The 72089-nt window shown below is 38.2% G+C and overlaps 1 protein-coding gene across 1 annotated transcript; it reads right to left on the reverse strand.

Annotated features, from left to right (window-relative positions):
* Positions 1–5836: 5836 nt before the first annotated feature.
* LOC127103927 (pentatricopeptide repeat-containing protein At5g18475-like) lies at positions 5837–54743 on the reverse strand. Its single transcript, XM_051041157.1, has 3 exons — positions 54633–54743; positions 54379–54550; positions 5837–6324 (listed from the first exon to the last, which is right to left on the reverse strand). Exons 1-3 carry the CDS (start codon positions 54741–54743, stop codon positions 5837–5839), a joined length of 771 nt encoding a protein of 256 aa, XP_050897114.1.
* Between the last annotated feature and the right edge of the window lie 17346 nt (positions 54744–72089).

Below are 72089 nucleotides of genomic sequence, written 5' to 3' on the forward strand. Positions count from 1 at the left end.
ACCACAATCTTTATTCGCGTCCATCACCATCTTCATCAACCAAAACCAAATTGCATTTGTATCATATAAAAGGGAAATGTGAAATCGAGACAAATCGTAGATTGAAGCAAGAAGAAGAACTCACCGGCTTTTACACCGCGGAAAAAATATTTATTAATTATCTGTATGCTTCTTCTTCTTCTCTGATATAGGATTCTTCTTCTGCTCTTCACTCTTGTCTTCTGTTAGAGTGTGAATCATGTGAGGGGATTGTGAGGATAAAAATGGAAATCAAACGTTGCTTCGAGAATTTGCAGTGAGGAGTTTCTTATTTGAGAGCTTTTGAGAATTTGCAATGAAAATGGAAAATGAACGAGAGTTATCAGAATTTACAGTGAATAATGGAAAATTTATTTTCTAGAGTGATTTCTGGTTTGTGATTTGTGACCCTTGAATCATTGAAGAGTTTCAGATTTATAGAGTTTGATTTCTGTTATGAAATGTAAATGAAATTCACACGAAATTCATCAGTTAGTTGGAAATGCAATAATTCTATTAGTGAGGTTTCAATTCTTTGTGGTGTGTTATCGTGGAACTCAAATTGATCTATTAATGAATTAAAACGCGCAGGTTTGGTTAGTACGAAGAGTTAAGTGTTAGTGTTTTGTCCTGAATGAACTTATGCAGGTAGCAATGTTAAGATGCAGGTGCATGGTTCTGTTCTGATGGAACCTCACTTGTATGTTCAGAATGAAGGGTTATGCTCGATTTGGTATGGTTGAAGGCACTTTCCTGTGTTAATTGCTTGGAATTCTTCACTTGGTGTGCAGAGCTAAGTGTTATGCATGGTTCAATGTGTCTGTTTCAAAGGCAATGCGCAAGGTTAGTGCATTTTGGAATGAATGAACTTGGTGTGTGTCGCACCTCGAAAAATGGGGATACGACTTCAAAGCGAAGCGCGATCGCACGCTCACAATGATGGACTGAACAGAGTCGCCACCGAACTTTATTTATTCCCAAAATGGGAAAGGGAAAATATCGATAAAACCCCTAAAAGAAAGGATAAGATATGGTCATCGCAACCAATATCAGGGTTCGGGAGTCGATTACGCAAGGGGAAGGTATTAGCACCCCTCACGTCCGTTGTACTCAACGGGAACCATTAGGTTAGTTGTGTGCGTTAGTGTTAGTTGAAATATTAGGCTTTTCGAATTATTAGGTGGGAAAGAAAGAAAGGATGAGAAGAGAATGTTTTTGGATTTTTGACGAAGGACTAAACCTAAGTTTTTTATTAGTGGGCCTGACAAGATTTAAAAATCCTGCTCCTACGTATCTCAAAAGAGAAATCAAGGCTTACGTAGTTCTGGGTAGAAAAATGTTTGTTTGTTGGTCGATTTTAGTGAAAGTTATATTGTATTAATCGACGAAAACATTGTTTTACCCAAAACAGATGAGGAGTGGACGCACACCACACATCGAACGGATTTATAAATCTACATTCGGAAAAGCGTCACTTATCTCGACTCAGCAATCGTGGCCGAAACATTGTTTTGTATCTCTTAAGACAAGATACCTTTCATTTATGAAAAAAAAGGTTTTTGATTAATCGCACGGCGGCGAGAAAAGAGTTTGATCGATTAGATGTATTTTGAGTGATGGCGAGAACTTGGATGAGCGAGATATACATCTCGAATCCTAGCCTCAGGAGTGCACGGTATACACCATGTTCCATTTCCATCTTTATTGAAAGAGGTTAAGATAGGAATTAAGTGTTTTGGAATTTGATTGAGAAAGGGTTTGAAGAAACCGCATTGACAAATTTTTTTAGACGATGGCGAGAGCCAAGATAGGCGAGGCATACGTCTCGAATCTTAATCTCAGGAGTGCACGACATACACCATGTTCCATTTCCATCTTTATTGAAAAGGTGTTAAATAAGAATTAGGTATTTTGAGTTTTGTTGTGAAAATGACTTGACCCTAGATCAAATATTGATGGACGTTTAAGAGAAATTTGAATGAGTGTTTGTGAGAAAACAAAGTGGATAAATTTGGATGATGTCGAGAGCTAAGATAGGCGAGGCATACGTCTCGAATCTTAGTCTCAGGAGTGCGCGGTATACACCACGTTCCACTTCCATCTTTATTGAAAAGGTCTTAACTATGAATTAATATTTTTTGAGTTTTTATTAGAAAAAATGGCTTGGCGTTGAATCAAGCGTTTGGTGAAAGTTTGAAAGAAATGGAATAGAATAGGAGGGAGAAATGAATTGATTTATTTATTGAGAAAATACTCGACGTTGGATCGAGCCATTATTTTTGATCTTTTGGAAATGGTTGATTTTATTCTTGTGTTAGTAGCTAACTAAACAGTCAAGCAAATAAATAAATAAAACAGTACGAAATTATTACACATCGAGGAAGTGGGGTACATTTTGTCAAATGGGGATTCAAAATCATGAAATAATTAAATCGGGCCCAAACAACCAATAATGCAATGTATGAGTGTAAGTGCAAGAGAACTGGCTCATTATAAGAAAGCCCAAGAGTAAGCTATGTGAGGTTGATGGCGATGCTTAAAAGCAATCGACTTACAAGGGTATGGAAATGGGCTCGATATTGAATCGAGAAAAGTGTGATTTTAATAGTTTAAAACGGTTTCGAATGGATGATGAAATTAAAGGAAACCCAACTTGTGTTATTAAACAATAATGAAACTAGGAGTATAGGAGAAATTATAATAAAACATAAACATGAAAAAAAATGAATGCTAAAAGAAATAAAATGCCATATATGGGTGTCGAACCCACCCCACTAAAGACCATGAAAATACCCTCTCTCCACTAGACCAATTATGGTTAGTTATTATTTTAATGCTAATTTGGATAGGTAAACCAAGATAGATTAAAAATTAGAATTAAAAATAAAAACAAAGATAAAAACAGTCTGTTGGACTACCAAGAAAAAAACAGGAAATTAAACCCAGCCGCCTGGCTGTTGGGTTCTAGAGCTAATGGATTGGGGAATAACAAAAACATTAATACACTATTAAATAAAAGAAACAGGAAGACTTAACGTGGAATCTTTATAGTTTAAACGTTGGTTTTTCTATCAAATAAAAAGAAAATGAATAAAAGGAAAAAATGAAAAAGCTGAGAGGTACTGTAACGAGAACCCAGTAAAGTTCATCGTACTCAATTTCTCCTCCACCTCTCAACCGCGTCTCTCTACTCTCTCATAATCGCCCTCCCTTAACCTTCCTCAATCACTTCGTCCCCAATCGCTCTCTCAAAACCCATTCTCCACGAACCTCTCTCTCAAAACCCATTCTCCATGAATCTCTCTCTCTCACCCCCAATCATTCATCCGTCTCTCACAATCTCACACCCAAAGACGAAATACAACAGAGATTTAAAAGGAAAACCCCAAACGAAAGCTCACCTTTGGCGGTGATTCGGCGGATCAGGTAACGATTGAATCCTCTCACTGATTTTGCTTTGATTTTAGGATTAGGGTTTTCTGTTTCTCCGATTTCGTCCGCCTCCCCAATTTTTTAGGGTTTCGTTTTCAAGTCTTTTTATTTTGAAGCTTTTTTTTTCCGTCTTTCACTGATTCTCTTCCCTCTCCTTTTATGTCCTGCAGATTTAGGTTTTGGGATTGGCCTCTGCATCAAAACAGGTGTCTCTGCAAACTCCTTTTGATGTGCTCAGTTGGGATTGGCCTTTTTGATGTTTGGATTTCAGAACGGTAATCTGAACTCATGCTTTCTCCCTCTGTTTTGTCTTAATGCCAATTTGGGAATTTTTCTGAAATTCTACAGCTTTGACTAATGGCTATGTTTTTTACTGCAGTGAAACTTTGGGGTAAAAGCTTCTTCAAATTATATCTCTTGTGTTGTGTTGGAGGCTTCATTGGTTGTCAGCCATTGCTAATGACTTTTAAGTTGCATTGACCAAGGTATCTCTACAGGTTAGGCATCGTGCAAGACTTGTAATTGGCTTTATTGAAGGATGAACTAGTTTTTCTTGAAGCTTCCTTGTAGGACTATGCAGGTCTATTACTTGCTATGCCTGATGTTATGGTGTTGGTTTTGGTGTAGGACTGGTTTTGGTGCAGGATTGGTCTTGGCGCAGGCCGCAGGTACCAATGGTGTCTAACCCAAATGCAAACACACTTGACCACCTCTCTCACATGTTGGTTTGATAGAGCTGAGCCTCAAGCTTGCAGCCGGTTTTCTAACTGCAGGATGCAAGATCATGATGAATTACTGCAGGTAATGTCATGTTTGGTTGGTTCCCTCACTGGTAGGATTGGCTGCAGATACCAAGTGATGGTCATGCTGCAATATAATGGTTATGACATGAATTTAATCTTATGATGCTATTGGTTTAGACATTGTGTTGCTGTTATGAAATATGGTCACATGTATTGATGCAAATTATTTGGCATGGAATTGATTATTGTTGATACTAATGATTGGCTGAATTGTGCATTGGTGCTACAGGATTGAGCATGCCATTGTTTAGGCTTGTTTGTTGCAGGTTGTGGACAAGGTTGCAAGTTTGTTCTGTCTTGGTGTGTTCTTGTGCAGGTCACAGGTTGTAATTTTGGTGAAATTCGTTGAATAGTTGGAAGTTCGGTTTCACGAGCAAGGCGTTCAGCAGCATCCAATGCATTGCCGGTTTGAGTTGCATACAGTATGAGAAGCTTATGCTGGCGCTGCATCTCTCCTTGGTCTGCTATGAGATTAACCAAATTCTTGGTGATTAAATCATGGATAATGGCCATTACTTCTTCGGTGTTACCGGCTCGCTTTTGATTAACAGTCTCTTCTTCACTACCCACTTAGGTACGATGTCTTTCTTCCATTTTGTTCATAAGTCACAAAAGGAGACTTCCTGATCTTGTCATCTGGAAATTTTGCAGGTGTTATGCTAAAAAATGAATCAAGTCGACCTTCCTTTCTATTGTAACTCTGACACCCCAATCCATCACAGGCTGCCGAACAAATTCCAAGCCATTTCTTCCATTGTTAAGTTTGTGACTGCCTACTGTTTCCGCCACCGTATCAGATGTTGCACCCGGCTTGAAAGAAAAGTTCACTGGCTGAACTGGAATCGTGAAGTTCTGCTCTTGCAAACTCTTTAGTGGGTAAGATGCAAGATTAGCTACAGACTTTTCCATTCGCCTTTGACTTCTATATTGATCCCGGTTTTGTGCAATGCAGGGTTAAAATAGTTCGGCCTTGCTCGAAATCCTCTTGCAAGAAGTGACCTTATCAGAACTATGATCCAAAACTTCAGGTGCAAGAAGCCCGAATCTATCCACAAACTCATCAAATGTCCTTTTGTGGGAAAGCCAGCACAACTTATCCCGATTGCCTCCATGACACCTCCACGGTGCAGTTGCTGCAAAGCATTGTTGTGCTAAAAAAGAAAAAATTGTCGACTTTAGCAGATTATTGGGTTTAACACAACGAATGTAATGTGGCTCAGTGGAATTAAGAATTTCAAGTAGAGCTTGTAGTAGAATTTGTGATGTATTTTCCTCTCCCTTAAGTATAAGTAAGAATAAACTAAAGTGCTTAATCAAATCCAATTCTTTTATTGGATTTGTGGGTATAGAATGTCTATTGCCTACCCAACGTTGTTTAATCTGAATTCACTTTTGTATCAATCCTTTGCACCAAGTTACGGATTCCAAACCGAGACTGCTTGAGAAATGAAACATCATTCCACAATGCAGACATCAGGAATTTGCAGTTACCACCAATTCTTCAATTAGCTCAAAACATACAATAATCTTCTGTCTATTTTTGAGTTAACGAGTTTAGTAACAATCCTGTAACTACCCTTGTTCTAATATACACCTTGGCGTGGGAGTTTCTCAATCATATCCAAAGCCTCGTCAAATCTACCCTCCCTGCTCAAGCCTCCGAGTATCACATTGAATGTAACAGTATCATCCTCACATTCATTTTCTTTCATTTCTTTAAGCAACTCTATAGCCTCATCAATTTGCCCATTCCTACAGAAAAAATTGATCAAAGAAGTGTAGGTAACTGTATCAGGTTTCAAAACAAAGTTCTTCATTTCAGCCAACACCCCTTTTGCATCTTTTGGTTTTCCTGCTTTATATAATCCATCAACTAGGGCTGAGTTGGTACAACATCTATCATTTTTCATAAACTCAATAACATTTCTAGCACGACCAATATTTCCTTGAAAGCTTCGTCCATATACATTAGAGTCAAAATTTTCTAAGGGATAAGACAAACTGGGTGTTTTTTCATCCTTATAAAGAGCATAGCCAAAGACTCCTTGTGCCTCAACTTCATCCACACAGTCTTCAAGACCTCACTCAAGTAACTTTAGGTATCCACCAGGTTGTACCGATTCACCTACAATCCTATCCGGTTCACTCAAATCTCTTTCAATCACATGCACTCGTCGTCCATCCTTCCCAAGTGTATAAGCAAAAGCAGCAAAAAATGAAAAAAAAAAATTCAGGACCAAATCGGGGTATGATAGTGTGTAGCACTGAATGAATTTGCAGGGAGTTTCATTTGTGTGCAGCTGACTTGGGAATTATTGTAGCTGACTTGCTTGCTTAGAATTGGATTGGGAGTTTGGGATTAGATTATAATTTGTAATGTAATGAATGTTATTGAGTGAAAGTATTGAATTGGTTTGTAAATGGAAATGGTTTGAATTAATATTAAATGGAATGTTATTTAATGAATGTTATGAATGTATATTGAATGGAATGTTATTTAATGAATGTTATGAATGTATATTGAATGGATTGAAAAGTTTTGAATGGTATTTGGAAAGTTAACTTGAATGAATGTTGGAATGGTATTGAATGAAATGTTGATGAAGGGTTGGATTTGAATGATTGAAAGTTATTTGGATTTGAATAGGATAAGAATAAACATAAGTATTAGTTTAGGTTTATTTTAAAAATCTAGTAATGAACGATCATCAAATGAATTATGATGGCTTGTTAATAATGAAATGAATTAAACCAAAGAGGGATTTCAAAATGGACATGATCAATGATACCAAGGTCAAGATAATATGGATTTAAGAATGGATTGTTGACTTCGGTCAATTGGTTGACCAAAAAATCAACAGTTGACCAGAGTCAACTATAGGCTAGAAACTTAGGGTTTTCTAGTATAAAATGGACTTGTGTAATAGACTTATAATGTAAGCAAGGTATTGAATGAAATGCAACTTGATTCTGAACTTAAATGAAGCAATGGCTTGTTCAAATGTTAAGCAACAATGAATGAACCTTGACTGAAATGCATAGATAGACCAATAATGATGACCTATAATGGCTTAAGAATCTCAATCATTCAAAAACAAATAAAGGACCAGAAGACCAATGCATTGATGCAAGCCTGAACCCAAGAACCAATAACCAATGACTGATGATCTTGAAGGTACCATATGGATGGATATGAAATTCCAAGCATAGATGCATGTAAGTTAGATGAATGAACTTTATGCACAAATCAAGTTTAGTGGTTGATAATGTATGACAAGATGGTCAACATTCTCTTCTCAATGAGCTAGTTTTAGACAATTTTGTAAGACCCCAATTTTGACCCCTAAGATCCCTCATGCCATCTCATAACTTGGCATTAGCATTGGGATCATAACTTGGTATCCTCCTCACTTATCATTCATTGGGTTTACATTTGGAGAGATCACCAAGCACATCTGTGATTGTATCATACTTTATTTTTCTTTGTCCACTAACCAAAAATACAAAAATATGTCTATGTGTAACTTTGTTTCTTTTATATGAAGTGTGTATGTCCACCTGTGCCTCATTAAGCTCACAACTAGGGTTTGAGACCCTCAATGCAAGAGATCGAGTTCGAAAAGTTCCACAATGTTTCAAAGTATCATATATGGATCCCCATGATCTTTATTTGTCATTTTGATCAAGAATCCATTAAGAGTTTGAAGTTTGTGTGTCAAAGAAGCCCTAATTCATCTGGGTATCTTGTGTGCCTTCCTCAGAAAGTTTCTTCTACATTTGGTCAAAGATATCAGGGGATACTTCATTTTACATCATCATAAACATATATGATCCTCCACCAGCCCCAAAGAACAAAGTAACTTCAAGTTTGCAAGTTGGTTCAAGGAGGTTGACCAGAAAAGTCAACTAGTCAAATCTAGGGTTTCCTAGACCCTAACTCCTACAATATTTGTCATATGAAAATGATTCCAAGAGAAAATTTACTCTTTCTTACATTCCAAACAACTTTGGAATGGAAATTCATATTTTATAGTGAAAGATTATAGGTCATTTTGTATGTGCCCTAGATAGAAGGTCAACTTCCAAGAACCATAACTTCCTCAATTTTTATGATATGAAGATAATATAAGTTTCATGATCAATTTGAAGATATCTTATTAAACTTTTATTCTTTGATAAAGGTCAAATTTCACTTGCAAGTTCATGTGCCATGAGGAAACATTATAGTTCCATTTTGGTCCTCATCATTGAACAAGCAATTTTCCTCAACTTCTAAAATCCATAACTCCATTATGATAGCTCCAAATGGTGTCAAATATGTGACCAAATTGAATATAATTGAAAGAGATACAACTTTGAAGAAGGAGCCAAAGTCATTTGAAGCTCATAGCAAAAGTTATTCAAGGTGGAAAAAGGGGTCATTTGACTTTTAACTTAGAAAAGTTTCAAGTATGTTTGATTCCTCTAACTTCAATGCCAGAATTCATCATGATCCAAGCTTCAAATGGAAAACGTCCCAACATTGAAGTTGTTCCCTATGATGGTAGCTTTCCAGAGTCCAATATCATTCAATTTGGACAAATATTGAGGGACTCGAGTATAGCTTCTTTGCATGGCCTAATTTGGCAACTTTTGAACTCAAATGTTACACTTCTTTGCATGACCTCATGTTATGATCTCAGCATCACTTGTGCACGAATTTGGTTGGATTACAATAATCATTTGAGCCTAAACACATGCCCATGCACCCATGCACATTAAATAACTATTTTTGGCCAAAATTTGAAATGGTGTAGAACTAAATTGCATAGCCTATAAATACATGTGCATTGCCTCAGATTCAAAGGGAACACTTGCCCAAGCTCTGCCCAGCAATCCTATAGCCATACTACATAGAATACCTTGAGGATTTCATTGAAATCGAGCTTCTAGTTCAACTTCTATTTCTGAACTAGAACTCCAAGGATTCACATCCATTTTGATCCTAATCATCTCCTGCAAGCAAGAGGTGGAATTGCATCAAGATTGAGCTTCAAAACTGTAACCAGAAGGTGAATTTTCTAGAATTTCAACTCTTCAATTCTCTCTCATTTCTTAAGATTTTGGCTTGATTTTTGGTTGAATGAAGCCCTACCAATGTAGGCATTGATACTGAGCTGCTTTGAGGTTGAATCGAAGCAATTCAGTTTGCACACCTCAACTTTCAACTCCACATTTCTCATTATAGAGTGAGAGTTGAAAGATTTGGAGGTCATATTTGGAATCCTCGTGATTTTCTCTTCAAAATAGTGTATGATCCATTAATTTTGGTGAACTTTTGATCTAGACCAGTCCGGTGAAGTGGTCGGAGAAGATGACTGAAGCTAGAGCTCTGGTGGTGTGTTGGCATTGTCCAGACCATCTGATCATGTGGCCACATTCTAATCTAGTCCATCCATTTGAAATACCACTTGCACGCGTCCGTTGACTAAGGCATATGGTGGATGATACGCGTGTGGCCATCAGATCTGCCACCTAAATTTATGAGGGAGATCTGGTGGCCCTTGTTTTTTCTAATTTCTTTTATTTTTCAAATTATTTTTTAAATATAATTTTCTTGTTAAATTCACTATAATTTCAATTTTAATCCAAAAATATGAGACTACCACCAAAAGCTCACAAATAATTTCATCTTCCCATTTCTGAATTAAAATTATTTTTTGGATTGAGTTTGATATTTTTAGTGAATTTAATGATTTTTGATTTGTTTTTAATTGATTTTAAATACTCCTGACTTTCAAAAAATGCCAAAAAAATTAGTCAATGATCCTTTGACCTTGTTTGAACTATGATAAATCTCTTGGCAATTTATTTGGTGATTTGAAGGGATTTGAGGTTTTTGCCCTTTAAGAATGTATTTTTCTTCATTTAAAATTTGATTTAAATTGTTTTAATTGCTTTTAATATTTTGTTGAGCTATTTTATTAACTTTGTGTTGACTCAACTTCTGTTTGGCCTTGATCTTGGTTGAATTGGACATTAATTTGATCAATACCATTGGATTTAGGGGGTTGATGAAGTTTGAACTCTATCCCTCAAGATGAATGAATGGTATTGATCAAGTGAGTTTCATCCCTTGATCGATTTGAGATCTTCTCACTTTCATCTCACTTATTCCCCAATCCATTCATGGCCAATGATTTCTCATAGATCATAATGCTAGTTGATTCATCAAATGACCTTGTGTCAGATGAATTAACAAGAGCTTGATTGAGATAGGTCCATTCTCTCTTATTTTTGTATGTGGTATGTGTAAGACCCCAATTTTGAGCCTAAGATCCCTCATGCTATCTCATTATTTGCATTGGCTTTGGGATCACACATTGGCATCCTCCTTACCCCTCATTCATTGGGTTTTCATTGGGAGAGATCACCAAGCACATTTGTGATTGTATCATACTTTACTTTCTTTTGTTTACGAACTAAAATACCAAAAATATGTCTAGTGTAGTTTCATTTCTTTTGTAGGTAGAGTGTGCATCCATCTGCACCCTATCAAGCTCACACCTAGGGTTTGAGACCATAAATGCAAAGAGATCAATCCAAAAATGGTACACATTAGTTCTAAACATAATATATGGATTCCCATGTTCTTAATTTTCCAATTTGATTAAGAATTCATCAAGAGTTTGAAGCTTGCTTGCCTTGGAAGCCCTAATTCATCTAGGTATCTTGTGTGACTTCCTCAACAAGTTTCTTCAATAATTGGTCAAAGATATCAAGGGATAATTCATTATACATAATCTTAAGCATATGTGATCCTCCATGAGTCCTAAAGATCAATAGAACTTCAAGTTTTCAAGGTTGGTTTAAAGATGTTGACTAGAGAAAGTCAATTGGTCAAAACTGGGTTCCCTAGACCCTATCTCCTATAGTTTTTTTCATATGAAAATTATTCCAATATCAAAGTTACTCCTTATGACATTACAAACAACTTTCATGTTGACATAAAGAGCTAATTTTGCTTGGAAATTCATTTTTTATGGTGAAATATTATAGGTCATTTTGTCTGAGCCCTAGTTAGGAGATCAATTTCAAAGGACAATAACTTGCTCAATATGTATGATATGAAGATGATACAAGTTTCATTATCAATTTCAAGATGTCTTATAGAACTTTTCTTCTTTGAGAAAGGTCAAATTCTACTTGCAAGGGCATGTGCCATGAGGAAACATTATAGGTCATTTTGGGTCATTACCATTGAACAAGCAATTTTCCTCAACTTATAAAATCCATAACTCCCTCATGCCAAATCCAAATGGTATCAAATTTGTGACCAACATGAACAAGAGTGAAATAGCTACAACTTTGGTGAAGGAACCATTTTCATTTGAAGCTCATAGCAAAAGTTATTCAAGGTGGAAGAAGTGGTCATTTGACTTGGTACTTAGAAAATTTTCAATCATGTTTGATTTCTCAAACTTCCACCTCAATGGAAAAGTGTTCGACATCAAAGTTGTTCCACTTGATGTCACCTTTCCAAATCATCCAAGATCACTTAATTTGGATAAGAATTGGGGGACTTCGTATGGTTCCTTTATTGGGTTTGTTTTGGCAACTTTCACATTCAAATGATCATTTCCTTTTGCATGCTTCCATGTGATGACTTCAGTACCAAGTGTGCACGAATTGGAAGTGGATTGCATCATTGTTTGGGCCTAATTCAATGCCCACGCACCCATGCATCAATGTTGTTATTTTTGACAATCTTTGGAATGGTCCAAAACTGAATTCCATAGCCTATAAATACAACCGCATTGCCTCAAGAACAACAGACATACCATGCCCAAGCCTTGCCAAGCTATCTCAGAATCCTACTCCATAGAATTCCTTGAATATTTCATTGAAATCGAGTTTGAATTTCTTCTTCTCTTTTGAGATTTAAACTCCAAGGATTCATTTCCATTTTCATCTCAATTGGTCACTACAAGCAAGAGGAGGAAGAACCAAGTGGATTCACATTGAGATCAAGCCAAATCAATGCTACCCGAAGGTGATTTTTCCAAACTTCAAACCTTTGATTCTCACTCAGTTCTTCTCCATTCTCTTTTATTATTGGTTGTTTGAAGTCCTACCAATGTAGGCAATAAGATTGAGTTGCTTTGAGGTCAAATCGAAGCAACTCAGATCGTGTACCTCAAAATTCAATTCCTCATATCTCTCCATATATTTGGAATTGGACAAAATTGAGGCTAGATTCGAGCTCCTGAGCTTTTTCTCTTTAAAATAGTGTGCTTACTTTTAATTTTTTTGAATGGTTGAGGGTGGACCAGTCCGGCAAGGTCCACCGGAGAAGACAACCAGAGCTAGGGATCCGGTGATGTGGTGGCGTGTCTCCAGCCATCTGATTTGTTTAAAATGTTTTAATCATGGCCCTTGGTTCTAGTTACCACGCATGTGGCGCATTGACTTGGCTCCACCATGTTCCCTATGTGCATGGCCATCAGATCTTCCACCTCAATTAATGAGGGAGATCTGATGGCCCTTGTTTTTTTGTATTTTATTTTATTTTCTGATTTTCTTTTAATTGCTTCTATTTTGTTTAATTCATAATAATTTCATTTTTAAATAAAAAAATATGGGACTTTCAATAAAAATCTTTAAATATTTTCCTCTTCCATATTTTGAATTAAAATCTTTTTTTGGAATAATTTTGATATTTTTCATGAATTAAATGATTTTTGACTTGTTTTAAATATTTTTTAAATACTTCTAACTTTCTAAAAATTGTGAAATTTTTTATCTAAGGTCCTTTGACCTTGTTTGACCTAGAATAAATCCCTTGGCTATTTATTTGGTGTTTTGAAGGGATTTGAGGTTTTGTCTATTTAAAAATGCATTTTAACTCACTTTTAATTTGACCACACACAAAAATAAAATGGGAGGGACCTGTCTCAATCAGGCTCATGTTGATTCATCTGACACAAGGTCATTGATGAATCAGCTAGCATTTGACTTGTAGAGAAATCATTGGTCAATGATGGATTGAGGAAGAAGAGGGATGAAGATGAAGAGGGAAGGGGAAATAGAAACCCGAATTGATCACAGGAGGAATTTCATCTGATCAATACTATTCATTCATTTTGAGGGATGAAATGTACATTTCATCAACCCCTAAATCCAATAGTATTGATCAAATGGAAATTTAAATCAACAATTATCAAGGCCAAACAGAAAGTCAAACATCACAAAGGTCAATCAAATGGCTCAATAATATTTTTAAATAATTAAATATTTAAAAACAAATTAAAAATAGTATAAAATTCATTTTAAAAAGGGCCAAACCTCAAATCCCTTCAAATCACCAAATAATAGCCAAGTGATTTATCCTAGGTCAAACAAGATCAAAGGACCTTAGACAAAAAAATATAGAATTTTTGGAAAGTCAGAAGTATTTGAAAATATTTAAAAACAAGTCCAAAATCATTTAATTCACAAAAAATATCAAAACTAACCCAAAAATGATTTTAATTCAAAATATGGAAGAGGAAAATATTTAAAGATTTTTTGTGAAAGTCCCATATTTTTTGGATTAAAAATGAATTTAATATGAATTAAACAAAATAAAGGGACTAAAAATAAAATCTGAACTAATAAACTAAATGGAAAAAAACATGGGCCATCAGATCTCCCTCATTAATTGAGGTGGATGATCTGATGGCCACGCACTAAGATCCATGATGCGCTTCAGTCAACTGCGTGGCAAACTGAGTCAAACAAACCAATGGTCAGGATTAGAACGTGGGGAGATGATCGGATGGATATGAACAAGCCACCACATCACCGGAGCTAGGGCTCCGGTCATCTTCTCCGATGGACCTCACAAGACTGGTCCACCACCAAAGTTCATGAAAATAAAAGATGCATATACTAATTTGAAGAGAAAGGTGTCGTGAACTCGAATTTACCCTCAGAATTTCCCAATTCTCATTATATAGAAAGATATGTGGAATTGAAAATTGAGGAGTATGAACTGAGTTGCTTCAGTTTAACCTCAAAGCAACTTAATCTTGCTTCCTGTATTGGTAGGTCTTCAGACAACCAAAAATCAAGCAAAATAGTGGATAATTGAGGGAGAATCGAAGAAGGGAAAAATCTGAAAAATCACCTTCGTTTTGCTTCAATTGAGCTTGACCTTGCTTCCAATTTGGCTTGGCTTGCTTCTACCAACTTGCAGGAAGTGAAATGGATGATCAAATGGCTTGTAACCTTGGAGTTTCAATCCCAAAACAGAAGTGGAATTGAAACTCAATTTCAAATGAAATCTTCAAGTTTATCCCATCAATGGAGGGTGGGAGAGTTGCAGGATCAAAGCTAGGGGGCATAAGGGTCCTCGTTCTGAGCTCAATGGCAATGTATTTATAGTCATCCAATTGATTTTCACACACTTTCAATCAAATGCCAAAAATAGCAATGTCATCTTGCATGTTTGCATGGGCGTGCACAACGCCCATGAAATGATGTGAATAGATCCAAAATCATGTGCAAATCAACCTGAAACCATGCATTAGTGAAATGAAAATTGGTCATGAAACTTTCCAAATGGGGCCATGCATTACACCCATGTGCAAGTCACTCAAAAATGTTCCAAAATGCCATTATCTTGGATTCTTTTGAAAGATAACATGAAGGGGAGAAACTTTGATTTTGAAACGTTTTCCATTTGGAGCTTAGATCATGATGAAGTTTTAGGTGGAAGTTGGAAGAACCAAACATAGTTGAAAATTTTCTAAGTTAAAAGTCAAATGATCACTTTTTCCACCTTGAATAACTTTTGCTACGAGCTTCAAATGAAAATGGTTCCTTCTTCAAAGTTATATCTCTTTCATTCCTCTTCAATTTGGTCACAAATATGACACCATTTGAATCTTGCATGAGGGAGTTATAGATTTTAGAAGTTGAGGAAAATTGCTTGTTCAATGATGATAACCCAAGATAACCTATAATGTTTCCTCTTGGCACATGCCCTTGAAAGTATAATTTGACTTTCCTCAAAGAAGAAACGTTGGAGAAGACATATTGAAATTAACCTTGAAACTTGTATGGCCCTCATATCATAAAAAATGAGCAAGTTATGGTTCTTGGAAGTTGACCTTCCATCTAGGGCATAGACAAAATGACCTTTCAATCTTTCACCATAAAAAATGACTTTCCAAGAAAAATGTCCTCTTGATGCCAACATGAAAGTGGTTTGGGATGTCATAAAGAGTAACTTTTCTCTTGGAATAATTTTCATATGACAAAAATTGTAGGAGAGAGGGTCTAGGGAACCCTAGATTTGACTAGTTGACTTTTTTGGTCAACCTCCTTGAACCAACTTGCAAATTGTAGGAGAGAGGGTCTAGGAAACAAGCTTCAAAATCTTGATGAATTCTTGATCAAAATGACAAATAAAGAACATGGGGATCCATATATGATACTTAGAACCAATATGAACCTTTACTTGATTGATCTCTTTCACTAAGGTTCTTAAACCCTAGATATGAGCTTGATGAGGCACATATGGAAACACACACACACACACACACACTACCTACAAAAGAAACAAAGCTACACTAGATATATTTTTGTATTTTGGTTAGTAAATAAAGAAAAACAAATTATGATACAATCAAATGTGCTTGTTGATCTCTCCCAATGCAAACCCAATAAATGAGGGGTAAGGTGGATACCAAGGTGTGATCCCAAAGCCAATGCAAATGATGAGATATCATGAGGGATCTTAGGGTAAAAATTGGGGTCTTACAGGTGCCCCTATTTAAGGACATTCTAGCCGAGGAAGTGAAGGTTAAAATTTTCGTATCAACTCGGCAGAATGGACTTAAATAACAACATCAAGAAATAAATTTTGGTCCCTAAGAGATCTCATGATGCATATGATATGAATGTAAAACTAATCTTTGAGGGGGATATATTGCCACAAAGGAAAAGAATCCGGAGAAACCGAAAATCCGTAGGAGCATAATCCATTCCATAAGGAAAAGTCACTAGGGAGACAGAGACTCTGGGGATAAAAGTTATGCGTAGGCCAGGCTATGACTTGAAAACTGTTGGAAACACGAGGGGATTTCCATGAAAATAAATCAATGGAAAGACTCAGTTGCAGGGGACAAGATATTTGCAGGGGACGAGAGTAGATTAGAATAAAGCTGAAATACTCAAGCCTAAAGGAAATTCGATTTCACAAAGAAATACGAACCTAAACTCAACTAGGGAATAAAAACTTCAACACGGTAGTAAAAGAGATATATTATCTACCACCGGTTACTGGGTAAGAAGATAATCCACTCGGACAGAGGGACATTCATTACCGGTTAGGGTAAACATATCAAGGATGACTCGCTGAGGAAAATGAGGAATATTCATTACTGGTTACTAGGTAAGAATAACCTATTAGGGAAAAAGAAACCAAATAGGAATTACAACTATCTTTTTACTGGGTAGAAAATCAAAGAGAGAGTATCCATCACTCGTTAAAGTGAACATATCAAGAATAAACTCAAAGGGAAGAATATTTGTCACCGGTTAAGATGAACATATCAAGGATAGACTGTCGAGGAAATAGGAATTACAACTACCGGTTAGTAGGTAGAAAACCAAAGAGAGAGTATCCGTCATCGGTTAAGATGAACATATCAAGGATAAACTCAAAGGGAAGAATATGATTTATATCTACCATTTACTGGGAAGAATACCGTAAATAGGAGTTACAACTACCGGTTTACTAGGTAGAATACCAAAGAAAAGAGAAAATCTGTCACCAGTTAAAGTGAACATATCAAGGATAAACTCTCTAGGGAAAGAAGGAATTACAACTGCCTTTTTACTGGGTAGACAACCAAATAGAAAGAATAGTTGTCATTGATTAAGATGAACATATCAAGGATAGACTCGCTAGGGAGACAAAAAAACGAATCCGCTGGAGAACATCAAAGAAGTAAATTACCTTTTACCGATTATTGGGTAAATTAACACATGTAAAGTACTCAATCATCAAGAACGATATTACCGATTACTGGGTAATAAACTCTTGGGGACCAAAAGATCTATCTAGATAGGAGCTAGAAAGAAACGATCAAACAAGACTCAACCCAATGAGGATATAACTCAATGGGAGTGGTACCATCCATATAATGAACTGGGGAGGAGACTGAAATAACGATCGTTCACGAGGAAATAACTTAGTGGTAAAGAAGAAAGGACAAACTATTTCTACTTAAGGGGCTGACACTCTACAATTGAAGGAGGACATACACACCAAATTTGTATGGGGAATTGATATCACCAAAGCAGGGGATAAAAAAAAGGTCAATGTGACAATAATGCATAATGAAATGTCTGATGTTATGTTTATGCATGAGTATGTATATGATTATGCTGACAAACGAGCACAAAGGATACAAACATGAAGATCTGAATCATCACAACTAGATACTCGGTTAATCTCAACAAGATGGGAACACCAACTAGAGAACTTGCTGGGGATGAAAATAAATCATCGAGGATATAAAACTCTAACTACAAGATGAATTCACTCTGGTTGGGGAATGTCATGAAGAACATGCAATCTGACCAAAAATTGCTAAAAATTCAGCACTCTGAAGAGACGGGATATATATATATATATATATATATATATATATATATATATATATATATATATATATATATATATATATATATATATATATATATATATCCGTAGCAATCAACAAAGGACCAGAACAAATCCAACTAAAACTCATTTCTCAAAAGAGGAGGAGACAATGCTGTTAGGGGATAAGTCAAGAATAACAAAGATCTTGCTTAAAACTCAAACTCTCTGGGAGAGGAGAACGATACAGCTTAGCAACTTCGCGGGGATGAAAGCATTATTGAGAATATCAACCAATATGTTAAGGATAAGGATCTGCTGAAGACCCACATCTCAAGCCGAGGGATATATATATATATACTTTTCAAAGCAATAAGTCCCCACTGCGGGGAATTTTAGGTCAACACCTATACCAAAGGGGAGACAACCCTGCAGGGGAACATCATCAATACTGCTCATAATTAAATATTGTCTGAAGGAAGAAATCTTTTATCAGAAGATGGAACTCCGTTGGGAACCCAAGTCACAACAAGAGGTAAAAACTTTGAGTGGGGGGAACTAGACGATCTACTGGGGATTCCATCCAAAAACAACTTTGCAGGGCTTCACCGGGGATTCAACAATCGGATTTGCAAACTCATGCAAGGGAGAAACTTCCACAACTATGCAACAACCAAATAAAGGTGTTAGGGATATGAAAACCAAATAAAGGTTCCACGGAGATCCAGGGTTCATGTAAAGACACAAATGCAAATGAAGATCATAAGTCCTCAGCTGGGGACAGATGATGAACTACAAAGAGAATAACACATCATCTTTACTGGATAGTGTAGCGGTGTATTCGTCGCTATATGATCTATCGATTAAATCATAAGCTAGGAGATACATTGAAATATTTCGAGTCGCCACCGCACTTTTATTTATCCAAAGGATTGGCTAAAAAGCGAACAAAAGCCTAAGAAGTTTTACACGTAGAAAACTAATAAAAAGATCAGAGATTCTGGGTAAGGGGTAAATTACGCAATGGGAAGGTGTTAGGCACCCACTACGTCCTAGGTACTCCTAGGGAGCCCTTTTCACACTTGTTATGCAAAAATTATTATTTGTTATGACATAAAGATTGTGCAAACATGATTGGGATGATGAGAAAAGAATATACATTTTATTATTTATTGGGTTCGAACGGATGAACCCGTTGCCTACGTACCTTCCATCAAAGGTAAGGATCAGAACGCCGTAGTTCGGCTAAAAGATTTCCAAAAGTGGGTTAGGTTCAATTTTAAACACAAACCCTAGGTCTTACGTTATCCACGGGAGAAAACTCAACCTTATACAAACAACAACGTCCACCATGTGAGAACAGCTTCAACTGGCCAGAGAGGGGTTAACCCTATAATAGGCGAGGAAGACTTACAATTCAATCACTAAAGACAAAAGGTGAGATTAACATCAACCACTAAGATAAATCAAACCTATAGCTCATGCATGAAAAGATTAATGGACAAAGCCAAAACAAGTGAATGAATGGAGTTACTGATTATGATTATGAAAATGAAGTCAAAGTATAATTAAGATCAATTCAAATAAGTATTATGAAATGGATTTTGGAAAAAAGGTCAAGGACTTGAGTCCAGGTTTTTAGTTAAAAAAAAAAAACATGAAGATGTTTGCACAACACTTATGTCAAATTTGAAAGGTAAATGTGTGAAAAGGTTCTAAGACGTAATGAATGATGAATGGATGAGGATGGATTGTAAAACTTCTTAGAAGGTTCACCTCTTGAAATCATATAGCAGATGATTCAAGTGTGTCCTTTGGAATAGCAATGGCAATAATAAACAAGCAAAGCAAGCAAAAGCGGATATCGGATGCCAATCAATGGTCTTATACCAATCTCCTAAAACAAAACGGGATATCAGATGCCACTCAATGGTCTTACACTAATCTCCACAGGCAAAGAAATAAAAGCGGATACCGGATACCAATAAATGGATTTACACCAGTCTCCTAAAACAGAACAGGATATCAGAAGCCACTCAATGGACTTACACTAATCTCCTCAAAAGAAAAGCAAAGATGAAATATGGAAGTCAACTGCCAATCTATCTGGACTTAGATTAACTCCACAGTATGCTCACAGGAAATCCAATGCCACATTACAGGGACTTACAATGGATCCTCACATACAAGAACAAAAGCAACAATGTGATCACAGGAATGCAAATGCCAACTTACAGGGACTTATAATTGCAACCTCTCACACAAACAGATGAACAAACTATGATCACAGGAAAGCAGGTGCCAACTTACAGGGACTTATAACTGCAACCTCACATACAATCAAACAGATCAAACTATGATCACAGGATAACAGATGCCAACTTACAGGGACTTATAACTGTATCCTCCCATACAAACAGATAAACAGAAGATATGAGTGACCAATGAGGTCTTACACTCTATCCTTCCATATCATAGGAGCAAAGGCCAAAAGAGATGGACTTACAATTGTCCTCAATGGGCAAACAACAAATGATAGCATCACAAAACAGATGAGATGATCATGCATTAATGGCAATTGATGATGATGATAAATGCATAGCATATAAGCAAGCAAGTTCACAGGAAGCAATCAATCAATCAGTGAATATCAAACAGCACACTCTATAGCCAAACAATGGGGGCTCACATAAGAGGGTTTGACTTTAACAGTCCACTGTGATAGGTAAGTGTCGCTCTTAACCTGGCCATTGAGGGGCTCAGGTGAAGCAGATGAATAGGAGATGAGGGGTGTGCCTCATTGCTTCAATCTCATATCAGAGAGAGCATCAAAGAAAGTGTGGGAGTTCAGAAAGTAGGAACTCTCTCCACATTATTGACTCGATTAGATCTTGGGTATTTATCTCATTGCTTCAACCAGGTACTGGGAGCAAAGAGAGGACACACTGAATAGTGGGGGATAGATTACTTATCCCTACCTTCCACCAATTGCCTTACTTGAAGGACTTTTCCTGCTTAGGACAAAATTAAACACACACAGGCATTGCCTCTTAAGGAGGACTTCAGACAGTTTGCCCGGTCAAATAACAGACCGGGTCTCCAGACTACATGAAGAAGAAAGGTTTCTACCTCAAAGCAAATGCTAAATAGCAAAGCAAGCAAGCAAGTTCAAAGAACTTAAGCAACTAAAGCACCTGCAAAAGTCAAACTCATTAGTAAACAAGTCAACAGCCAAAACCAAAAGGAAATGAACCAATAGTCACACAGAGGGACCACTTGTGCAAGGCACAAAGACTCAAGTATGAGTCACCTACAAAACAAGGGTTAGCATGTGGCAAACAATCAAATTCAATCACATTTGAGTGATCCTTAAAGCATGGGTGCTCAACCTGAAACAACAGCTCAATGGTAAGCTCAGAAGACCACTAGGACTAGCCTAGGGTCAAAGATGAAAGAAAAAGTCAAGGCAGCAAACAATATTCAATCAAAGTCAACTTCAATCATGTAAGAAGCAAACACAATTGGATTCAAACTTATATCATGCATCATGGTCATTTCATATGCAAAAGGATGCAAAGCATGGCAAGAGAAGCATACAAAAGTCAACAGCAAAGACTTCATTCAAAAGTCAACTCAAACATTTTCAAAAATTATGAAATAAATCACACTCAATCCTAACATCTAACATGGTATACATGTAAAATTTCATGGCATTTGGATGAGAGGAAGGCAGTCAAGTAAAATCATGAAGTCAAAACAAATTCAAGCAAGCATGGTGAAAGTCAACAAGCATGGGTCAACTTCAAAAAATCATATCAATTTGAAAACAAAAGAGAAATGAATGAAATTAACACCAATGCAAAGCTTGAGATGTCTAGTTATCACATATGAAATTTCATGGTCATGTGATAAGATATGAGAATTTCACAAAGGATTTGGCAAAGCATAGCACAAAAAGTCAACAAATGACCACATATGGAAGAAAATTCTCAATCAAATGGAAAACAGCAAGATTAATTCCAATAAAATTCATACATCAATTAGACATACAAGGGATCATTCATGCAAAATTTGGGGTCATTTGGATGTAGGGAAGTGTGTGAACAAAAATTGTGAAAATGCATGATCATGGTATGACACCAAATGCAACACACAACTTCAAAAAATCATAACTATCAATCCACAAATGATAAATGCACAAACTTTATATGGAAATGAAGATCAATGTGTCTAGTTTCACCACAAAAAATTTCAAGCTCATTGGATGCAACATGACAATTTCACAAAGAGAATGGCACAAGGTATTATTTTGGCATACATGTCAAGAAAGTAATTATCAATTAAAATCCAGCCAATGGAAAAATCATTAAAATTCATAATTAAATACTAGACTCAATTGTGAACATCATGGAAAAAGAATCATAATTTTTGGATGAAAAATGAATTGGAAATTAATTATTGAAGTTGAGGGAAATAAATGGTGAAACATGAATAAAAAGCAAGGCAAAGTGGTCAAACCAAGGTCAACGAATGGCAATTTTGTGATTCTGCAGTCACTTATTGAAGTGCTGCGTTTTGGCCCTACAAAACGAAATGTTTTGATTGGCTCTCAGCCAATAAAACAGTAACATGGCCAATGGTTCAAAAATCTGGTTTTCACATACACCCTTAGGGTTTTCTAACAGCATGGCTCAGCATCATGGTTCAACAACATCCAATCGAATTCAATCAACAAACACACAACAGCATGTAATACATAACATGTGGTTTTCCTGGGGAAGTTCAAAACAGCAGAGCAAGCTTCATGATATTTCCAGCAAGTTCATCATCTGACAAATAAATTCCAACATACACACACAGCAGCACGGCAGTGGTTCACGTGTAGCATCAACATCATGCAGTAAACACAAACAACAATAGCATTCAACATGGCATTGTGGAAAAAAAACTGGGCAAAGTTTATGGTTTGGCATGGACAGAAGCATGTACATATTAAGCATTATCGAGATAACAACAAGACCAAACACAGCAGGTGGAATCCCTGGGCAGTTCAATCATACAGCAAGCAATATCATTTTCAATGTTTATCATCATCCAACTAATCCAAACAAACAATAGCAGCAGTATCAAACAAATCAATATCTGATGAACTCGAAAAGCAAGGCAAACAAACATGGCATTGGTATAAGCATGTTCATGCATCATCATCATTATGCAGCAACCAAACAACAGCATTCAACATATCATCCAATCATCAATCATCATGTAATCATCATCATGTAATCATCATCATTCAACATTTCAATGGTAACAGCATACAATATATATTTCACATGGATTTTGCTGAGCATGTGCCTAAAGTTTCAAACACTGCGGCAGGCTTAATCAAGAACAGCATTCATTATCATGTCCATCACCAAATCAAACAAAAACAACCAACAGCACATAGCAGCATAGCATTCAGCAAGCAATGTTTATCATTGTCACAGCCACAGGACATGGAAATCAATTCATAATCAATTGAAACTCAGCATAGCAGTACATGTTCTTTAGCATAGCAGTACATGTTATCACCAACATCAAAAATGACTTAGCCCAAACATACATCAGCAAGGGTTTAGCATAGCATGGTCATCAATCATCAACATTGAAGGTCATGGCAATTGAAATTCCAACAATACACAACTGACATGGCAATTGGTAATGCTCACAATGCAACCAAACAACAGCATACAACATGTTTCAAATTTGCAGCAGGGCAGTAACAGCATGGTTTCAGTATTCAAGCACCAACCATAACCAACATCAACAATCAAAAACAAACAATGTAACAGCATCACTAAACAGCATTAGCCAACAGCAAAACAAGCAATACTCAAGGGAGAAATCTGGATATGACATCAGGTTTGAACAGCAGCATTGGCATTCAGCATTCAACTCATGACCAAAACTAAACCAAGTCTCACACAATCAACATCATCATCTCATGATCTTAATCATCAAAAGACAATTGCAACAAACAAATCACACAAAAACATGGCCTTAATGCTCATGTAGCAACATAATACAAGCAAACTGAGTATGAGTCATATGGATTTCTAAGCATGTTCACACGGTTATAGCATTTAATGGTTCTTTGGGTTCAAGCATAACAGCAGCAAGGTTTAGCATGGTATCATGGTAAGTTCATGAAATAACATACAACATTTGAACAACCAAGTATAAGCAAAACCAACAATGATCATGACCTATGAAAACATCATTAGCATGTGCATTAGCTAGCAACACAACACACACAATCATGAATTCCTGTATTGGGCAGAGTTATAATTTCCAAACAGCAGCAGGTATTAACAGTATGGCAGCACATTCATCATAACAACAGGGTTTTAGCATAGCAGCAGGGTTCAATTAGCATGGCATAATGTGTTCATCAAAATCATCATTAATTGAAGTTCCAACCAACAAGCAACCAAACAACAGCAGGGCATACCTGTTCAGCTCATAAACAAAATCACACAATAACAGCCAGCATACTCACATTGTCACCAACATCAAACAGAATGACTTGACCAAACATACATCAGCATGGTATTAGCAAGCAGTCAACATAAATCATATGGTTTTCTGGGAAAATATATTAGTTTTCATGAACAGCAGCAACAACATCATTCTGAGCTTGAAAATTCGAGATGTTCAGAAAACAAAATCACACATACTAACATCATCATTAAACATCCAACAACAAGAATATCAAGTCCAAATTCATTAAATCAACCCCAGCAATGCAAATCGACCAAAAGTTCATTTGTAACAAGAAAAAGAAAAGCAGATTTCTCCATCAAGAGAACACCATTTCAAACAAACTTTATTTCCTTAGAATCAGCATAAGATGATCTTTCATGAACATATCATAGCATTGCATATAATGGAAGTCGATTCACTTACTTGTTCTTGAAGAAAAATGTGAAACAGTGGCCCTTGGTGTGTGATAGCTTGAAACAGGTGAAGACCTTGGCTCTAAATGATGGATGATAAACTCGTTTCAACTCACACTTGCTTGGACTTCTTCAAAACTCTAAACTGCCATGGTTGGTTCCTTGGAAAACAGAAAATGATGAAGGCTGGACAGATGAAATTTTATGGTTCAAAGAAGCTCACCAAGGTGTTTTTGTGGAGAAACAATGAAGGGGATTCTAGGGTTTTCAGTGTTTTGTGCAGAAAAACCAATTTGGCCAAAATGCACAAGGAGAGAGTGAGTGGTTTTTTTCTGTGGCTGCTGCAAAACTAGGGTTTATTTGGACAGAAAAACATTTATATATCACCTGTTTTACATCACTTGATTAAATGGTAAGCTTGGTTTATGCTAAATGATTCAATTTGCCATTTTGCTAATTATGGAACAAGTGAAAATGGTGGGTGTGTTTGTCTGCACAAATGGGCTTATGAAATGCTGCAGAAGGACCAATGCAATTGCTACTTGTGGTTTGTACAAAAGCTGCTGTACTGGTTTTTACTCTTTTGAAGCCAATTGCTAAAAATGCCAACTTTGTACCTTGGTTCAAAATGTGGAAAAATGGTGGTGTGATGATGATTTTGGACTTTGAGCAAATCACAAATAATATATGAAACATTTCCCAATTGGCAAAAATGAGAAAAAAGTCCTAAATCAAAAAGTCAACTGTGAGTCAAACTTTGATTTTTAAAGGAATAATCCCAAAAATGCCATTTTGATTGGCAAGGTTTTAGGTCATGAAATTTATATTTTTGGAAAGAGGATGAAAAATGTGATGTGTAGGAAAAAACCCCACCAAATTTGGCCTTATGGTTTGAGAGATATGGCTTGTTGAAGTTCAAAAATTGGTGAAAATGATTTGATCATATCTTGACAACCACACATGGGATTTTGATGTTCTTGGACTTTTTGAAAATGGGAGAACAAGATCTTCAACTTTCATGTTGGGCAAAAATTCATTTGGAGCTTGTATCATGATGTAGGTTTAAGATCAAGAAGTTTCCATTTTTGGCAGTTGAAATTACAGGTCCACTTTCTATTTCTGGAAAATTTCTGATTTCACTTGATTTTCTTCCATGATGAGGCTGAACATGATATATGAGACTTATACAAGCATGAATGAACTCCTTCAAACCAATTCTATCCATCAAATCCTTGATTAAATCAACTGTTGACCAAGGTTGACTGTTCTAGGGTTTTGGACTGATTGAACTTCTTCTGATGATTTCCAAACCCTAAATCCTTGAGAACTTGACCTCAAATGATGTCTCAAGTCATATGAGCTTTTGATTATTGATCATGATGCCCAAATTCTGCAAGAATGGCCATCATCCATTGCTTTGACTGACTGTTGACCATCTTTGACCTAATTGCTGATGATTGCTTCCACTGCAAGCAACAAGGTTAAACAGACAATATTTTTGTACTTTTTGAATGATAAACATATGAAAGCAAAGATATACAAATGCAAAGTATGCTTGGTGATCAAGAAACAAACCCACAAGGCAATCTATCCACTAGAAGGGGAACTAGGTCATGCATTGATCCTTGAGGTTATGATATGAATGATATGGGCCATGAGGGATTTTAGGGCCCAAAATTGGGGTCTTACAGATGCCCCTATTTAAGGTCATTCTAGCCGGAGAAGTGAAGTTTAGAAATCTTCATATCGACGCGGTAGAATGGACTTAAATAACAGTAATGAGACAAATTTTGGTCCCTAAGAGACCTCATGATGCAGATGTATGCATGCAAAAAAACACAAATTCTGTGGGGAATATGATTCACACAGAAGAAAAGACGATCCATCGGAGTAGTACACTCACCAGGAACAGAGACTCTAACAAGACTCTATGGGGATAATAAAAGCAAAAGAAACGTGTGAACAAGACACGACTCCAAACTGGGGAAGATAAAACTGACATAACGTGAACAAAACACGACTCTGATTAGAAAACAGAAAAACAGACTGGAGAACTCACTGGGGAGTGAAGAACTCACACTGGGAAAAGAATTCCAAATGGAAAATAAATCCATTGGAGAGACACAAGCTGACTCCTGAGGAGAAGCAACAAAAAGTTCCACTGGGGAAATAACAAAGAAATGAGATGTTCCTAGGCATACGGGTAACAAACTCAGGAAAATCTGACTCCACAGGGGGACCGAAGTCATAATAGGGAGCAGAAAGGAGGGAACACCAAGGATACCGGTTACTGGGTATATAATAGGTGACCGACCAAAACGTGAATTGGATTTCACTTCCAAAACACTCATCATCCTGAAGAGAGCTAGAAAAGCAAACTTGTTCAAAGGATGGACATTCAATTCCACAAGGAAAAAAGAATCTTACTCTGAGGAGAAAACAATCAAAAGATCGACTCAAGAGCGAACGAGATATAATATCCATTACCGTCAGAACGTGGATAGAATACTCAGATGAGATATATTATTCATTACCGGCAGACCGTGAATAATATACTCGAAAGGAAAATTATCCTGAACCGGTTACTGGGTTGTTTATAGGATAAAGATCCGAAGACGCGAATTGGTTTTCACTTCCAAAACACTCATCATCCGAAAGGAGGGCTTGAAAAAGCAAAACAACTTACAGGATGGACATTCGAATCCACAACGGGAAAACGAATCTTACTCAACTGGGGACACAAACCCAAAGAGTGCATGAGATATAATATCCATTACCGGCAGACCGTGGATAAGAATACTCGTATGAGATATATTATCTATTACCGTCAGAACGTAGATAATAAACTCGCATGGTAAGAAACACCAGAGATACCGGTTACTGGGCATATAATAGGTGATCTACCGAAAACGTGAATTGGTTTTCACTTCCAAATCACTCATCATCCAAAACACAAACTGGTTAAAGGATGGCTATTCGATTCTACAAAGAATACGAATCTTGCTCAGTTGGGGAAAATCAACAAAGGATTCCAACTAAAGAGCGCATGAGACATATTATTCATTACCGGCAGACCGTGAATAATACACTCGAAAGGAAAAGACACCAGAGATACCGGTTACTGGGTATATAATAGGTGACTAACCAAAAAGAGAGAGACAATCGATACCAAGCATACGGGTAAACGAAAGACAACTCAAGGGATAAATTGCAAGCATCCGGCAATTATCCGACAACAGGAAATATTCGACTCCACAAAGGGAAATAACGAATCTTACTCGACTGGGGAAACACAAAAGGCTTCGACTGAAGAGTGCATGAGATATATTATTCATTACCGGCAGACCGTGAATAATATACTCGCAAGGAAGATTATCCAAAACCGGTTACTGGGTTAACAAAGGATAAATCAACCGAACAGAAAAGCATCGGGATACCAAATTAGGTATATAATGATAACCAATCAAAAGGAGCAACAGACATTACCAATAAAAGGGTAAATGAAAGGCGGACTGCTGAGGATAAATTGCAAGCATCCGGCAATTATCGACAGAAAACTAGCTGGGGATGCATTGATAAAGAATTAATGATCCGGGGAAAAAATCACTAGCATACGGTGAAAAGACCCACTGGGGATAAAATTGCTAGCATACGGCAATTATCCACAAAAAACTTGCTGAGTATATAAGTGCTGATCTGAGCAACTTATCCAAGCAAATGAAAATCATCATCAAATATTGAATGAAGATAACCACAAAATTAGGGTTTACATCTACCGAATACGGGGTAGAAAACCAACAACTCCGCGTGGGGATAGGACAAATCACAAATCCGCACGGGAAACCAAAAATAGGGTTTATAACAAACCACAAACTGCTGAACAGCAGGAAAATAGGATTTACAACTACCGGGTAGTAGGTAGAAAACCAAAAACTCTGGCTGGAGAATATAAGGTGTATAACCACAAATTCTGTCAAGAAAGCCAGGAAAGATAGGACTTACAACTACCGTTATGAGGGTAGAGGCCCAAAAATATTCCGCTGTGGAACAACCCACTGGGAAACACAAGATATCTGACAAATAGCCAATTCGGGAATGATCCGAAGAGACAGACTGAATCAAGACACGTCCTAATGAGGATATAACTCAAATAGGAAAATCCACCCCAATATATGTGTTGGGAGGAAACGGAAGAAACCGTCATCCACGAGGATATATCTCAGTGGGGAACTGCAGAAGGAAATACAAACATTTTCTGCTTATGGGGTTGACTCTATATGGAGAGATTTATAACACCCAACATCTGCTTGGGGAGACCTGTAAAGAGATCTATATCACCATAGCAGGAGACACGACAAACAAAAGATATATGGCAAGAAATGCAACATGAATATCTGAATGTTTATGGATATGCATGAATATGCGTGATTGATGTTTGATGAATGCTGACAAAACAGACAATTCTAACACAACAGGTTTAGAAACCAAACGTCCGGTATTATACTTCCAGGGGAAAAACCAGCTGGAAAGCCAATCTGCAGAGATCTACATGCTGTAAAGCAAAGATCTGCAAGTACTGCTGAAGAAGCAGAAAATCAAAGATATCAAGAAACAATCCAATCAGGGTACAGAAAGTCACAACGGGCGAAACGGCCACCAAGACGAATCTGTATGGGAACAAGAGAAGTCCCAAAGCATATGCAGGGGATCCCAGTGTTAACTGAGGAACAACAAATGCATAAGCACAAACTGCTGTAGAAGCAACTCCACATAACTCCGCTGGGGGGAATATCCACTGAGGGAGAATGATATCATCCAAATAGAATCTGATTGCATAAGCAACTCTATTGGGGAAAACTGTCGGCTACTCTCTTGGGAACAAACCACTGAGGGAGGACAGATCAAATAAGCAGATTCTGCAATGAACCACTCCACTTGGGGAGAATATACACAGCAAACTGATCACAACAAGTAGATTCTGCAATGCAAGCCACTCTACTGGGGATCACAAACAGTCAGGAAATTAATCCACTCACTGGAGGCTAGAGCCATCATCCGACCATATCGGGGGTTGAAGGAGTATTCAACAGGCGAAACTGCCACAACAAAATAATCTGCAGACTAAGCTGAGGAAAAGATGGTTGCAATACACTGGGATGTCAACCCAAACAACCACTGAGTAGGAAAATAAATCCTGCTCTGCTGGAGAGAATAACTCTGATGGAGAGATAGCAACAATTCCGCAGACGACTTCGCCGGGGAAAGGGGTAAAGTACCGGGTATCAAACCACGGACTTACCGAGTCTTCAAAAGAAAACAAACGTGCTGAGGAAACAGACAGCTCCACTGGCACACTGCATGGGGAAAAGAGGTAACAACTCCACTTGCAACCCTGGTGTGGATATTAATATCAGCTCTACTCTTGACTCCGAGGGGAGTATCAATCAATGGCTATACTCATGACTGCGCTGAGGAGACAAATAAAGTCTGGGGGTATACGACCCACTGGAGAAAGTGACGGGGCACCAAGGTGACAAACCATCAACCGCCGAAACTTCTATAAGAAAACACCCATGCTGGGAAAACTGCTGCTGGAGAAAACAAAGTCCTCAACAACACTCTGCTTGCGACTGTACCGGGGGATAACCCCAACAACAACTCTGTCTGAGGAACAACCTCGACAAAGATCTGAAGAAAGAAGATACAACCAAACCGGGAATATGAACCAATGTCTCACCTGTTGGGAATTATGCCACCCTCGGGAGAGCACTGAGATATTCTTGAGTATCCTTTCAATCTTGTGAATGTTCACTTTGTTTAAAACAACAATTTTGAAAAAATTTGATTTGTTTAAAACAATGACATTTTATCAATTTAAAACATGCAAAACATTTGTTGAATTGAAACAAATAAGAGTGCAAATAATTGAATAAAAAGCTCGAATTGATTTGATAGAATGGTAGTCTGCAAATGGCAAGACTCCATAGATCTGTACAAATTTGAAATCAGTGATATATATTGGAAGAGGGCTACATTGAACATAATGATCCTTTCTCTACCAATTTGAATCTCGATGTATCCGAAGCTTCATTTGACAACGAATCGAAAATCTTCTGACGAAATGACGACTGATGAACCAGAAAGTCTTGTCAGGATGCAGTTACTTGCCAAAATCCCTAATTTTTGCCTAGATTGCCCCAGAGTGAGGTACTCAGTCTAGCGGGATGCACATATATTCTTTTTTCAAGTCTCTAATTTTTGCCTGGATTACCCTTGCGGGTTCTCCACCGAGACGCTCATTTTTGCCTAAGCCGCCCTTTCGGGTTTTCAACTTAGCGAGCTATTCTGTTTTTTCATTTCATTTTTTTTTTATTTGCATATACTTTTTTTTTTATTAGGCAAAGTATCTCTTAACTGCATCTGAATTCACAGGACGAGTGAAATCCTCCCCATCCATTGTTGTAAGCATCAAAGCTCCGCCTGAAAAGGCTCTCTTAACAACATATGGACCCTCGTAGTTTGGAGTCCACTTGCCCCTGGAATCGGGCGCGAAAGACAAAACTTTCTTGAGCACAAGGTCACCTTCTCGGAATACACGAGGCTTGACCTTCTTGTCGAATGCTTTCTTCATTCTCTGCTGATATAGCTGACCATGGCACATGGCAGTTAATCTCTTTTCTTCAATTAAATTCAACTGGTCATAACGACTCTGAATCCATTCAGCATCAGTCAACTTGGCTTCCATCAAGACTCGCATTGATGGGATCTCCACCTCTACTGGGAGAACGGCTTCCATGCCATAAACAAGAGAGAAAGGGGTTGCCCCTGTTGAAGTGCGTACAGACGTACGATATCCATGCAAAGCAAATGGCAGCATCTCATGCCAATCTTTGTACGTGACAGTCATCTTCTGGATAATTCTCTTGATATTCTTGTTAGCAGCTTCAACAGCCCCATTCATCTTAGGTCTGTAAGGAGAGGAATTATGGTGTGCAATCTTGAATTCAGCGCACAACTCATCCATCATCTTGTTATTCAGATTGGATCCATTATCAGTAATGATCCTCTCTGGCACACCATAACGGCAAATCAGCTGGTTCTTGATAAACTTCACAACCACCTGTCTGGTTACATTCGCGTACGAAGCGGCTTCAACCCATTTGGTGAAGTAATCAATTGCTACGAGAATAACCGATGTCCGTTGGACGCTTTCGGCTCAATCATGCCGATCATGTCGATTCCCCACATAGAGAAAGGCCATGGTGATGAAATCACATTCAGGAGTGTCGGAGGAATATGAATCTTATCCGCATAAATTTGACACTTGTGACATTTCTTCACATACTTGCAACAGTCAGACTCCATTGTCAGCCAATAGTAGCCTGCTCTCAACATCTTCTTAGCCATGGCATGTCCATTGGAATGAGTACCAAATGAACCCTCATGGACCTCAGTCATCAATAGGTTTGCTTCGTGTCTATCCACGCATCTGAGCAAAACCATATCAAAATTTCTCTTGTACAGCACTTCACCACTGAGGTAGAAACTGCCTGACAACCTTCTCAAAGTTTTCCTATCTTTCACAGATGCCCCAGGCGGGTAGACCTGGTTCTGGAGGAAATTCTTGATATCAAAATACCAAGGCTTGTCATCTTTCACGTCTTCAATTGCAAATATGTGAGCGGGTCTGTCCAAGCGCATCACAGTAATATTGGGAACATCATTCCACCATCTGACAACAATCATGGAAGCAAGCGTAGCAAGGGCATCTGCCATCCGATTATCCTCTCGAGGAATATGATAAAATTCAACTTCTGTGAAGAAAGTTGAAATTCTCCTTGCATAATCTCTGTATGGATGAGACCTGGTTGATTTGTCTCCCATTCACCTTTGATCTGATTGACAACCAAAGCTGAATCACCATAGACATCAAGATACTTGATTCTTAAATCAATGCATTCTTCAAGTCCCATAATACAGGCTTCATACTCCGCCATATTATTCGTGCATTTGAAAGTTAGCCTTGCTGTAAATGGAATGTGCGATCCCTGGGGATTAACAATTACTGCCCCAATTCCATTTCCATATTGATTAACAGCGCCATCAAACACCATCGTCCATCTGGAACCAGGTTCTGGACCTTCATCAAGTGTAGGCTCATCGCAATCTTTCATCTTCAAATACAGAATTTCCTCGTCAGGGAAGTCATACTGAACAGACTGATGATCTTCAATCGGCTGGTGCGCTAAGTGGTCAGCCAAGATACTACCTTTGATAGCTTTCTGAGCTCGATACTCAATATCATACTCAGACAACAACATCTGCCAACGGGCAATCCTCCCAGTTAAAGCAGGCTTCTCGAAGATATACTTAATTGGATCCATTCTGGATATCAACCAAGTTGTATGATTAATCATGTACTGGCGCAAACGCTTAGCTGCCCAAGCTAAAGCACAGCACGTCTTCTCAAGCATAGAGTACCGAGACTCACAATCAGTAAACTTCTTACTGAGGTAGTAGATAGCAAACTCCTTCTTCCCTGATTCATCTTGTTGACCGAGTACACAACCCATCGAGTCTTCAAGAACTGTTAAGTACATAATCAGAGGTCTTCCTTCCACAGGCGGAGACAAAATCGGAGGTTCGGACAGATAATCTTTGATACTGTCGAAAGCTTTCTGGCAATCCTCGGTCCAATCATGAGACTGATCTTTCCGGAGGAGCTTGAATATCGGCGCACATGTGGCAGTCATGTGGGATATAAATCTGGAAATGTAGTTCAAGCGGCCAAGAAAACCTCGGACTTGCTTCTCAGTTTTGGGTGCGGGCATCTCTTGTATTGCTTTGACCTTTGCAGGATCAACCTCAATACCTCTTTCACTTACCACAAAACCCAACAACTTGCCGGAACGGACTCCAAAAGTACATTTGTTCGGATTCAGACGAAGCTGGAACTTCCTCAAACGCTGAAAAAGCTTCAACAAATGCTCAATATGCTCAACTTCCGTTCGGGACTTAGCAATCATATCATCAACATAGACTTCTATCTCCTTGTGCATCATATCATGAAACAAGGTAGTCATAGCTCGTTGATACGTGGCTCCGGCGTTCTTCAAACCGAAGGGCATCACTCGATAACAGAATGTTCCCCAAGGTGTGATGAATGTTGTCTTCTCCATATCCTCTGGTGCCATCTTGATTTGATTATATCCGGAAAATCCGTCCATAAAGGAAAAGACTTTGAATTTAGCTGTATTGTCTACCAACATGTCAATGTGTGGTAGAGGAAAATCATCTTTTGGGCTAGCTTTATTCAAATCTCTGTAATCAACGCACATACGGACTTTTCCGTCCTTCTTAGGAACAGGCACAATATTGGCCACCCATTGAGGATATGTCGAAGTCACCAGAAACCCCGCATCAATTTGCTTCTGAACTTCCTCTTTGATCTTCACTGCCATATCTGGATGAGTTCTTCTGAGCTTCTGCTTCACAGGCACGCACTCAGGCTTCAAAGGCAGGAAATGTTGCACAATATCTGTATCTAAACCCGGCATGTCTTCATAGGACCAAGCAAAGATATCTGAATATTCTCGTAGCAAGCTGATCAAATCTTCCTTAACAGACCCTTCAAGAAGTGCCCCAATCTTCACCAGGCGCTCACAATCTTCAGATCCCAAGTTGACTGTTTCCAAGTCTTCGAGATGCGGCTGAATGATCTTCTCTTCGTGCTCAAGGAGACGGGTGATCTCATCAGGAATCTCTTCAACGTCATCTTCCTCTGCCTCAAATACAGGGAATTCAAATTGGGAGATGGCGTTGGATCATTATGTTCAATGGGTTTTAGGATCAACCTGCATAATGATTTTGGTTAAGAAAAACTTCAGAATTTAAACAAGCAAATCATTATGCAGATGAAAAATGTTGCTTTGACAGCTTTTATTTTTGTTTTTATGGTTTTTTGTGATCACTGATTTCATAAGAAAAGCAAAAAGTGAAAACAAAGGAAAAACAAATGTTTTGACAATGCAAAAATTGAATGAAAATATCATTGTATATATGCTTTGCCAACAATGTCATCACTTCTCCTTTTGGCATGGGAGAAGGGTTTTAAACAAAATGAACAATTACTCTGATCTATGGATAACTGTAGGAACATCCACAGCGACCCAATTGTGGCAGACACCACCAGGAATAACAAAATTGTTCAAATCTTCTGCATCTTCTTCTTCAATGATAGCAGCAGCTTCCTCTTCTGCAGGTTGATCAGCATGGATGAATCCTCCACTGGTGAACAGACCTTGCTCATTGCATGCCCCAGAACCAAAGCCAATGCCAGCCCGGGATCGGTTATCTTCAAGTTCAAGCACTTTCCCTAATCCAGCAACTGCACCACATTCAATGGCCAGCTTTGCATCACGGTAGGAAGTGAATGAAGGAGACTTCTTCTCGATTGGTTTATCAATAGATAAAGCTTGAAACTGAGTTCCAACTTCATCCTCTGCATCAATGTACGAGAAAGAAGACAGATTACTGACCAGGAGAGCCTTTTCTCCCCCTACTACAACCAATTTCTTGTTTTTCACAAACTTCAGCTTTTGGTGTAGGGTGGATGTCACGGCGCCAGCCTCGTGAATCCATGGTCTGCCCAAGAGACAGCTGTATGATGGGTGAATATCCATTACTTGAAAAGTGATCTGGAAATCACTTGGTCCAATCTTGATTGGGAGATCAACTTCCCCAATCACGGTCTTACGCGACCCATCAAAAGCTTTAACAACAACCCCACTCTGCCTCATAGGAGGACCTTGATATGACAACGAGAGAGTGTGGATTTTGGCAATACATTAAGGGACGATCCAGTGTCCACCAGTACATTGGACATTGCATCAGATTTGCAATTCATAGATATATGTAAAGCCATGTTGTGGTCTCTTCCCTCCTCAGGGAGATCAGCGTCACAAAAGCTCAGAGTGTTGCAAGCGGTAATGTTTGCAACAATGCTATCAAATTGTTCCAGGTGACGTCGTGATCGACATATGCCAGGTCCAAGACTTTCTGAAGAGATTCTCTATGAGGCTCTGAATTTAGCAATAGAGAAAGAATGGAAATCTTGGAGGGCGTGTGTAGAAGCTGGTCTACAATATTGTACTCACTCTTTCTGATGAGCCTCAGCATCTCATCAGATTCTTCATCAACAATGCCGCTTGGGCCAACTGAAGAAACAGGAGTCTTTTGTACAGACGAGGAGGGTTTGGCAACATCAGGTGCCGGATTCTGAACATTCACAGCAGTCCCCACAGGACGCTCAACAGATTCAGAAGAAACAGCCGGAGCTTTGGCAGGTGCGGAAAACACACGACCACTTCGGGTCAATCCACTAACATCAGCGATAGTGGTCACAGAAGTAGACGGCAGAGGAACCTCGACCCCATCCTGGACAGCAACAGGATTGTACCGGAAAGGTACGGCTTTGTCAGATGAATACGGCACAGGGCCGGCTGGCTTGATAATCAAAGCAGGGGAAGCCTTAGGCTTGTTGCTATTGTAACGAATAACAACGGGCTCTGGCAACTTGAACACCGGGGAGATAACACTCACTTCGGGCTCAACTGTATCCACATTGCGATTCTGGAGAATCTCAATGGTACCTTCATTCAACAGCGTTTGAAGTTCTCGGCGAACCTGGTCACAACCCAAGCGGTTAACAGAACAGACGCGGCACTGGTCGTGGTTATGCTCCAAATAGCTGTGCTGACACAGCATCTTATGTAAATCAACCAACGATTGCCGGATATGACTGACATACTTCACCTTGTACTTCCCAAGGTCTTCCTGGATCATATTCACGGACTTCCCATGCGAAGGCAATGGGTTCCTGGTAACATTAGGGTTTGAGTCTTCAAAACTCAGAATTCCGCTTCTCATGAGGTCTTGAACCTTATTCTTCAGCGGGAAACAGTTCTCAACATTGTGGCCCGGAGCACCGGAATGGTAGACACAATGCTGGTCTGGTTTGTACCACCATTGCGGGTTGGCAGGAATAGCAGGAGGATCCCTGGTGAAACCAACTTCCTCTCCAACAAGGAGGGATAAAGCTCTGTATATGTCATCGGAATCGGGTCGAAGTTGACCTTCTTCCTATCATAGTTCACATTTGCTTGGTTGGTTGTACTTCCACGAGGCTGGTAAGCCTGTTGCTGTGGACGCTGCTGTTGCTGGTATTGCGGTTGTGGATATTGCTGTTGATGCTGATACTGTTGAGCATTATCCTTGAATACAGGCGCCACACTAGCTACCTGATGCTGATGTTTGGAATGACGTGCAGGCTTTCTCTGAACAGAGGGTCTTCGATGTTTTGGCTGAGACTGCACAGCATGCGCTTCACCTTCTTTCCTCTTAAACGCTCCATATCGCTTAGAGGAAGAACCATCATCTTTAGTTAATCGTCCTTCTCGGACACCTTCTTCAAGACGCATCCCCATGTTCACCATCTCGGTGAAATCAGAGGGAGCGCTGGCCACCATTCTCTCATAATAAAATGACCCAAGAGTCTTCAGAAAGATCTTGGTCATCTCCTTTTCTTCTAATGGTGGAGTAATTTGAGCTGCCAGCTCACGCCATCTCTGGGCGTACTCCTTGAACGTCTCTTTGTCCTTTTGTGACATAGACCTGAGTTGATCTCTGTCAGGCGCCATGTCAACATTGTATTTATATTGCTTGACGAAAGCTTCGCCAAGGTCATTGAAAGAGCGGATGTTGGCACTGTCCAGACTCATGTACCAACGGAGAGCAGCACCAGACAAACTGTCTTGAAAGTAGTGGATCAAGAGTTGATCGTTGTCGGTCTGCGTGGACATCTTTCTGGCATACATGACCAAGTGTGCCAAAGGACAAGTGTTCCCCTTATACTTTTCAAAGTCTGGGACCTTGAATTTAACAGGTATTTTAACACCGGGAACCAGACAAAGTTCGGCTGCTGACTTGCCGAAGAGATCTTTGCCTCTGAGAGTTCTCAATTCCTTCCTCAGCTCAAGGAATTGATCGTTCATTGCCTCCATTTTCTCATGAACATCTGAGCCTTCAGAAGCTTCAGAGTGATAAATGGTGTCGTCTACCCTAGGCATGGTATGCACGACAGGAGGAACGGGAATAGGGACCGGGCTAGATGCCGGCATTTGAGCAAATGTTGGAGCTGGCAGATCAGGCATGAAGCCTGGAGGCATCCCCCAAGGAAAACCGGGAGGCATGGCATTTGGCTGCTGGGCACTGACAGGCACCGATGTAGTAGCTATCTCAGATATAACCGTCCGCTGAACCGGAGTTGCTGGCTGTTGGGGAGCAGGCTGATTCTGGGCAGCAAGAAGTTGCTCCATCAGTGCGCCAAGTCTGGCGACTTCATCTCTCAAACTCTGGTTCTCTTGTTCCAATTGCTCCATAATCCTTGCAGAGTTGACTCGCGTATAATACCGGTGAGTCAGCTTGTCTTCAAAATAAATGAAGAACAGATATTAGAACCAGAAGACCAGAAAAATGGGTACCTGTTTATGCAAGAATGATGCATGAAATGCTTGTGCAAATGCTTTGATTTTCAAGGAACCCTTAGGGTACATTTGCAATATTTTGAATATTAAACATTTTAATTGCTCATGGAAAATATTTCATTCAAAATATTAAGACAAAGAAGTGCAGCATTCTTTTAAATATTACAAAGAGAAAAGGTAAATAACATCCTATGGATCCCTATTAGCTCGGGATGCTGGAAGACGAGAAGCGTACAACTTCTTGATCTCTCTCTCATAGGCAGCCTCCATATCAGCTTTCTCCTTTGCAAGTTGATCATACTTCCTTTTCCAGAATTTGGAAGACTGAGGAAGCAGAGAAGTCCAAGCGTCGTTCGGATCATCGATCACTCGGTGCTCGAGAAATTCAATCATATCATCCTTCTCCTTGAGCTGCTGCAGCAATTCCTCTCTCTCGCGGATCCAGGCACGCGAAAGGTCTTCTTCTCTCAACTCCTCTACACGTTGGGTAGGGAGGGTTGAAGGCCCAGCCACATCCAACAGTGTAGGTCTCGGATGATCATATGGCATCAGGTAGGTAGCAGCCCTCTGTCTGACCCAAGAGGTGTATGGCTCCAAAGCAATGCAGTTCTTTGGACCCAATTCATTCCTACCCTTTATGCGAATATTGCGCCAAGCGCGGACAAATCTGGCTTTCAGGCCTTGGGGATCTTTACCCTCCTGAAAGAACACACCTTCTAACAGAATGTTATGGGGTTTATCCTTTAGGGGGAACCCAAGCTGACGACGTGCAAGCGTAGGGTTGTAAGTAATCCCACCACATGTACCAAGAAGAGGCACATTGGGGAATTCACCACAAGAATTGATGATCTGGACGGTATCGTACACGCGATCATACCAGGTGATATCATCATTGGTGAGAGACATGAGTCTCTGAGACCACCGTAGACATCCCTTGTTCTCCTTGAAAGCAACTGTCTACGGCAAGTGCGAAATAAACCACTTGTACAGCAGGGGTAAACAGCAGACAATGACTCCTCCATTCTTCATATTCCTTAGATGCAAGGAGACATATGCATCACCCAACAAGGTCGGAACCGGATTAAGAACTGAAAAGATCCTAATGGCATTCATATCGACGAACTTGTCAAAGTTGGGAAATAGCACCAATCCATAGATGAGCAATACGAATAGAGCCTCAAAGGCATCCTCACTCATGGCCTTCCCATAGAAAATGGCTTGAGCAATGAGGAACTCGGAAGGAAAACCCTGAATTCCGCCTTTGATAGTCAGATTAGCTCTAATCAAATCTTCATCTATGTGCAACAGACTGGAAATCTCTCGAGCAGATGGAATACTCTCTAAGCCACTGAACGGCACTTGATCCAGAATAGGAATCCCAATAAGGTGAGAGTATTCTTCCAAAGTTGGCAACAACTGGAAGTCCGGAAATAAGAAGCAATGATAGAGCGGATCATAAAACTGAGCAAGAGTGCTCATCAATCCCTCATCCACTTGAGTAGTCAGCAACGGCAGAAGCTTCCCATATCGAGCTTTGAAACCCAAGGGATCTAATACATACGATGTCAGATTCCTTAACTCTTTTACATCTGGCTGCTTGAAGCTGTATTTCTTTGTATGCCTCTTTGGTCTTTCCATGTCTGAAAATTTTGCAAATAACCCTTTAAGTTCCTTGAAAATTTTCTCTTTTTGATGACATGAATGCGGATGAATGCGTGAATGCATGAATGCAACAAACACACTCAAGGATCAAGCAAAGCACACCAAACAAAGGTCGTGGGAAAGCTCTATGTATCCCTAATATCAATCATCCATTTTGGTGGATTTAGGTTTTCACCTTATCGACACCCAAGTTCCATTGATATTAACGGTACATGAACCGGTTCAAACATTCCTAATATCAACCAGCCGCTTTGGTGGATTTAGGTTTTTACACCTGATCCGGGATCCATTGATATTAACAATGTTTGAACGACTCAACCACGAATCACGGGTTTGTTGAGAGTCACGAGCATGGAGTCTCGGTTAAGAACCACCCAAAGGGAGTGTACTAGGGTTTAAACCTGCCAGACATGTTCTATCAAAGGTTCCCATAATCATCGTTCCATCTTTCGAATATTTTCAGAGGAACGAATACTCGTATTCCAAGAATATTCTCAAGAGAAACTCTTATGAGTGTAGTATCGCGTAACAATCGTGTCAGAACTGACATCTGAACGACCTCCGCACTACGGTCCTAAAAATAGGCCAAGATTGGTTTGGTAAACTAAGGTCCTTGGCTTCTGCGGAACATGATTGAAAGAATAATGCCTAACCACAAATGACTTGTGTGACATTATTAGTTCAACATGACCTCCACCAAGTGAATGGGCTCGCAAGTCAACTGGCTAAGGACTACTCCACACCAGTCGACAAGACTATGCCATTCTCCTATCCTAGAGTGCACTCGAGTTCGGGTACAGAACTCATCTCACAGATCACCAAAGCAAACAGCAAATGTATATCAAGCAATTCACACATTACAATCAATACATTCATCCCAAATTGTACAAAAATATGTCAGATAAAGAATAATAACATATATCACAACAAGGGTGAAAAGTAGGCAATACAACCAGAGATTCGATAGTTCCCCAGCAGAGTCGCCACTTTTCCTGTAGCGGTGTATTCGTCGCTATATGATCTATCGATTAAATCATAAGCTAGGAGATACATTGAAATATTTCGAGTCGCCACCGCACTTTTATTTATCCAAAGGATTGGCTAAAAAGCGAACAAAAGCCTAAGAAGTTTTACACGTAGAAAACTAATAAAAAGATCAGAGATTCTGGGTAAGGGGTAAATTACGCAATGGGAAGGTGTTAGGCACCCACTACGTCCTAGGTACTCCTAGGGAGCCCTTTTCACACTTGTTATGCAAAAATTATTATTTGTTATGACATAAAGATTGTGCAAACATGATTGGGATGATGAGAAAAGAATATACATTTTATTATTTATTGGGTTCGAACGGATGAACCCGTTGCCTACGTACCTTCCATCAAAGGTAAGGATCAGAACGCCGTAGTTCGGCTAAAAGATTTCCAAAAGTGGGTTAGGTTCAATTTTAAACACAAACCCTAGGTCTTACGTTATCCACGGGAGAAAACTCAACCTTATACAAACAACAACGTCCACCATGTGAGAACAGCTTCAACTGGCCAGAGAGGGGTTAACCCTATAATAGGCGAGGAAGACTTACAATTCAATCACTAAAGACAAAAGGTGAGATTAACATCAACCACTAAGATAAATCAAACCTATAGCTCATGCATGAAAAGATTAATGGACAAAGCCAAAACAAGTGAATGAATGGAGTTACTGATTATGATTATGAAAATGAAGTCAAAGTATAATTAAGATCAATTCAAATAAGTATTATGAAATGGATTTTGGAAAAAAGGTCAAGGACTTGAGTCCAGGTTTTTAGTTAAAAAAAAAAAACATGAAGATGTTTGCACAACACTTATGTCAAATTTGAAAGGTAAATGTGTGAAAAGGTTCTAAGACGTAATGAATGATGAATGGATGAGGATGGATTGTAAAACTTCTTAGAAGGTTCACCTCTTGAAATCATATAGCAGATGATTCAAGTGTGTCCTTTGGAATAGCAATGGCAATAATAAACAAGCAAAGCAAGCAAAAGCGGATATCGGATGCCAATCAATGGTCTTATACCAATCTCCTAAAACAAAACGGGATATCAGATGCCACTCAATGGTCTTACACTAATCTCCACAGGCAAAGAAATAAAAGCGGATACCGGATACCAATAAATGGATTTACACCAGTCTCCTAAAACAGAACAGGATATCAGAAGCCACTCAATGGACTTACACTAATCTCCTCAAAAGAAAAGCAAAGATGAAATATGGAAGTCAACTGCCAATCTATCTGGACTTAGATTAACTCCACAGTATGCTCACAGGAAATCCAATGCCACATTACAGGGACTTACAATGGATCCTCACATACAAGAACAAAAGCAACAATGTGATCACAGGAATGCAAATGCCAACTTACAGGGACTTATAATTGCAACCTCTCACACAAACAGATGAACAAACTATGATCACAGGAAAGCAGGTGCCAACTTACAGGGACTTATAACTGCAACCTCACATACAATCAAACAGATCAAACTATGATCACAGGATAACAGATGCCAACTTACAGGGACTTATAACTGTATCCTCCCATACAAACAGATAAACAGAAGATATGAGTGACCAATGAGGTCTTACACTCTATCCTTCCATATCATAGGAGCAAAGGCCAAAAGAGATGGACTTACAATTGTCCTCAATGGGCAAACAACAAATGATAGCATCACAAAACAGATGAGATGATCATGCATTAATGGCAATTGATGATGATGATAAATGCATAGCATATAAGCAAGCAAGTTCACAGGAAGCAATCAATCAATCAGTGAATATCAAACAGCACACTCTATAGCCAAACAATGGGGGCTCACATAAGAGGGTTTGACTTTAACAGTCCACTGTGATAGGTAAGTGTCGCTCTTAACCTGGCCATTGAGGGGCTCAGGTGAAGCAGATGAATAGGAGATGAGGGGTGTGCCTCATTGCTTCAATCTCATATCAGAGAGAGCATCAAAGAAAGTGTGGGAGTTCAGAAAGTAGGAACTCTCTCCACATTATTGACTCGATTAGATCTTGGGTATTTATCTCATTGCTTCAACCAGGTACTGGGAGCAAAGAGAGGACACACTGAATAGTGGGGGATAGATTACTTATCCCTACCTTCCACCAATTGCCTTACTTGAAGGACTTTTCCTGCTTAGGACAAAATTAAACACACACAGGCATTGCCTCTTAAGGAGGACTTCAGACAGTTTGCCCGGTCAAATAACAGACCGGGTCTCCAGACTACATGAAGAAGAAAGGTTTCTACCTCAAAGCAAATGCTAAATAGCAAAGCAAGCAAGCAAGTTCAAAGAACTTAAGCAACTAAAGCACCTGCAAAAGTCAAACTCATTAGTAAACAAGTCAACAGCCAAAACCAAAAGGAAATGAACCAATAGTCACACAGAGGGACCACTTGTGCAAGGCACAAAGACTCAAGTATGAGTCACCTACAAAACAAGGGTTAGCATGTGGCAAACAATCAAATTCAATCACATTTGAGTGATCCTTAAAGCATGGGTGCTCAACCTGAAACAACAGCTCAATGGTAAGCTCAGAAGACCACTAGGACTAGCCTAGGGTCAAAGATGAAAGAAAAAGTCAAGGCAGCAAACAATATTCAATCAAAGTCAACTTCAATCATGTAAGAAGCAAACACAATTGGATTCAAACTTATATCATGCATCATGGTCATTTCATATGCAAAAGGATGCAAAGCATGGCAAGAGAAGCATACAAAAGTCAACAGCAAAGACTTCATTCAAAAGTCAACTCAAACATTTTCAAAAATTATGAAATAAATCACACTCAATCCTAACATCTAACATGGTATACATGTAAAATTTCATGGCATTTGGATGAGAGGAAGGCAGTCAAGTAAAATCATGAAGTCAAAACAAATTCAAGCAAGCATGGTGAAAGTCAACAAGCATGGGTCAACTTCAAAAAATCATATCAATTTGAAAACAAAAGAGAAATGAATGAAATTAACACCAATGCAAAGCTTGAGATGTCTAGTTATCACATATGAAATTTCATGGTCATGTGATAAGATATGAGAATTTCACAAAGGATTTGGCAAAGCATAGCACAAAAAGTCAACAAATGACCACATATGGAAGAAAATTCTCAATCAAATGGAAAACAGCAAGATTAATTCCAATAAAATTCATACATCAATTAGACATACAAGGGATCATTCATGCAAAATTTGGGGTCATTTGGATGTAGGGAAGTGTGTGAACAAAAATTGTGAAAATGCATGATCATGGTATGACACCAAATGCAACACACAACTTCAAAAAATCATAACTATCAATCCACAAATGATAAATGCACAAACTTTATATGGAAATGAAGATCAATGTGTCTAGTTTCACCACAAAAAATTTCAAGCTCATTGGATGCAACATGACAATTTCACAAAGAGAATGGCACAAGGTATTATTTTGGCATACATGTCAAGAAAGTAATTATCAATTAAAATCCAGCCAATGGAAAAATCATTAAAATTCATAATTAAATACTAGACTCAATTGTGAACATCATGGAAAAAGAATCATAATTTTTGGATGAAAAATGAATTGGAAATTAATTATTGAAGTTGAGGGAAATAAATGGTGAAACATGAATAAAAAGCAAGGCAAAGTGGTCAAACCAAGGTCAACGAATGGCAATTTTGTGATTCTGCAGTCACTTATTGAAGTGCTGCGTTTTGGCCCTACAAAACGAAATGTTTTGATTGGCTCTCAGCCAATAAAACAGTAACATGGCCAATGGTTCAAAAATTTGGTTTTCACATACACCCTTAGGGTTTTCTAACAGCATGGCTCAGCATCATGGTTCAACAACATCCAATCGAATTCAATCAACAAACACACAACAGCATGTAATACATAACATGTGGTTTTCCTGGGGAAGTTCAAAACAGCAGAGCAAGCTTCATGATATTTCCAGCAAGTTCATCATCTGACAAATAAATTCCAACATACACACACAGCAGCACGGCAGTGGTTCACGTGTAGCATCAACATCATGCAGTAAACACAAACAACAATAGCATTCAACATGGCATTGTGGAAAAAAAAACTGGGCAAAGTTTATGGTTTGGCATGGACAGAAGCATGTACATATTAAGCATTATCGAGATAACAACAAGACCAAACACAGCAGGTGGAATCCCTGGGCAGTTCAATCATACAGCAAGCAATATCATTTTCAATGTTTATCATCATCCAACTAATCCAAACAAACAATAGCAGCAGTATCAAACAAATCAATATCTGATGAACTCGAAAAGCAAGGCAAACAAACATGGCATTGGTATAAGCATGTTCATGCATCATCATCATTATGCAGCAACCAAACAACAGCATTCAACATATCATCCAATCATCAATCATCATGTAATCATCATCATGTAATCATCATCATTCAACATTTCAATGGTAACAGCATACAATATATATTTCACATGGATTTTGCTGAGCATGTGCCTAAAGTTTCAAACACTGCGGCAGGCTTAATCAAGAACAGCATTCATTATCATGTCCATCACCAAATCAAACAAAAACAACCAACAACACATAGCAGCATAGCATTCAGCAAGCAATGTTTATCATTGTCACAGCCACAGGACATGGAAATCAATTCATAATCAATTGAAACTCAGCATAGCAGTACATGTTCTTTAGCATAGCAGTACATGTTATCACCAACATCAAAAATGACTTAGCCCAAACATACATCAGCAAGGGTTTAGCATAGCATGGTCATCAATCATCAACATTGAAGGTCATGGCAATTGAAATTCCAACAATACACAACTGACATGGCAATTGGTAATGCTCACAATGCAACCAAACAACAGCATACAACATGTTTCAAATTTGCAGCAGGGCAGTAACAGCATGGTTTCAGTATTCAAGCACCAACCATAACCAACATCAACAATCAAAAACAAACAATGTAACAGCATCACTAAACAGCATTAGCCAACAGCAAAACAAGCAATACTCAAGGGAGAAATCTGGATATGACATCAGGTTTGAACAGCAGCATTGGCATTCAGCATTCAACTCATGACCAAAACTAAACCAAGTCTCACACAATCAACATCATCATCTCATGATCTTAATCATCAAACGACAATTGCAACAAACAAATCACACAAAAACATGGCCTTAATGCTCATGTAGCAACATAATACAAGCAAACTGAGTATGAGTCATATGGATTTCTAAGCATGTTCACACGGTTATAGCATTTAATGGTTCTTTGGGTTCAAGCATAACAGCAGCAAGGTTTAGCATGGTATCATGGTAAGTTCATGAAATAACATACAACATTTGAACAACCAAGTATAAGCAAAACCAACAATGATCATGACCTATGAAAACATCATTAGCATGTGCATTAGCTAGCAACACAACACACACAATCATGAATTCCTGTATTGGGCAGAGTTATGATTTCCAAACAGCAGCAGGTATTAACAGTATGGCAGCACATTCATCATAACAACAGGGTTTTAGCATAGCAGCAGGGTTCAATTAGCATGGCATAATGTGTTCATCAAAATCATCATTAATTGAAGTTCCAACCAACAAGCAACCAAACAACAGCAGGGCATACCTGTTCAGCTCATAAACAAAATCACACAATAACAGCCAGCATACTCACATTGTCACCAACATCAAACAGAATGACTTGACCAAACATACATCAGCATGGTATTAGCAAGCAGTCAACATAAATCATATGGTTTTCTGGGAAAATATATTAGTTTTCATGAACAGCAGCAACAACATCATTCTGAGCTTGAAAATTCGAGATGTTCAGAAAACAAAATCACACATACTAACATCATCATTAAACATCCAACAACAAGAATATCAAGTCCAAATTCATTAAATCAACCCCAGCAATGCAAATCGACCAAAAGTTCATTTGTAACAAGAAAAAGAAAAGCAGATTTCTCCATCAAGAGAACACCATTTCAAACAAACTTTATTTCCTTAGAATCAGCATAAGATGATCTTTCATGAACATATCATAGCATTGCATATAATGGAAGTCGATTCACTTACTTGTTCTTGAAGAAAAATGTGAAACAGTGGCCCTTGGTGTGTGATAGCTTGAAACAGGTGAAGACCTTGGCTCTAAATGATGGATGATAAACTCGTTTCAACTCACACTTGCTTGGACTTCTTCAAAACTCTAAACTGCCATGGTTGGTTCCTTGGAAAACAGAAAATGATGAAGGCTGGACAGATGAAATTTTATGGTTCAAAGAAGCTCACCAAGGTGTTTTTGTGGAGAAACAATGAAGGGGATTCTAGGGTTTTCAGTGTTTTGTGCAGAAAAACCAATTTGGCCAAAATGCACAAGGAGAGAGTGAGTGGTTTTTTTCTGTGGCTGCTGCAAAACTAGGGTTTATTTGGACAGAAAAACATTTATATATCACCTGTTTTACATCACTTGATTAAATGGTAAGCTTGGTTTATGCTAAATGATTCAATTTGCCATTTTGCTAATTATGGAACAAGTGAAAATGGTGGGTGTGTTTGTCTGCACAAATGGGCTTATGAAATGCTGCAGAAGGACCAATGCAATTGCTACTTGTGGTTTGTACAAAAGCTGCTGTACTGGTTTTTACTCTTTTGAAGCCAATTGCTAAAAATGCCAACTTTGTACCTTGGTTCAAAATGTGGAAAAATGGTGGTGTGATGATGATTTTGGACTTTGAGCAAATCACAAATAATATATGAAACATTTCCCAATTGGCAAAAATGAGAAAAAAGTCCTAAATCAAAAAGTCAACTGTGAGTCAAACTTTGATTTTTAAAGGAATAATCCCAAAAATGCCATTTTGATTGGCAAGGTTTTAGGTCATGAAATTTATATTTTTGGAAAGAGGATGAAAAATGTGATGTGTAGGAAAAAACCCCACCAAATTTGGCCTTATGGTTTGAGAGATATGGCTTGTTGAAGTTCAAAAATTGGTGAAAATGATTTGATCATATCTTGACAACCACACATGGGATTTTGATGTTCTTGGACTTTTTGAAAATGGGAGAACAAGATCTTCAACTTTCATGTTGGGCAAAAATTCATTTGGAGCTTGTATCATGATGTAGGTTTAAGATCAAGAAGTTTCCATTTTTGGCAGTTGAAATTACAGGTCCACTTTCTATTTCTGGAAAATTTCTGATTTCACTTGATTTTCTTCCATGATGAGGCTGAACATGATATATGAGACTTATACAAGCATGAATGAACTCCTTCAAACCAATTCTATCCATCAAATCCTTGATTAAATCAACTGTTGACCAAGGTTGACTGTTCTAGGGTTTTGGACTGATTGAACTTCTTCTGATGATTTCCAAACCCTAAATCCTTGAGAACTTGACCTCAAATGATGTCTCAAGTCATATGAGCTTTTGATTATTGATCATGATGCCCAAATTCTGCAAGAATGGCCATCATCCATTGCTTTGACTGACTGTTGACCATCTTTGACCTAATTGCTGATGATTGCTTCCACTGCAAGCAACAAGGTTAAACAGACAATATTTTTGTACTTTTTGAATGATAAACATATGAAAGCAAAGATATACAAATGCAAAGTATGCTTGGTGATCAAGAAACAAACCCACAAGGCAATCTATCCACTAGAAGGGGAACTAGGTCATGCATTGATCCTTGAGGTTATGATATGAATGATATGGGCCATGAGGGATTTTAGGGCCCAAAATTGGGGTCTTACAGATAGAAATGATGAATTGCTTGGGGATCAACCCACCAACTCTACTAGGGATGATAAATTGCTCGGGAGCAGCTCATCAACCATACTGAGGATGAACGAAGAACTGTTGGGGAGGTAAAGTCACCAAACAACTGCCCGGGGAAGACCAATAATGCTTCACACATCAAGACTTACCGTTCTTAGATTGTTGTTGACATTCCTTTTTAAAATAAATTGTTTTTAAACTAAATGCCTTATTATTTAAGAAAAATGATTGTTCATTGATTTACTCACTTTAAAATTATCATCATAAAATTCAATTTTATTAAAACAAAAACAAATAAGAATTGAAATAATGGGATAAAAACTTAATTTTATTTAATAGAATGGTAGTCCGCAAATGGCAGGACTCCACGGATCTTTACAAAGTTTGAAAATGGTAATTTACATGGAAAAGGGATACATTCAATAAAATGATCACTACTCTCCCTACTAAGTTTGAAATCCACTGCACTCTTGTCTTCGATTGAGGATGATGAATCAGAACCAAATGATTGTTCAAAACTACTTCAGAGATCAGGATCGGCTGGATGCAATTACTTGCCATAATCCCTAATTTTTGCCTAGATTGCGCCAAGATGCGGTACTCAATCTACCGGGATAAATTTTCAGTTTTATGTCTCTAACTTTTGCCTGGATCTCCCTTTTGGGTTTTCAATCCACCGAGACACTCATTTTTGCCTAAGCCGCCCTTTTTGGTTTTCAACTTAGCGAGTTGTTCTTTTCTTTTTTAGGCGAACTATTTCTTGACTGCGTGGGTGTTCACAAGACGAGTGAACACTTCACCATCCATAATTGTAAGAACCAAAGCACTGCCTGAAAATGCTCTCTTAACAACACATGGGCCTTCATAATTAGGAGTTCATTTTCCCCTAGCATCAGGTTTGAAAGATAGAATCTTCTTGAGCACGGCGTCACCTTCTCTGAACACATAAGGCTTGACCTTCTTATCAAACGCTTTCTTCATTCTTTGCTACTATAACTGACCATGATACATGGAAGTCAATCTCTTTTCTTCAATCAAATTCAACTGATCATATCTGGTTTGACACCATTCGTCTTCGGTCAACTTGGCTTCCATTACAAGGAGCACAACTTCCATGCCATAAACAAGAGAGAAAGGGGTTGCCCCTGTTGAAGTGTGGACGGATGTACGGTACCCATGCAAAGCAAATGGGAGTATCTCATGTCAATCTTTGTACGTCACAACCATCTTCTGGATAATCTTCTTGATGTTCTTGTTTGCAGCTTCAACAGCCCCATTCATCTTGGGTTTGTAGGGAGAAGAATTATGATGTGTAATCTTGAAGTCTTTGCAAAGAGCTTCCACCATATTGTTATTCAAGTTCGATCCATTATCGGTAATGATTATACTTGACACACCATAACGACATATAATCTGATTCTTGATAAATCGGACCATAACCTGCTTGGTCACATTTGCATACGATGCCGCTTCAACCCACTTTGTGAAGTAATCAATAGCCATCAGAATGAAACGATGTTCATTCGATGCTTTAGGCTCAATCATATCAATTCCCCACATGGAGAAGGGCCATGGAGATGAAATGACATTCAAAAGTGTCAGAGGAACATGAATCCTATCTGCATATATTTGACACTTGTGGCATCGCCTCACAAACTTGCAACAGTCAAATTCCATTGTCAGCCAATAATAACCTGCTCTTAACATCTTATTTGCCATAGCATGTCGGTTGGAATGAGTAGCAAAGGAACCTTCATGGACTTCAGTTATCAACAGGTCTACTTCGTGTCTATCCACACATCTGAGCTGAACCATATCGAAATTTCTCTTATAAAGCACATCACTATTTAGGTAGAAGTTGCCAGCTAATTTTCTCAAAGTCTTCTTATCTTTCACAGATGCTCCAGATGGGTAAATCTGACTTTGGAGGAAACATTTGGTATCATAATACCATGGATTTTCATCTTTGACTTCTTCAACAGCAAACACATGAGCTGGCCTATCAAGACACATCACAGTTAAATTGGGAACTTCATTCCAAAATTTCACCATAATCATGGAAGCCAACGTTGCAAGAGCATCTGCCATCTGGTTTTCATCTCGAGGGATATGATAAAACTCAACCTTTGTAAAGAAAGTTGGTATCCTCCTCGCATAATCTCTATATGGTATCAAACTGGGTTGATTCATCTCACATTCACATTTGATCTATTTTACAACCAAAGCTGAATCTCCATAGACGTCAAGATATTTAATTCTGAGATCAATGGCTTCTTCAAGCCCCATAACGCAAGCTTCATACTCAGCCATATTGTTTGTGTATTTGAAGGTCAACCTAGCTGTAAACGGAAAATGAGTTCCTTGAGGAGTAATAATCACTTCCCTAATTCCATTACCATACGAATTAACAACTCCATCAAATACCATGCCCCAACGGGAACCAGGTTCTGGCCTTTCTTCAAGCAATGGTTTATCACAATCTTTCATCTTCAAATACAAAATATCTTCGTCAGGAAAATCATATCGCACTAACTGATAATCATCAATAGGTTGGTGAGCCAAATGGCCAGCCAAGACAATACCTTTAATAGCTTTCTAAGCTCGGTATTTGATATCAATCTCATACAACAACATCTGTCAACGGGCAATCCTCCCAGTTAAAGCAGGCTTCTCAAAAATGTACTTGATTGGATCCATTTTGGATATCAACCAAGTAGTATGATTCAACATATACTGGCGCAAACGCTTAGTAGCCCAAGCCAATGCACATCATGTCTTCTCAAGCATAAAATACTGAGTCTCATAATCGGTGAACTTCTTACTGAGGTTGTAAATTGCATACTCTTTCTTCCCAAATTCATCTTGCTGACCAAGAACACAACCCATACTCTCTTTAAGCACAATCAAATACATGATCAAAGGTCTTCCTTCAACAGGCGAAGACAGAATCATAGGTTCAAGTAGATATTCTTTGATACTGCCAAAAGCTTTATGGAAATCTTCGGTCCAATCACAAGTCTGGTCTTTCCAAAGGAGCTCGAATATAGGCACACATGTGGTAGTCATATGCGATATAAATCTCAAAATATAGTTCAAGCGGTCGAGAAAACCTCTGACTTGCTTCTCAGTTTTGGGCACAAGCATCTCTTGTATTGCTTTGACCTTGGCAGGATCAACTTCAATACCCTTCTTGATGACAATAAAGCCCAACAACTTACCAGAGCGAACACCAAAAGTACACTTAATGAGATTCAAATGGAGTTTATACTTTCTCAAACGCTGGAACAACTTCAACAAATGCTCAACATGCTCTTCTTCAATCCTTGATTTAGAAATCATATCATCAACATAGACCTCAATCTCTTTATGCATCATATCATGGAAAAGAGTGTTCATAGCTCCTTGGTACGTTGCACTAGCATTCTTTAAACCGAAGGGCATCACTCGATAACAAAATGTTCCCCAAGGTGTAAGGAACGTGGTATTCTCCATATCTTCGGGTGCCATCTTGATCTGATTATAACCGGAAAATCCGTCCATAAAAGAAAAGGCTTTGAATTTAGTTGTATTGTCTACCAACATATCAATGTGTGGCAGAGGAAAATTATCTTTCGGACTGGCTTTATTCAAATCTCTATAATCAACACACATACGAACTTTTCCATCCTTCTTAGGAACAAGCACAAGCACAATATTGGTCACCCATTGCGGATATTCGGAGGTAACAAGGAAACCAGTGTCAATCTGCTTCTGCACTTCCTCCTTAATCTTCACTACCATATCAGGATGAGTTCTTCTCAACTTCTGCTTGACCGGTGGGCATTCTGACTTCAACGACAATCTATGCTTCACAATATCAGAATCCAAACTTGACGTATCTTGACAGGACCAAGCAAACACATCAGAATATTATCGGAGAAGATCAACCAACCCCTTCTTCACATCTGGACACAGTTGAGACCCAATCTTGACTTCCTTCACATCATCCTCGGAACCCAAGTTGACTAATTCAATATGCTCTTCAACCGGCTGAATGGCTTTTTCCTCGTGCTCAAGTAAACGAGATAACTCATCAGACACTTCTTCATTATCATTCTCCTCCTAAACTTCAAATACAGGGAAATCAAAGTTTGGAGAGGGAGTAGGATCATTACGTTCAATGAGTTTGAGAACCAACCTACATAATGATTTGATATTTTAATTTTAGAGAAATGGAGTGAAAACAAATATTATACGGATGAGAAAATTAGTTCTTATTTAGGTTTTTTGTGATTACCATTTTCAGAAAAAGCAAAAAGTAAAAAACAAACATCATAGATGTGGATGAATAAAATTGTATTTTTAGTGATGGTAATATTGAAAATTCCCAACAATGTTTCACTTCTCCCTTAGGCATAGGTGAAGGATTTTTCTTTAAACAATAAAACAAATTACTTTGGACGGTGCATAACAACGGAAACGTCTACAGCAACCCAATTGTTGCAAGTATGTCTGTGTGTTACAAAGTTGGCACAATCTTCGTCTTCATCATCGTCTTCAATAACTGAAGATGAGTGTTGATCATCCTTGTGAATGAATCCTCCACTGTGGAAAACTTCTTTCATAGCCTTGACATTTCCGTTGAACGGACCTTACTGAAATTCTAGATCAGCCCCATTCTTGTTCTCAATAACCTCTATAACACGACCTCACTTGTCGGTGCCACCATCCTGAATAACCTCTTTTGCATCTTTCAGAGAATACATGGATACCCCAGTCTTCCTTAATTCATCAGCAACAGTCAAAGCTTGGAACGAAGTTCCAACTTCTTCTTCAGCTTCCACATAGGTGAAGGATGACAAATGGCCTACCAAAAGCGCTTTCTCCCCACCAACAACGACCAGTTTTCCGTTCTTAACACATTTCAGCTTCTGATGCAGAGTAGACGTCACAACACCAGCTTCATGGATCCACGGCCTTCCCAACAAACAGTTATAGGCCGAGTGAATGTCCATTACCATAAAAGTAATTTAAAAATCACTCGAACCTATCTTAACTAGAAGGTCCACCTCTCCAATGACAGTTTTTCGGGAACCATCAAACGCTTTAACCTCAACACCATTGTACCTCATTGGGGTGCCTTGATAAGACAATCTTGCTAAAGTTGACTTGGGCAACACATTCAATGATGAACCAGTATCAACCAATACATTTGACAAAGCGTCCTCTTTGCAATTCATAGAAATGTCGAGTGCCAAGTTGTGATTTCTACTTTCCTCAAGAAGCTCTTCATCATAAAAGCTCAGGTTATTACAAGAAATGATGTTGGCAACAATATGATCAAACTGATCCACTGTAACGTCATGCTTTAAATAGGCCTGCTCCAATACTTTATGCAAATCCTCTCTATGCGCTTTGGAGTTCATCAATAAGGATATCACAAAAATATTTGATGGCGTCTGGAGCAACTTCTCCACAATGTTGAACTCACTTCTCTTGATTAATCACAGAACCTCATCATCATCATTAATCTTCAACCCGCTGGATTCACCAGACTGGCAAGTTAGAGCATTAACTGGATCAATTGTAGGAACATCTTCTTTATTACACATCGTAACATCTTCCACAACTTTAGGAGATACAAGGTCAAACACACAACCGCTACGGGTTACCTTAACGACATCTGCAATGCTCACCATTGAATTTGCAGCGGGAAGAGGAACCTATTTCCCATTCTCAATCATGGTAGAATTATACTTATAAGGCACGTCTTTATCGGATGAATAGAGGACGGGTCCCGCTAACCGTATAACTAACGGATACCGATTTGTTGTCCTTCTTGCTGCTGTCATATTGAATAACTACCCGCTCGGGGGTCTTGAACACTAGTACAATAACATTTACATCATTCCCCATATACCTGGATTGTTGAATTTAAATAACACCTTCATCCATCAATTTCTAAATATCGCTCTTGACAATTACACATCCTCGAGGATTGATGCTGCAGATAACACAATCATCATGGTCATGTTCACAATCACTAACCAAGCATAGATCCCTATGGATTTCCACCAACGACCTTTGGATACGACGAACATCAAAAACCCTAAAATTCCCAGGACAACCATCTACCATGTTCACAGAAGCATTTCCATGAGAAGGCAACAAATTAGCTTTAACATTAGGTGCTCAATCCTCAAAGGACATCATATCAATCTTAATCATCTTCTGAACCTCATACAGATAGCAATTTTCAATGTCATGGCCAGGAGGTCCCTGATGAAAAGCACAATGCATATCAGGCTTGAACCACCATGGGAAAGGTTAAGGAGTATGTGGAGGTTTTCTTGGTTGAATATGATTCTTGACAACCAAAGAAGGATACAGTTTTGCATAAGTAATTGGAATAGGGTCAAAAGAGCCCTTCTTCTTCTCAAAATTCTAATGATGATTGTTGTTGTTGTAGTTGGTACGTTGTCGTGGTTGTTGTTGATGTTGTTACTGAACAAGAACTGATTGATTTGCTTAATTATTAGTAAATACCAGAATAATTGATGATACTTGATGATGTTGCTGTCGCAATCTAACATTCTTCCTTTCATGAGGCCTCCTTTGTCTTCCTACAAACACTGCATTGGTTTCTCCTTCCTTCTTTTTGGAGAAAGTACCACCATATTTCTTGCTTGAAGACGCTTCATCTTTGGACAACCGACCTTCTCTAACACCTTCTTCCAACCACATCCCCATGTTCACCATTTCGGTGAAATCATTAGGAGCACTAGTAATCATGTGTTCATAGTAAAATGAACTCAGGGTCTTCAAAAAGATCTTGGTAATCTCTTTCTCCTCCAAGGGTGGGCTAATTTGAGCAGCGAGCTTTATCCATCTTTGGAGCATAGCCTTTAGGCACAAAGTTTGGCGGCATTCACCACGGGAATCTGGCAGGCATGGCTGGCACTGACTGGCTAGTAGGAACAATAGGCACAAACGTTGAAGCAATCTCAGAAATCGCAGTCCTTTGAGGGGGAGGAATTGCAAGAGGAGGAGATGGTTGATTCTTAGTAGAAATGACAGACTCCATCAAAGCAGTGAGTCTGGAAATCTCATCCTTAAGCTCTTTGTTCTCTTGTTCAAGATGTTCCATTCTTCTTTGGCGATTAGCTCGAGTGTTATAGTGATGAGTCAGCTTATCTGATTCACAGAAGAAGAACCATAAGACATCTAGCTGAAGAAACCTGTTGTGCAAATGATGCATGAAGTGCAATGTTTTTTATTGTTTTTAATTTCAAGGAACATACGAAGTCCTATTTGAAGATATTTCAAATAATAATAAATAATAATAACAATTTGACCATAAAAAACTCCTTTTATTCATATAAATTTGGAAGGATTAGATTGAGTACAATTTCAGAAACCAAAAAAATACAAATACAAGAGAAAAGGAAAATATCATCCTAAGGATCCCTATCAACTGCATCAGATGAACTGGCCAAGGGAGTGTACTTCCTTCGGATGCGTCGAATCTTTGACTCAAAAGTTGTCTGCATCTGAGCTTTCTCGAGGACGAGCCGATCAAAAATCTTCTTCCAAACACCAGAAGGCTGAGGCATACTAGAGGAAAATAAATCCTCTGGCTCTCTCTATCTCTTCACTGCACGCACTTCGAGAACCTCAATAAGTGCATCTTTGTCTCTTGATTCAAGTTGTAACTCCACATACTTTCAGTTCAAAGCATAGAACCACGCTTCCCAAAGATCTCTCTCTTGCTTCATCTTGGAAAGAGCGCCTTCCAACTCCTCTACATCTTGGTTAGGGAGAGTTGGCTTAACCATTACCATAGACATAGGTTTCTCGTAAGCGTATGGTATTTTAAGCTCAAAAGGTCCCTTCTTCACCCAAATAGTGTAAGCTTCTAAAGCTACGCATTTGCATGGACCAAGCTCGGCTCTACCCTTCCTATGAACATTGTGCCAAGCACGCATCATTCTACCCTTTAGATTCTGGGGATCTTTACTCTCTTGATAGAATAGACCCTCTAACTGAACGTTATTAGGTTTATCTCTCAAAGGGAACCCAAGCTGACGACAGGCCAATGCTGGGTTGTAGTTGAATCCTTCTTGTGTACCAATGAGAGGTACATTAGAGAACTCACCATAATTGTCAATAATATCCAAACTACCCAATGCAGAATCATACGAAATAATATCATCATTAGTGAGAGACATAAGTCTCTGAGACCACCGTAGACATTGTTGGTTCTCCAAGAAAGTAGGTGTCTGAGGCAAGTGCGAAATAAACCACTTGTACAGAAGAGGAACACAACACACAACGGTTCCACCACCCTTAGAATTCCTCAAATGCAAAGAGAAATACATGTCACCCAACAAAGTCGGAACATGATTCCTAATCAAGAATATTCTAATGGCGTTAACATCAACAAAATTGCAATGTTAGGGAACAAAGCTAGACCATAGATGAGCAATACAAAGATGGCTTCAAAAGCGTTCATGCTACCGGCTTGAGCAAAAGCAGTATCTCTACCAATGAGAAACTCATAAGTCAACCCTATAATCCCTCATTTCTTCACCATGTTGGCATCAATCTCAGATTTCTTCACATGAAGAGCTTCAACTATGACTTGAGATCTCAGAATCTCCACCAATCCACTGAAAGGTACCTTGCTAGACACGGGCATACCGAAGAGGTGGGCATACTCCTCTAACGTAGGCACAAGATGATAATCAGGAAAAGTGAAACACCGATAGAGAGGGTCATAAAACTGCACCAAGACACTCAAAAGTCCTTCAACCATATCAGTAGACAATACGGATACAAGCTTCCCATCATGTCGCTTAAAGTCCAAGGGATCTAATACAAAGGATGACAACTTCCTTAGCTCTCTCAAGTCGGGACACTTGAAATTGTACTTCTTAGTGTTCCTTCGTCCACAATCCATGATCTGAAAATATATACAAATAGACCTCAGTTTCCTTGAAATTTATTTTCTGTGATGAATGTTATGATGCGCATGTATGCATGAATGCAACAATCACACGCAAGGGATCACACACCAGACAAACACAAACAAAGGTCAAGGTATGGATCAAGTCATCATCAAGATCAATCATCCATTTTGGTGGATTATGGTTTTCACCTTATCAACACTCAAGTTCCATTGATATTGATGAGACTGATCGGATCAACCAAGAATCAAAGGGTTTGTTGTGAGTCACGAGCATGGAGTCGGGTTAAGAACCATCCCAAAGGAGTGTACTAAGGATAAAAATCTGTAGATCATGTTCTAAAAAGTTCACATAGTCGTGATCTCATCTATCGAATACTATAGGTTAGGATAACTGACTCATCAACCCATAATATTCTCAAGAGAAACTCGTCTGAGTGTAGTATCGCGTAATAGTTGTTACCAAATCTACACTTGAACAGTCTCTGCACTACATCCTAAAATAGGCCAAGTTGGATTAAATGCTCTACGATCCTCAGCTTCTCTTACCCCCAAATTAGAGAAAGTAATGCCTTTCTAAGACTTACTCGTGTGACATCAGTAACTCTAAAGAGGTGTCCACTGAGTGGGGGATCTCATGTCAACTCTTTCAATATCACTCCATCAAAGCCAACATGACTATACCACCCTCCTATCTTAGATTGCACTCAAGTTCAGGTTAGAACTTATCTCACCACACAGAGATCACAAAGCACAACAAACAGAGTGTCACATAAATAGTATATACAAACAAACATCAAATATCAACAAAATATTGCACACAAAAAAGTAGGTTAAACCCAATGAGGACTACTCCCCAGCAGAGTCGCCACTTTTTTCTGTAGCGGTAAATTCATAACCATCAAGCTATGGATAAACTCGACGTCAATAAAACCAGAGTCACCACCGCGCTTTTATTGTTTCCAAAGGAAAAGGGAAAAGTATGAACAAAACCCAAAGATAAGAAGTTTTCAAATAAAAACTAATAAAATGTCAGAGATTATAGGTAAGGGGGTTGGTTCCACAGAGGGAAAGTATTAGCTCCCAAAGTCCTAGGTACTCCTAGGGAGCCCTTTTTTGTGTGCAAGTATTTTGGTTGAAAAGATGTTTGAGAAAAAAATATAGAGTGAGGGGATGAGAAAAGAATTCATTAATTACATTTTTGTGTTTGACAAGACCTTTGGTCTTATGCCTACGTACCAACATAAAAATGAGGGATCAAAACCTCGTAGTTCATGGTAAAAATTTCAAATAAGTTGGTGAATTGATTGTAACAAAGTTTAAGAGAAAATGGCACAAAAAGCCACAAACTTAAATGAGGCTGTTAGTTCTTTTTGTCTGTTGAAATTAAAGTCAATATGGTTAAGTTTATTTACAAGTTTGATTTAAGAAAGTGTTTGAAAATTTAATGGCATAAGGCCAAAGTTTCTAATCACTAAAACATGTCTAAGTTTGAAATCACAAGTCAAGAAGGTTTTAGAAAGAGGGAGAGATTTGAAATTAAAGAAGTGGGAGGAGATGAAGGGACTAGCCTAGACAAAAATTAAAAGTTAAGAGTTAAAAAGATCTGACCAATGGGATGTAATCCACAAGACAAGAATGTCATATAGAAACGCATTGCCTTTGGACTTTTGAGCAAGCAACAAGCATAAGCAACATCCAAGCGAGCACTCTAATAGCTAGCAGTCTTCAAATGTATCAGATGAAAATATTCCTTGGCAAACTCTCAGAAACAATCATCAGACATCAATAACAAGGTCAAAATAACAGCTTAAGCATAGAGACAAAGTAACAGATGAACCAAGGACACTCAAGGTTTGCATCAGAACCAAGGCACAGTTAAGGATAGCTCAGTCTCAAATAGTGGAATTGGCCAAGTCCTTAAAGCACGGGGAAGTTGCATGTTCTAAGTCCAAAAGTTCAGATCAAGTCCAATAGTCCACCAAGATATTTTTTTAAGGTTTTTGTTGTTATTAAGCCTTTTAAGGTCCTAAGACCATAAACAGAACAAAATCACACACACACAACATATACAATCACAAGATATGGCTCAAATGAGCAAAGTGAAAAGGACTGAAACATAAACATTTTGCATGAAATGTAAATGGAAATGAATGATAAACATACTGAAACTTAAATTGCATTAAGTAAAGGACTTGAAAGTAAAGTAATATTAATAAGAAGTTAGTCAAATGTTAGTGAATATTTCAATTTGTTTAAGTCATTCCTTAGAGAACACTCAACCATTCATTCACAAGTATGAAGACATGAACCAAGACATCATCCATGAGAAGGGCTCCAACTTGGATAAATCAACAAGTATGCCACTAGCTCTCATGAATGGAAAAAATATCAAGTCTTCACACAATGCCATGAAGAATGGGAGACTTACAAACTCACTTAGAAGAATGATATGCCTTTTGGGATAAATTTAGCTCTATGTTAAGCAATCATAATTGGACTTATGTAGAAGTCACAACTATCTGAGGTCAGACAATAAAAATATAGGTGTTAATGCATGTTAGAGACATGGTACAAAGAACCAAGCTCCTAAAGCATACCACACACAAAAATAAAATGGGAGTGACATATCTCAAATAGGCTCATGTTGATTCATCTGACACAAGGTCATTGATGAATCAACTAGCATTTGACTTGTAGAGAAATCATTGGTCAATGATGGATTGGGGAAGAAGAAGGATGAAAATGAAAAGGGAAGGGGAAATATAAACCCAAATTGATCACAAGAGGAATTTCATCTGATCAATATTATCCATTCATTTTGAGGGATGAAATGTACATTTTGATCAACCCCCTAAATTAATAGTATTGATCAAATGGAAGTTCAAATCAATCATGATCAAGGTCAAATAGAAAGTCAAACATCAGAAAGTCAATCAAATGGCTCAACAATATTTTTAAACAATTAAAAATCAAATTAAAAATGGAATAAAATGCATTTTAAAAAGTACCAAACCTCAAATTCCTTCAAATCACCAAATAAATGGCCAAGAGATTTATCCTAAGTCAAACAAGGTCAGGACCTTAGACAAAAAAAATTAGAATTTTTAGAAATTCGGAAGTATTTAAAAATATTTAAAAACAAGTCCAAAATCATTTAATTCACAAAAAATATCAAAATTAACCCAAAAAATGATTCTAATTCAAAATATAGAAGAGGAAAATATTTAAAGATTTTTGGTGAAAGTCTCATATTGTTTGGATTAAATATGAATTTAATATGAATTAAACAAAATAAAGGGATTAAAAATAAAATCAGAATTAATAAAATAAATGGAAAAAAATATGGGCCATCAGATCTCCCTCATTGATTGAGGTGGCATATCTGATGGCCACACGCTAAGGTCCATGATATGCTTCAGTCAACTACATGGCAAACTAAGTCAAACAACCCAAAAGTTAGGATTATAACGTGGGGAGATGATCAAATGGATAGGAACAAGTCACCACATCACCGGAGCTAGGGCTTCAGTCATCTTCTCCGGTGGACTTCACTGATTTGAAGAGAAAAGTGTCAGGAACTCAAATCTTCCCTCAGAATTTCCCAATTCTCACTACATAGAAAGATACGTGGAATTGAAAATTGAGGAGTATGAACTGAGTTGCTTAGACTTGACCTCAAAGAAACTCAACCTTGTTGCCTACACTGGTAGGTCTTCGGACAACCAAAGATCAAGCAAAATAGTGGAGAATTGAGGGAGAATCAAAGAATGGAAAAATATGAAAAATCACCTTCAATTTGCTTCAATTGAGCTCGATCTTTCTTCCAATTTGGCTTGGCTTGCTTCTACCAACTTGCAACAAGTGAAATGGATAATCAAATGGCTTGGATCCTTGGAGTTTCAATCCCAAAATAGAAATGGAATTGAAACTCGATTTCAAATTAAATCTTCAAGTTTATCCTATCAACGGAGGGTGGGAGAGTTGCAGGATCAAAGCTGGGGAAGAAGGGTCCTCATTCTGAGCTCAAGGGCAACATATTTATAGTCATCCAATTGCTTTTCACACACTATCAATCAAATGCCAAAAATAGCAATGTCATCTTGCATGCTTGCATGGGCGTGCGTAAGGCCCAAGAAATGATGTGAATAAGTCCAAAATCATGTGAAAATCAACATGAAACCATGCATTAGTGAAATGAAAATTGATCATGAAACTTTCCAAATGGGGCCATGCATTACACCCATACACAAGTCACTCAAAAATGCTCCAAATGCTATGATCTTTGACTCTTTGGAAATATAACATGAAGGGGGCAACTTTGCTGTTGAAACATTTTCCCTTTGGAGCTTGGATCATGATGAATTTTGAGGTGGAAGTTGGAAGAACCAAACATAGTTGAAAATTTTCTAAGTTAAAAGTCAAATAATCACTTTTTCCACCTTGAATAACATTTGCTATGAGCTTCAAATGAAAATGGTTCCTTCTTAAAAGTTGTAGGTATTTCATTCTTATTAAATTTGGGTACAAATTTGACACCATTTAAATCTTGTATGAGTCAGTTATGGATTTTAGAAGTTGAGGAAAATTGTTTGTTCAATGATGATGGCCCAAAATGACCTATAAAGTTTCCTCTTGGAACATGCCCTTAATAGTAGAATTTGACATTTCTTAAAGAATCAAAGTTGGAGAAGACATCTTGAAATTAATCATGAAACTTGGATGGTCCTCATATCATAAAATTTGAGCAAACTTATAATCTAGGGCACAGACAAAATCACTTATAATCTTTCACCATAAAAAATGATTTTCCAAGCAAACTTAGCTCTTGATGCCAACATGAAAGTTGTTTGGAGTGTCATAAAGAGTAAATTTTCTCTTTGAATCATTTTCATGTGTGTAAGACCCCAATTTTGACCCTAAGATCCCTCATGAAATTTCATCATATGCACTAGCATTGGGATCACACATTGGCATCCTCCTTACCCCCTCTTTCATTGGGTTTGTTTTGGGAGAGATCACCAAGCTCCATGTGATTGTATCATACTTGTATATTGTCATTTTTCTAACTAAAATACCAAAAATATGTCTTTGCATGTGCCTAACCCTTTTGTAAGTAGGGCATGATCACCATTGATCTATCAAGTTCATATCTAGGGTTTAAGACCCTCATGGCTATGAGCACAACCAAGGAATGATCCACAATGTCTATAATCATCATATATGAGTCCCAATTATCTTTGAATGTTATTTTTATTGATATTTCTTCAAGAATTTGGAGTTGGTTTGCTTTGGAAACCCTAGTGTGACTAGGTATCTTGAGTAACTTCTTCAACAAGCTTCCTCATCAGTTGATCAAATTTCTCAAGGGAAACTTCAAAATTTATCATCTTATGCATATATCATCCACCATGAGCCTAAAAAGTTAATAGAATTGCAAGTTAGCAAGTTGGTTGATGGTGGTTGGCCAGATGAATTCATCTATTCAAAACTAGGTCCCCCTAGACCCTATCTCCTACAATTTTCATCATATGAAAATGATTCCAAGCGAAAAGTTACTCTAAATGACATTCCAAACAACTTTCATGTTGAGGTCTAGAGCTAATTTTTCTTGGAAAGTCATTTTCTATGTTGAAACATTATAGGTCATTTTGTCTAAACCCTAATTTGAAAGTCAACTTCCCAAGGCCATAACTTTCTCAATTTTTATTAGATGAAATATTTCCAAGTTGCACAATAAAACTAAAGATGTCTACTTCAAATTTGATGTTTGTAGTGAAAACTAAATCAACTTTTATGAGCATGTGATATGAGGATACATTATAGGTCATTTTGGACCAATACCATTGAACAAGTGATTTTCCTCAACTTCAAAAATGCATAAATCTCTCATTATGAATCCAAATGATGTGAAGTTGGTGACCATTTTAAAGGTCTTTGAAAGAGATATAACATTAATGAAGACACTTTTCTCATTTGGAGCTCACATGAAAAATTAAGCAAGGTGGAATATTGAAGTATATGACTTGACACTTAGAAAAAAATTCAACATGTTGAAATTTCCAAACTTCCACCTCAAAATTCATCATGATCCAAGTTCTAAATGGAAAATTGTTCAACATAATAGTTGTTCCTCTTGATTTAATCTTTCTAAAGAGTCCTAATTCATTCATTTTGAATGAGGTTTGCTAGGGCCGCGCATGGTGTTAACAGGTCTGCATCAATTGGCAAAATTAAAACTCCAAATGACCATTTCACTTTGCCTTGCCAATCAAGCTTCATTCAGACTTTAGCACAGTTGAATTTGGACCTTAGTGCATTGCTTCATGGGCATGTACATGCCCATGCAAGCATGAGCATGACATTGCCAATTTTGGAAGAAATTTTAAGTGTGCAAATAGCACTTCAATTTGCTATAAATAGAGACCCTATAAGCTCATTTGAGAGGATCCTTGTGCACCAGCTTTGCTTCACCTCTTTAAACCCTCACAATTCAAAGGAAAACCTGATAATTTTCACTTGAAAATTGAGTTTGAATCTCACTGTTTGGAGATTCAAAAACTCCAAGATCCAAAGCTTTGTACCAATCCTAATCCACTTCTGCATGCTATTGGAGCAAGACCAGACGTGAATTGAAGCAAGAGAGATCAAGTTTTGCACAACATTGAAGGTATTTTCCAGATTTTTTCTTCTCTTCGATTCTCACTCAATTCTCATCAATTCTCTTGGATCTTTGGTTATCTAAAGTCCTACCAATGTAGGCAAGAAGATTAAGTTGCTTTGAGGTCAAATCGAAGCAACTCAGTTGACACACCTCAAAATTCAACTCCTCATATCTTTCTATATATTTGAAGTTAGTTAAAATTGAGGTCAGATTCGTGTTCTACGCCATTCTCTCTTTCAGATCATGTCCTCCTTTTTTATTTTAGTCATGGTGATGATTGAACCAGTCCGGCGAGGTTCACCTGAGAAGGTGACCGGCCTTTGGCTCCGGCAGTGAGGTGGCACGGTTCAAAACCATTGATCCTTTTCAAATTGTTTTAATCACATGCATTGATTCTGATTATCACTTGTGTGGCGTGTTGACTGAGTTCCATCATGGAACGCGCGTTTGTGTCCACTTGATCTGCCACCTCAATTAATGAGGGAGAACAAGTGGTCCACGTTTTTTTTTTGTAATTTTTGATTTTCATTTTATTCCTTTGATTTTTATTAATTCATATTAATTTTAATATTGATCCAAAAAATATGAGAGTTTTACCAAAAATATTTAAATAAAATCCTTTTTCATATTTTGAATTAAAATTATTTTTTGGATCATTATTAATATTTTTCATGATTTAATTGATTTTGTGATTAGTTTTAATTGTTTAAAAATACTTTTAAGTTTCCAAAAATTCTGAAAAAATTTCTCCAAGGTCCTTTGACCTTGTTTGACCTATGATAAATCTCATGGCCATTTCTTTGGTGTTTTGATGAGGTTTTAGGAAATTGACCGACAATATTTAATTTAATGCATTATTTTTAGTATTTTTAATTGAATAAATGCCAAATAATTGTGTTGAGCCATTTTGATTGATTGTTATAAGCTTGACTTGTGTTGTTGTGCCTTGGTCAAGGTTGATTTAACTTTGCTAGGTTAAGATCATTGGATTTAGGGGATTGATGGAATGTACATTCTATCTCCCAAAATTAATTAATAATCTTAATTTGGTAAAAGTCCTCCTTTGTCCAATTTGAGTTTGATCCACTTCCCCTCCCTCTTCATCTCATTCCCCTTATTTATGCATTAATGTCATGGTCTTATGATATCTCTATATCCTAAGGCTAGTTGATTGCAAAATCAATATGAGTATGGATGAGATTAAGCCACCACTTTTGTATATTCTTTTTGTGTGTGGTATGTTTCATGAGCATAGTCCACTATACTATGTCTCTAACATGCATTAACACCAAAATTCTATTGCCCGACCTCAAATAGTTGTGACTTCTACATAAGTCCAATTACGATTTCTTAACATAGCGCTAAATTTTGACACAAAAGGCATAGCATTCTAGTTAATGAGATTGTAAGTCTTCCCTCTTTCATGGTATTGTGTGGAAACTTGGCCTTTTTTACTTCCTTTGGAAGATGTCTTGGCTCAAGGATTCATGCTTGTGATAAGTGGGTTGAGTGTTCTCCAAAGAATGACTTAAACAAAAAAAAGCAAAAGCAATACTAACTTCTAACTTATTAACAACTAACATTTAATTTCAAGTCCTTTACTTTCAATGCAATTAAATTTTAAGCCTTATTCATTTGCCATTATTCATACCATTCTAATTGTTTATGTTAATGTCATTTTCACTTTGTCCACTTAGACCATACTTTATGATATATTTTGCTTGTGTATATTGTGTTTGAATGTGTGGTGTTTGACCATTAATGTACATAATAAGAACAAAAACCCTAAAAAAATATCTTGTGTGGACTGTTGGTTTGACCTGGGACAATTGGATTTAGAATTTAGGTAACACTTCTATGCAAAGGACTTGGCCAATGCCAACTTTCATGTAACCAAGTGTTTGTAATTTGAAACTTCATCTGATACATCATTGAAGATCTATTTGAGTTCATCTGCAACATGATCATTGTGAAGCTGTTATTTTGAACCTGTGACTTGTGGCATTGTGGAATTCATCTGCTACATGGGCAAATTTGAAGAAGATCATGAAGTTGCTAAGCTTGGATATGGCTATATTTATTTTATATCTTGCTCTTCAAGTTGATATTTTGTGCATTGTTTGTTGCTTGGTTATAAAGTCCAAGGGAAATTTGGGTTTCTATATGACATTCTTGTCTATTGGATTGCAGCCCATTGGTCACATCTTTTCAACTCTCAACTTTTAAATTTATGCTTAGGATTAGTCTCTTCATCTCCTCCCCATTTCTTTAATTTCAAAATCTCTCACTCCTTTCAAAAATCTTCTTTGCTTGTGTTTGTTGATTTCTAAACTTTGACCACTTTTGCAAACTAGAAACTTTGGCCTTATGCCATTGCATTTTCAAACTCATTTTCTTAACCAAACTTGTAAATAGACTTAACCATACTTGACTTAAAATTTTCAAAATACAAAAAGAACTAACTCATTCAAACCATTTTAGGCCTTTGTGCCTTTCAAACTTAAATTTGGTTAAAAGCAATGTATCCACTTTGAAATTTATACCACGAACTACGAGGTTTTGATCCCTCATTTTTATGTTGGTACGCAGGCACAAGTCCGAAGGTCTTGTCAAACACAAAAATATAATTAATGAATTCTTTTCTCACTCACCACTCTATTTGTTTGAAAACATCATTTTGTACAAAAATACATATGCATACAAAGAGGGATCCCTAGGAGTACCTAGGACACTTCGGGTGCTAACACCTTCCCTCTGTGTAACCAACCCCCTTACCTGTAATCTTTGGCATTTTATTAGTTTTCATTTGAACACTTCTTACTTTTGGGTTTTGTTCGTACTTTTTTCCTTTTCCCTTGGAAACAATAAAAGTGCAGTGGCGACTCTTGTTATTTGATGTCTAGCTTATCCATAGCTTGATGATCATGAATTTGCCGCTATAGAAATTAAGTGGCGACTTTGCTGGGGAGTAGTCTCCAGTGGGTTTAGCCTACTTTTGTGCGTGTATTTAATTGTATATAATTGATGTATGTATATTTGTTTGTATGATATAATCTACTTGTTGTGCTTGGTGATCTCTGAGTGGTGAAATAAGTTCTAACACGAAATTGAGTGCAATTAAGATAGGAGGATGGTATAGTCATGTTCGACTTGTGTGGAGTAGTCCTTAACACGTTGGATTGAGACCCATTTGCTCAGTGGAGACCCTTTTGGGTTTGGAAATGTCACACAAGTATTTGTGGTTAGGCATTACTATCTCTAATTTGGGGTCCGAGAAGCTGAGGACCGTAGAACATTTACCCCCTCTTGGCCTATTTAGGACGTAGTGCGAAGACTGTTCAAGTGTAGACTTGATAACAGTTGTTACGTAATACTACACTCAGACGAGTTTCTCTTGACAATATTATGGGTTGATGAGTCTGTCATCCTAACCTTTAATATCTGATAGATGGAATTAAGACTCTGGGAACTTTTTAGAACTTGATCTACAGGTTGTTATCCTTAGTTCACTCCCTTGGGATAGTTCTTACCCAGACTCCATGCTCGTGACTTACAACAAACCCTTGATTCTCGGTTGATCCAATCAAGTCTTTTCAATATCAATGGAACTTGGGTGTTAATAAGGTGTAAACTATAATCCACCAAAATGGATGATTGATCTTGACAATGACTTGATTCACCCATTGAACTTTGTTTGTTTGCCTTGTGTGTGATCCCTTATTTGTGATTGTTGCACTCATGCATTCATGCGGATCATAACATTCATCACACGAAAATTTCAAGGAACTGAGGTGTTATTTGCAAATATTTTCAGACCATGGATTGTGGACGAAGGAATACTAAGAAGTATTGTTTCAGATGTCCTGACTTAAAAGAGTTAAGGAAGCTAGCATCTTTTGTATTAGATCCCTTGGACTTCAAACAACATCATGGGAAGCTTCTGTCTATCTTGTCTACCGATGTGGTTGAAGGACTATTGAGTGTGTTGGTTCAGTTCTATGATCCTCTCTACCGTTGCTTCACTTTTCTGGATTATCAGCTTGTGCCTACGTTGGAGGAGTATGCCCATCTCTTGGGAATACCTGTTTCTAACAAAGTGCCTTTTAGTGGATTGGAAGAGATTCCCGGATTTCATCTTATAGCTGAAGCTCTTCACTTGAAGAAGTCTGATATAGAGGCTCGTTGGGTGAAGAAAGGAGGATTGTTTGGGTTGCCATTTGATTTCCTCATCAAGGAAGCTACTACTTTTGCTCAAGTCGGTAGCATGGATGCTTTTGAAGCCATCTTTGTGTTGCTCATCTATGGATTAGCTTTGTTCCCTAACATTGACGGTTTTGTTGATGTTAACGCCATTAGAATTTTCTTGATTGGGAATCCTGTGCCTACTTTGTTGGGTGATATGTAGTTCTCTTTGCATCTAAGGAATTCTAAGGGTGGTGGAACTATTGTCTGTTGCATTCCTTTTCTGTACAAGTGGTTTATTTTGCACTTGCCTCACACTTGCTTTTGTGGAGAACAAACAATGTCTACGGTGGTCTCAGAGACTTATGTCTCTCACTAATGATGATATAGTTTGGTATGATCCTTCTTTGAGCAGTTTGGAGATTATTGACGGTTGTGGTGAATTCTCTAACGTGCCTCTCATTGGTATACAAGGAGGAATTAACTATAACCCTACTTTGGCTCGTCGTCAACTTGGGTTCCCCTTGAGAGACAAACCTAATAACATGTTTTTAGAAGGTCTTTTCTACCAAGAGGGTAAAGATCCCCAACATTTGAAGTAGAAGATTGTGCATGCTTGGCATAATGTGGATAGGAAGGGAAGATTCGAGCTTGGTCCGTGCAATTGTGTAGCTTTGGAAGCTTACACTCTTTGGGTGAAGAAGAGAGCTATGGACTTGAAGATGCCTTATGCTGGTGAAAGACATATCGCTGTGGTTGTGGCTGAGCCATTAAATCTCCCTAACCAAGATGTAGAGGAGTTGGAAGATGCGCTCGCCAAGATGAAGCAAGAGAAGGGTATGTGGGAAGAGCGGTTCCATGCTTTGAGCAAAAAGTATAAGGAGTTGCAGCTTGAGTCTAAGGACAAAGATACACTTATTGAGCTACTTGAAGACCGAGTGACAAAGAGACAGAGAGAGCCGGAGGTTTCATCTTCTAGCATACCTCAGCCTTCCGTTGCTTGGAAGAAGATGAAGGAGAAGGGCGATCCAAAACGCAGCGGAAATTAAAATTTCTCCTTTAATGATCCTTACGAATGGGCATGATCAGTGATAGAATCGTTACCTCTTGTGGCGATTGTAACCTTTGATGCAAATCTACAGAGCGATCACGAATATTGAACGATGACAGCGTCTTTACTCAGTCCACACGAACAGACTCCATCAATCTCAGTGCTAGCTGCTACGAATGAAGGCTTTGAGTGAGTGAGAAAGAGAGAAACGAAATTGCAACTGCACAAATGCTTCTACACAAGGGTTCTATTTATAGAACCACTTATGTGGGATGCAAGCTAAAAAGCCCACTCAAGTGTATGTGGCCCATATCTTATAATATGCCAAAATCACTTAAGCACGTGGTACCTTACCATATTTCGTATTTTACTTAAGTACACTGTACCTTACGATGTTCTACAATTCACTTAAGGGCACCGTACATTACGGTATTCCTTAGTTACTTTATCTCTCATCAATCCGTCCTTTTGTGTGTGACCCTGTAGGTTTTCGCGGCATTGGCAATTATATTAAATCACGTATTTAACATAATAAACAGTGATCGGTATCTAGCAACACATCACTACTCCCAAGACACGAAAGTGTCATGTGATCTGACAAATCCTTTTGTGATAATACTTATATGTACAATTACCCTTTTGCCCTTATGTCTATATTGAACACAAGGCATAGACTGTGTCATCCTTGTCCAGTTCAATATTGGGCCCATAGACATTTATCCTGTTACGCAGGATGGGAAAATTCCATCTAGGTCACTCATGTCCCTTAGCATGCTTCGTGGAGTACCCATCAACTGTCTTTATGGTCATCCAGTTACGGACAACGTTTGATCAGCAATAAGGCACTCGACTCTACATCTAGGGTCCATAGTGGTTTCAGGTCGAAGGGTGGTATACACCATTATCACCATGAGAAAAACTTATGACACTTTGCATAACATTCTATATAGTACTCTCATAGCAGGTCAATCTAGTATAAATATTACTCTTAATATTCATACATATGTTTAAGACTTGATAACTCCTTATCCATGATTCACGAGATGTGATCATCAGTCTATATACATAATAGTCTTAATGCTTTAATGTTATCCCACTTCACAATAAATCTCGACTATGGATACTTTAAGAATAGTGTCCTTATGTTTAATGTGATCTCATGATTAAGTCACACTTGATACATTAAATGGACTAGCTATTCTAGGGACTTTATTAAACAAACATAATAAAGAAAAAGCCTTTTATTATTAATAAATAATTCGATACAAGTACCAAAGTATTGGCCTCTAGGGATTACACCAACAATCTCCCACTAGCACTAGAGCCAATCAGGCATACCCCTAATGCCCATAGATCTAGTATGGCTGTCATGCTTTTGCTGCGCAAGAGGCTTTGTCAGTGGGTCAGCAATATTGTCAAGTGTAGGTACTCTGCATATTTTCACATCTCCTTTATCTATTACCTGTCGAATGAGGTGATAACGCCTAAGTATGTGTTTGGATCGTTGGTGAGATCTAGGCTCCTTAGCTTGTGCGATAGCACCATTGTTATCACAATAGAGACCAATGGGATCCACAATGCTAGGAACTTTGCCAAGTTCACTAATGAACTTTTTGATCCAAACAGCTTCCTTTGCTGCACTTGAGGCAACAATACACTCGGCCTCAATTGTAGAATCAGCAACTGTATCTTGCTTTGAACTTTTCCAGCTCACAGCGCCACCATTTAAGCAAAACACATAATCAGACTGCGATCTAAAGTCATCCTTATCTGTCTGGAAGCTAGCATCGGTGTATCCAATTACATCCAACTCTTCCTGACCTCCATATATCAAGAATGAGTCCTTAGTCCTTCTCAAATACTTAAGGATATTCTTGACAGCTACCCAATGAGCATCACCAGGATCAGATTGGTACCTACTCGTTGCACTTAAAGCATACCAGACATCTGGTCGAGTACATAACATGGCATACATGATAGATCCTATTGCAGATGCATATGGAATCTTATTCATGCAATCCCTTTCTTCCTTAGTTGAAGGGGATTGTGTTTTTTATAGACAAAGGCCATGTTGCATAAGTATGAATCCTTTCTTGGAATCATGCATATTAGAGCGTCTCAGCACTTTGTCTATGTACGTACTCTGACTTAAGCCAAGCAGTTTTTGTGATCTATCTCTATAGATTATGATTCCTAATATATAGGCTGCTTCACCTAGGTCCTTCATAGAAAAGCATTTCCCCAACCAAGACATTACTTGTTGCAGGGTAGGGACATCGTTTCCAATTAGTAATATGTCATCTACATATAATACCAGGAAAACGATCATGCTCCCACTAACCTTCTTGTAGACACAAGGCTCATCTTCGTTCTTGATGAATCCATATTGTTTTACCGTTT

The sequence above is a fragment of the Lathyrus oleraceus genome, chromosome 7 (genome assembly GCF_024323335.1).
Source record: "Lathyrus oleraceus cultivar Zhongwan6 chromosome 7, CAAS_Psat_ZW6_1.0, whole genome shotgun sequence".
Classification (NCBI taxonomy): Eukaryota; Viridiplantae; Streptophyta; class Magnoliopsida; order Fabales; family Fabaceae; genus Lathyrus; species Lathyrus oleraceus.

Excerpts from the sequence above, each read along its gene's own strand:
- LOC127103927 (XM_051041157.1), bottom strand. The coding sequence starts at position 54,743 with ATGGGGAATGATGTAAATGTTATTGTACTAGTGTTCAAGACCCCCGAG. Across the intron at positions 54,551-54,632 it reads CGGTATCCGTTAGTTATACG|GTTCCTCTTCCCGCTGCAAA; the intron begins GTTAGCGGGACC and ends AATGGGAAATAG. Across the intron at positions 6,325-54,378 it reads TGCTCTAACTTGCCAGTCTG|ACTGTGTGGATGAAGTTGAG; the intron begins GTGAATCCAGCG and ends GAGGTCTTGAAG.